Source organism: Lutra lutra, chromosome 4, assembly GCF_902655055.1.
Source record: "Lutra lutra chromosome 4, mLutLut1.2, whole genome shotgun sequence".
NCBI classification, from domain to species: domain Eukaryota; kingdom Metazoa; phylum Chordata; class Mammalia; order Carnivora; family Mustelidae; genus Lutra; species Lutra lutra.
In genome coordinates this window covers 29,087,244-29,159,332 of record NC_062281.1, presented here as the reverse complement: position 1 = coordinate 29,159,332, position 72,089 = coordinate 29,087,244, and the positions used below count along the sequence as shown (strand labels likewise).

The following is a 72,089-nucleotide window of genomic DNA, read 5'->3' as shown; positions in this document are numbered from 1 at the left end:
TAGGAATTCTCGAAGGGGAGAATTGAGAGAATTAAAGCAATAAATACTCAAAAATGTAGTAGCTAACCATTTTTCAGAATTGATAACTCATGTGAACCACCAGCTTGAAAATGCCCAATAACCCCCAGTTCTATGTCTAGTGTCTTCATAGACATGTCTTTTTCATGTTGCAGAATGTCAAAGGGAAACAAAAAAAAAACTTGAAATCTTTCAAAGATAAAGATAATTAACCTACAAAAAAACAATCATTAGACTAACCACAAACTTTACACAATAGAAATCAGATAATAATGTCTTCAAAAATTTGAGAGAAAACAAGCATAAAATTAGGGTTCTATACCAGCTAAACAAAAATTCAAGGGTGAGGGTAAAATAATGTTTCTATAAGACTAGAGAAATAGCTACTTCGTGAATAAAGAAACTAAACCTTGAAAAAAAAAGTTATGGAAAAGGAATTTGGTAAACATTTAAGTAATTTGAAATAAGAATTATTTGTATAAATTAATAATAGTTTTAATGACTAATTTGGAAGTTTAATAACAGAATGGGACTAAGTTCTGTGACTGAAAGATAGAAAGGTAGTCAGCTGAGTTAAAGGATTATTTCTAAAATCCTTTTATTTGGGACCAGGAAAAATATATTGATTAACTTTAGACTTTGTTAAGTGTGGGTCCCAAAAATCAAAGATCATTTATTAGAAGAATAGAAATAACAATATAACTTCCACATAAGCAGAAGGGGAAAGAGGAGAGTATGGCATCCCAACAGAAAAAAACAAGTAAAGAAAACCATTGTTAAACAGCAGGAATACATGGAAATAGTAGTAATCCATCCCAATGTATTAACAATTAAAACAAATATAAAATGCTTTAATTTACCAGTAACTATGCAAAGATTTTCAGATTGGATTGAAACAGAAACAAACAAAACAAAATCAAGTCATATGTGACTTGTAAGAGACATCCCTAAAATATAAGAACAAATAAAATTTTGAAATAAAGTAAGAAATAAATGCCAGATAAATATTAAATCTAATAAAGTTGATATGTATATTAATAAGATGAAACAGACTTTAAGGCAAAAATTACTAGAGGGACATCTGGGTGACTCAATCTTTGAGCACCTATCTCTTGGTTTCAGTTCAAGTCATGATCTCAGGGTAGTGAGAGTCATGCTCAGTGGGGAGTCTGATGAGATTTTCTCCCTCTCCCTTTGCCCCTCCCCCTCCCTCCACTCATATTTTCTCTCTCGCTAAAATAAATTAATGAAGGGATGCCTGGGTGGCTCAGTCGGTTAAGCTGCTGCGTTTGGCTCAGGTCATGATCCCAGGGTCCTGGGATCAAGTCCCACATTGGGCTCCTTGCTCAGCGGGGAGCCTGCTTCTCTTTCTGCCTCTGCCTGCCACTCTGCCTGCATTTGCTCTCTCTCTCTGACAAATAAAGAAATAAGTAAAATCTTTAAGTGAATGAATGAATGAATGAATGAATAACATCTTTAAAAAATTATTGTTGAAGATAGAGGCAAAATCATAGAAGGAACAACTTACCAAGAAGATGTGAGTCCTGAATCTCTATGTATGTATGTATGTATGTATGTATGTATTTATTTATTTATTTTAAGATTTTATTTATTTATTTGACAGAGAGAGATCACAAGTAGGCAGAGAGGCAGGCAGAGAGAGAGAGGGAAGCAGACTCCCTGCTGAGCAGAGAGCCCGATGCGGGGCTCGATCCCAGGACCCTGAGATCATGACCTGAGCCGAAGGCAGCGGCTTAACCCACTGAGCCACCCAGGCGCCCCAATCTGTATGTATTTAAATGAATAACAAAATAAATATAGGGGCGTCTGGGTGGCTCAGTCAATTAAGTGTCTACCTTCCTCTCAGGTCATGATCCCAGGCTCCTGATATGAATCCCACTTTGGACTCCCTGCTGAGCAGGGAGTGTGCTTCTCCCTTTTCCTCTGTCCCTCTCCCACCTCCAACTAGTGTTCTTTGCTCTCTCTCAAATAAATAAATATCTTTAAATATATATATAAATTAAAAAAAATTAAAAATAAAATCTGACAGAATTACAAGGTAAAATAACAAATTCACAAACACAGTGGAGAAATTAAAATAGATATCTCTTAAAAGTAATAGATAATAAAGGCAAAAAATTAGCAATGAAATTCAAGAGTCAAACACCACCATTAACTAACCTGTTTGATGGGTGTACCTTTGAAATTTTATCCCCAATAAATAGCTATCTCAAAAGAGATCGAAAATCTGAGTTTAAGCTGATCACATTTTCTGATCACAAAAAAATAACTTTAGAAATCAACATTAAAATAATAGCCACATCCCCGATGTTCTATGGGAAAATCAGAAAATTCCTTTGAATCAAAGAAAAAATTATAACAAAATTTAAATCATATTTAAATCTAAACAAAAGTGGGGGGGAAAAAATCAACCTCTGAGTAGAGATGAATGGAATGTGACTAAAGTTACAAGTAAACTTCTGTAAGTGCAAAGATTAGAAAGGAAGACTGAGAAATTAGTGATGTGTGCATCCAGCTCAAGAAGTTATAAAAAGAACAATGTACAAACACGAATGATTAAGAAAAAAAGTTACGTTAAGAGAATAAATTAATTATACAATTGCAACCGCACACAGGATCCCCATTACTAAGAAACCAAGCTGAAATGGCTAAGGTGAAGAAACCATGACCACTGATTCCTATGGGAACATGTTTTTGCATTCCCAGACCCCATAAAGAACCTCTCTGAGGCTTTTCTGATACATTAGAACACATCTTGCGAATGGACACACACAACCCAGACAAAGCACGCATGCTCACAGACACAAATCCAAGCTTTAGCAGCTCTATGCTGAGAGGCTGAGCACAGTCCCTGGGAGGCATGGGTGGTGCTGCCTTGGCTGAGTGGGGTGCGCGCTGCCTCCACAAGGGCTTATTGTAAAGCAAAAGCTTACATTACCTTTGCTTTATATATATATATAAATATATATATATATATATATATATATATATATATATATATATATATTTGTGTGTGTGTGAAAGTGAAAATCCTGTTCAGATTTCTTTAGGTTATCGAAAACAGACACTCATATGGGTCTTTCATCAAAGTGAAGAGGTGTTAATGAACTTTTGGAACGTGGGGGTTATCTGTAAACAAAACCAAGTTCTTTGAAAAGATGAATAAAATAGGCCAGTCTGTGGCAAGTCTTCATAATTCCGACATTTTCCATTTGTTCCTCCAACCAGGTAATGATGCTTCATAATTTAACTAGTCAACTTTTTTTTAAAAGATTTTATTTATTTATTTGACAGAGATCACAAGTAGGCAGAGAGGCAGGCAGAGAGAGAAGAGAAAGCAGACTCCCCGCGGAGCAGAGAGCCTGATGCAGGACTCCATCCCAGGACCCTGGGATCATGACCTGAGGCAAAGGCAGAGGCTTTAACCCTCTGAGCCACACAGGCGCCCCTTAAGTAGTCAACTTTTTTTTTTTTTTAAAGATTTTATTTATTTACTTGACAGGGAGAGATCACAAGTAGACAGAGAGGCAGGCAGAGAGAGAGAGAGAGAGGGAAGCAGGCTCCCCGCTGAGCAGAGAGCCTGATGCGGGACTTGATCTCAGGACCCTGAGATCATGACCTGAGCTGAAGGGAGCGGCTTAACCCACTGAGCCACCCAGGCGCCCCAAGTAGTCAACTTTTAAAAACACATGAAGTTCTCTATTTAAGTAACTGGGGTCATTTTAGTCTCCTCTTAGGATATTCACTTACAAATTTAGCAAAAACAACTAAACATGAATCTTATATGTACAGAATGATTACAGTTTACATAGTAGTTACAGTTACATAATAGTCATGTAAAAAAATAAAATAATGGTGTTTGGGCAACTGGAGTGCAATTGTGAATGTTTAATAATTAAGAAAATTATATGATATATATAAAATTTACAATGAGATATTTATTTTTTTCTAATGAAGAATCTCAGAAAGAACTAATGTGATCATCTAAAGAGAATAATATTTTTCCAAGCCTTGTATGATTGTCAACCTTTAGAAGATTGTCTCGAGATTTTCAGATAATTTATTTGATGGGTTTACTGGTGTGTGTATTACTCAAGAAATTCACAAATTGTATAAATCTATGAGATCAAGAAGAACGGGCAAAGAGGGGAAAGGAAATATGGTAAGACTACTACCAATGGGAGAAAATGTTGATGTAGAATGATAATCACTATCCCAGGTAACTATTAAAATAAAGCAAACTTTAAGGAGGTGGCAAGACGAACATCAGGAATAATGAGAAGAAACTTGCTCTTTTCTCTACAGTTGGGATTATGAGGCAGAGGTTGAATAGCAAGAGCATGGGTCTAGAATTACGTAGGTTCTATCATCAGTCACAAGATGCATGGCCTTAGGAAAGTTACTTGACTCCATGAGCCTGAAGTGTTTTAACATATAAAATGGACCTTTGAATCACAAGAACAGAATATGTTAAAATGTTGTGAAAACTAAACAAGATCGTGTAAATCACCAAGCACTTAGTAGTAGGTGCTAAATAAATATGAGGGCACCCTACACTTTCTTTGTGTTCCTGTGTGAATGCTGTTAGTATAAATAATAGAAGTTATTCCTTGGCATTTATATTAATATAATTACATGAAATAAATGGCTATCTGATAGCATTTTTTTTAAAAAAGTGTTTCCTTTTGGTCAATTATTGTGTATGGAAAAATTACTGCTATATTTATAGCTGTTCCAGTAGAAACTTGTTTCATTTCAATATGTAATTTTAGATTTTAAAAACATGAGATAATCAGTAACACTTCTGTCACTGTGATTTTCATGTTTTCTCTGGGAACCATGGAAAGATATCAGGGATGTTTGTTTTAATGAGAAACTCAGAACACCCTAAGATAAGCCACTTTCTTTCACAGTGAACTTATTGGCTTCATTATCTATCCAAGTTGTTAGTCTTATACCATTATCATTCTTAATCTTAGTTTTCTGAATAGTTCTTTAGTGGTGCCAAGTTTCCTCATAACTGTGTTAATCATCATTGTTATGAGCATTATTTCATTTCCCTACCCTTTACGAGCAGTACTGAGTTTTGAATTTATTTAACTAAATTACAGGCTAAGACTCTGCAATACTTCTATCAAAAGAATCCTAGGATTAAAAAATAAAAAAGGAATTATACACCCAGCTTGAAAAGAACCAGTGTTTACTAGCTAGTTTATATGTGCAGTGAAATTCTGCATATGGAAATCAAAGTTACTCCAGGAACCACAAAAGGCTAATAGCAGAATGTTTAACATTTTTTATGTCACGTTGAATTTAGGTTTTATAGTTTTAGATTATTGGATGATGATCTTGGTGTTGACTATTCCAACTTAAAAAAAGAAAAATAGACTGATGATTCTACAAGCTGCACTTTTGCCTTGCTGTTGGCTGTTTGCTAAGCACCACCAACCCTGGGCTGCTGGTGGGACACTCCAGGGCTCAGGGAGAAAGGAGGACGAATGGAAACAGTAGAGAGTGTTAGGGTAGGTTGCAAAATGAAGGGTACAAGCTGCAATAAAAGGTCTTAATTATTACTTTTTTTGCGGGGTGGGGGGGCACTGGATGCATGAACCGTCTTTACAGGTTTATCAGATCCAACACATCAAATCTGTGATCCGTGTTAAAAGAGAAAACTGTGTGCTTAGACAACCTAATGCCCTGCTGTGGGATGGCTCTTTAAAAACAGCTCACAATGAAGGGTGCCTGGTTGGCTCAGTTGGCTAAGTGTCCGGATCCACTCTTGATCTCAGCTCAGGTCTTGATCTCAGGGTCATGAGTTTGGGCTTACAGGGCGGGCAGCCCAGCGCGGAGCCTATAAATAGATAAATAAATAAATAAATAAATAAATAAATAAATAAAGGCTGACAAATGAGATGACAGAATATCAGCAACAGCGTGGGTCACAGACCAACTAGGTCAATGGAACAGAGGGAGGGCAAAAAAAAGTTGGAGCTAGAGCTGTAGAGATACCCCCCACAGCTCTAATTACCTAGAAGAATCATGAATTTGGTAAATTCAATTTCTACTGAAAATTTAATGATAATGCGTGGTTTATTTAAAAAGAGTAATGTAGTTAAAATCAATAAATAATAGAATGAATATAAATATAAAGACAGTATGCCAATCATCATCAGGAAATACTTATTGAGATTAGGATTGATGGATCTGTTGTCTGGTGAGAATGCATATTTGAGATACCTGAATGAAATTTCACATGAAAGGACCATATATTATCTTTCTAAATAAAAATTCTAAGTCTTAATTTTATAACCTAAAATTTGATCACCATTTTATTAGCTTTTATTATGTGACAAGTTGTGGAAGCTACTGGGTTATAACCCATCGAAATCATACGGTATGAAGTAGATCATGGAGTTCTCCCTCTATTCAATTATTTTAATGTGTAATGCAAAGGGGGATTGGTGTGGCTAAGGAGGAACCAATGAACCTACCAAACTTTTAAAACTTGTTGTAGGAAGGAGTTGGAGATTTGGGAGGGTAGAATAAGAGATAGAGCATTTAGAAGTGAAAGAGATAGACTGAGAAAAAAATATAAGAAAGGTACGCCAGAAAATAAACACAGTGCAGAAGTACCTTGGTGAAGAAAATTGGCAAATGTGCCTTTAAATGTTTTATTTTCTTATGTGGGATGGGATTGAGTGAAGAAAATAAATATTTTTTGACATTTTATTGTCTCTGAAGTGACATTTAAATTTTGGAACATTTGTGATATTCCAAATAAATTCCGTTTTAAATATTTAACCTTTTAGGATAAATGTAGGGGGATATTATTTTGTGAAATAATTTTATGATGCATTCTAGCTTTAATACACAGATTGGATTAATTTTTTTTCTTTTTAGCAACACAATCATCTCAGCATATCAACCATTGGGAATATTATTTCCCTCTCCAGTTTTCATTTGCAAATTTCATTATAGCATGATATGGTTACCATCTGGTGTTTCTTATATAACATTATACTCAGGATTTTCAGCTTTGAAATAATAATATTTCAAAGTAAATGGAAATCCTTTCTGAGAATATGATTTCATGTAAGTAACACATTTATAAAACATAAAATGTAGTTTAAGTTTATGCATATTATACATAATGGAAATGTGCAGATAGAATAATCATATGAGTTTAAAAATCTTACTGGATTTTAATAGTTTATTATGCAACTTATCAAGTTCTTCAGATTAGCTTTTTTGCTTAATGTTACATTATCATTTTAGTTGTCTTAAAGCCTTGAAAGTGCTATAATCTTTTTTGGATAAATAGATTAAAATTTGTCAGCTTTCATAAGGGTTTCTTAAGCATCTCTGCTGAATCATTACTTTGTAATTATGTAGAGTAAGTTTTCTGAATGAGTAAGCATGTGAGTTTGCCTTCCCTTCCTTCCTTCCCTCCTTCCTCCCTCCCTTCCTTCCTTCCTTCTTCTCTCTTTCTATATATATGTGTGTGTGTATTTGTGTGTACTCTATAAATATATATATTTCTTAATTCTCTGTGTGAATAAAGATTCTACTTTAATCCTTTCAACCTTTGGATTCTACTATTATCTTACTAATAAACTTTCACTTTTAAAATTAAAGTTGCATATTTTAATTCTAAATATCATTTTATTGATCCAGCAGAATGCATATACATATAAGAAGTTAATTTACTTTAAATTCATCTTAAGGCATCTTAGGTCCAGGAACCAGCACACTGCTGGGCTTATGGTTGGTGCCTCTAAACACTTGTTAAACTGTACTCAAGCTGCATCATTTGTTTTACAAGCTCACTTAATATTGTTTCTTTATAGGTAATAAGTTTTCATCTTCAATTAAAGTAGTCGGAACATCTAGAAATGGTTTTAAATAAACTTATTTGCATTTTTGGTGCATGACTGACATATTGACCTCTTCAATTTCTGTACTTTAATAGCTAAGTTTATTTATTTATTTATTTTTTAATAGCTAAGTTTAGAAGGTAAACACGTAAACAATTGAGTATATGTAGCAGACTCCAGAGAGTTTCTCATATTGTATAGTCTCCCAATGAACTATTCTTTTTTTTTTTTAGGATTTTATTTATTTACTTTGAGAGAGAGAGAGACAGAGAAAGAGAAAGAGAGAGAGAGTGAGAGCAGGGGGAGGGGCAGAGGCAGAGGGAGAGAGAGAAGCTCAAGCCAACTCCATGCTGAGCACAGAGCCTGATGCAGGGTTCAATCTCATGACCCAGAGATCATGACCTGAACTGAAATCAAGAGTTGGGTGCTTAAATGACTGAGCCACCCAGGCGCCCCGCAATGAACTATTCTCCCAGTATTTATGGCCTTGTGTATAGTTTCTTCCCTCTGAATTAGAACTGGCCTTTGACTTACTTGTAACCCATAGAATATGGCAGGACTGATGCACATAACCTTTATCGCTAGGTTAGAAGAAGCCTTACGCCTCTGCCTCAGCCTTTCAAACTTTTATTTACTATGAAGGAAGTCATGTAGGAAATCCAGCCACTCTGAGACTCCCATTAAGAGAAAAGCCAGTAAGACTCCAGCTATTCTAGCCATCTTGTCCAAATATATGACTGAAAAAGCCAAAAGATGACTCCAGTTTCCATCACCATCTGACTCAAGCAGATGGTGAGAGCTGCCCAGCTTTGCCACTAAGCTTTGGGCGGTTTGTTATGTAGCAATAGATAATGTAACAGTATAGTACAGGGGAATAAGTATAGAATGGGAGTTCCCAGCTGAGGGGAGGGATGGTGGGGGTGGTGGAGAGAGAGCAGGACAGAAGACATGGAGAATATGGACAGTTAGAAAAACTAAGTGGTACAGCAGTAAATGATGCTTCCTCCATGTAAGAAATTCTTTTGAACTGCAAATTTGTTTTCTTTTCACCACTGCCCTCAAAATCTGTGCTCATAAACCTTTTTAGGGAGCCTAAAGGTAGATCACTATCACTCATCTGTTTATGCATTTATTTAAGAAAGTTTTGTTAAACTGCCACAAGATTCAGTGCTCTGGGCCAGATGTGACCAACAGGTGAGGTAACTGGGCTGTGGTGTTCACTTTTCAACAACAGTGGTGGTGGTGCAAGGAAGGAGAAAACATCAAAGGCAGCTGAGGTGAAGGCAACGTGGAAGAAATGGAACAGATTTGAAAGGAAAGAGGGGATTATATGAAAGGAGTTAGACAAGGAATATGTTTGAAAAATAAAGATGAGAGACATAGACCAAGCAGCAGCATCTCTTTCTCTGAGGTGGGCAAAAAGCAAAATGCAAGAATAGGGTAAAGGTACCTAAGTTTTTAATGGAGGAAAGATGTATACCGAATGACATTCCTTGTCCCAACTGAGCAGAGGGCGAACTAATTTGCTGGAAGCAGGGTGGGCAGAGGAGGGAGAGGACCAATACGAGAGGAAAGCGGTTGCTGCTAGGGTTTATGTGCTGAGAATGGGGTAAGGAGCCAACCAGTGATGAGTGAAATAATCATTGTGCGACAGTGAAGGTCGAGCTGAGTTTGGAAATCATAAATTTGTACTACAGCCAACCATCATGGTAATGTAAAATCTCCCCCAAATGGAGTTCCCAAAGCAGAAGAAATAGAAATGAATGTGAAGTCTAGGCCCGAAGAAGAAATTGGGATATATTTTCAACAATTACTTGAATAAGTGATGTTGAATCTGAAAAACTAAATATAAAAAGATCAACCATTATGGGTTTTTAAACTAATACACACTAATCTTAGGTTTGAGCTCTGACTCTAAATTCCTGGAAGACCTTGGGAAAATCATCTAGTCACTTAACAATTTCTCCTCACACATAAAATGGGAATATATTTTAAAAAAATTTTTATTAACATATAATGTATTATTAGCCCCAGAGGTACAGGTCTGTGAATCGTCAGGCTTACACACTTCACAGCACTCACCATAGCACATACCGTCCCCAATGTCCATAACCCAACCACCCTCTCCATATCCCTCCCTCACCTCACCCTCCCTACCCCCCAGCCCTGGCAACCCTCAGTTTGTTTTGTGAGATTAAGAGTCTTATGGTTTGTCTCCCTCTGGATCAAAATGGGAATATTTATCTTCTGGATTTCTTAGGAGGCTACAATGAGAAAATTTAAGTAAAGTGGTTTATGTACTTATAGGATAATTTTACGATAAAATATTCTTTTTTCTTTGACGGGAGGTAAAAATTCATTTTGTAGATGGCTTCAGTTTCAACTTGTTTGTTGCCCTTTGTTAATGTACCTTTTTATCTGTATCTATAGAAAACATTTTTCTACCAGTTACTTTATTTCTCATAGCTAAATTTGTCTCCTTTTTAAAAAATTTTTAATTTTTTTATTAAGCTGTTTTGTGTCTCTGTCTTCACAGGTGACCAAGAATATTTCTTGCATTTTTGTGGCTTGAATTCCACTTTGCTATGATCTTTGTTTGTTTTCTTTTGTGTGGAAGCCCCAATTCTACTCTGTTGATATCCTTTCTCTAAACTGCCTAGTGAAATTAGCATAATATGGATGCTTTAGTTCTTAATCTGATGGAAAGTTAAAAGATTCTATTGATTGTCTAATTTCTTGGATCATGTTCTCAGAACTAGCATTTCACCACATCTCTTTATTCACAGAATTGCCTATTATTTGAATAATTTTCTTAACTTTCATCAATTTACATATATCTGTTGGTGCCATTAGTTTTTAAGCAGTCTTTAAGCAAGATGTGACTGTTCAACTTTTTTTTGCAAGGTGTCAGTAAAATCCTGACATGGATGAGTTTGCTTCCTTATTTAAATATCCCTTTAGTATTTGCTATTTTTCATTTTTTTCATGATTCTATGAATAACAAGTCAGCATTTGTAATTTTCAAGTGAAAATAGCAGACAGACCGAGTAGCTGAGCTGTAAATTGAAAGAGAATATGGTTTCATTTGATTGGAGTGACAATTTTCAGTTCATTCAAGGGGGATGTGCTGCATAAAGAAAGAGGCTTTGCAGACAGTTTCTCACCAAAAATAGCCTGGCACAGTTCTGATTATTGGAATAACGGAATTCTAAGGAAGGTGACATAATATCTACTAAGATGGTTGAGATGTTGCATAGAGATAGCAGTGAAATGGCTCTGAAGGAACTAAATAAGAAAGATGATTACATTCTTCTTTAACTATTAATCTGAATTACACATAACAGGTATGATTAGCTACTTATGGGAATCAACAATAACACTACATTTTTCGCTAAAGAGTCTAGTTACACTAAGAAATCAAATTCCAAAAACCTGGGAATAATCTCATAGAAGTAGAATAGCAATGTAATTGTGGTTTAGCAGCAATAATCATTTGACTATGCCAAGACTTTAAGACATGGACAGAAAAAGGAAGCTCCCAATCCAAAGATGTTTTGTTTATCCAGCACTGATTTAGCTGACAAATATAGTCCTGGAGAGCTGTACTCTATTTTCAGTAGGGCAGATTAGTCAGGTTTTTCCATGATTTATAGAACATAATCTTGAGATTATTTATCAACGTATGTTCTGATTCTAGGGTCATCAAGACACAGTCTGGTGAAAAATATACTTTTCCAGGTCAAGGAAAAGTTGTCCTGAATATAATAATTGAGTAGACTCTTAACTCAAAAAGAATGTCTTCCACTGGAATTAATTAATTGACTTCCTGGTTTACAACATTATGAATTTGGTTCTTAAGAATCAGTCAACCTGGGTCTAACTCCAAGTCAAAGTTCCAGTCCTGGGGTAATGGGAACCAGTAATCTAAGTTCTCAATATACAGTCACCTGACTGCTTTCAGTGAGTCCACAATGTCAAAACTACTATCATATCCATGTTCTTTTTGTATCCTGAAATATGACTGATTTAAAAAAATAAAAACCTAAAAAAATCAGAGCTATTGTGTCTTGTTCTTCTTCGGTGAAGATGGTCTACTTGTCAATCTACTCCTTTATAGTTCCCTCAACAGGTATCAGCATTTGTGCAAATGTACAAAAAAAAGGAAATTCCAGCATCTTTGTCAATGTTCTCGGCCATGAAAGTAGGACCTCAACTCCACCAATTCTTTGTAACATGTTCCACCCTTTCTCAGTCTTTTGGCTTTGGGCCATATTTATCAGTCTCTCATTTCTCATTCCTCCTTACCATGTGCTAGACCAGTGGCACCCAAACCTGGTTGCATTCAGGATTACAGATAATTATATTATTCTAGACTAGGTCAGATTAAATGGCATTCAGGTGCCAAAATTTGTATGTTTAACGAGTATCTCTGGTGATTCCTTTGCAGCCACTCCAGTACTGATCTTCAGTCTGGCTATTGGGAACCTTGGTGTAGGTTCTCCCATGAACACCGTGGCTTCGATTGCCCTTGGTACATACCCTTCCCAAATTTACAGAGAAGGCTAAGAACAGCTGGGGAGTCAGACAGTTTTGAGTTTAAATCTTGATTCCAGGCTCACCAACTTCGGGTAAGTTACTTAACTTCTCTAAGCTTTCGATTCCTCTTCTGTAATTGTTATTATGGGACCATTGACAGCTTAAAAACCTTTTAAGGTATGTATATCCCCTGCATGGTGTCTAGAACATAAAATGCCCAATAAATGTTACATTTTGGTGCTCATGTTGATCCTGAGATTCCAAGTTTTATACTGGAAGCCTAATGAAATACCTCTCCCTGGGCGCTCTTTAATCCCTGAGATGAAATCTGATATATGAAGATGATTTAATCATCATAGAGGAGCCCCAGAATTCACAAACTTGCCCAGGCAGCTACACTTATGCAGTAGTGGTCAGAATTTAAGTGTGCTTTTAGAACTTGAGCCAAGTTGAAGCCTAAAAGTCCTATTAACATTATTCTTTTATACCTAGGTCCTGCTGCAATCATTGCCATGATTTCTACTTCTCACTGGAACTCTTTGACTAGATTTTTTCCAGTAATATACTCATCAAATTCTATATTAAGTTTTCCTTACTTTCTTCTTGAAACTGTTTCTGTTGCAGTACCACTTGACATTCCTTGGTCTCTTATCATGATTGCATACATTAGATGTATAAGCAGCACTTTCCCTCTGTCCTCCTCAAATGTGCTTGTAAGAATGGAATTAATGTCAAGGAATTTGCTGTTGAGTATTCTTACTGTGGTAATGCATTTGGGATTTGTCAATAAAGGTCATAAACTGAGGGAATAATTGGGAGCCAAAGACCTGATTCATAATCAATTCATTGATACTATTTGATTCTCTTTTCCTATGACGAGTGTAGAGTTATCCATTTTTTATTGGTAAAAGTATAATTATTTTTTGCCTGTTTCAATAATTCTGATACCTTAGCTTTTCAAAGTCACCATTATTGTTGTGCAATTGCATGTGTTCTTTAATTGATTTGACTCAAAATAGACCTCCTAAGACCATATGCTTCTTATTTATTCTTAATCATTCTAGTTAAACCACTTAGAGTGGTAGCCAATAGTGATACCCTTAGTTCTGATAGCTGCTGATGGTAGACTAATACATGAGCTTTTCATATTTCCTGCATTAATAGCTAAATTATATTTATGGATGGGAAAACCTGTAGTGATAGAATTGCTATTAACTCAATTAAATTTTTCCCTCTTAATCTTGATTTCAAATATATATCTTTACTTTCTCAAGAAGAAATATGCAAAAATTAGATCTAGAGGCTGATGTTATAATTTTATAATAAGTTAAAAGGAATTTTCAAGACTCCAGTGAGAAATAAAATAAGTAAGGAGATAGGTTTATCTTCAGGTATCAGAAGTCACTAGATCAAAGACTTTAGTTTGGGAGAGGATGGAAATGCCAGAGTTTAAAAAAAAAAAAAATTATAGAATATGGAAGAGGAAGAAGTCACCTCTTTAATTACCAGGACAGAGTAGGAAATAAGACTGAAATTTTAGAACATTATTTCCATGTAAATTGCTTTTCTTCATCGAAACATGAGTCTTAATTTGTCATGTTATAAACAGATAAGGTTACAACTTTCTCTAAAGCAAGTAGAGCAAAGTGGCTAACCTAATTATAGTATTAATTTTCAGACTTCCATTAAAAAAAAAGCATTTTAGCTATTTTCCAATTTTCATTTCTGTTCTCTCATGGAATTTTTTTCTCTTCATAGTTTCCCTCCGGAGCTCTCTCGTATAAGGGAAGTAATGAGAGAACACTTCGTTAAAACTCACACACACACACACACACACACACACACTATGGAAATATGTTAGTTAAAGGTACATTCAGTACGAAAGAAGTAGAATAGTTTTTACATTCTTTTTTTCATTTATCAATGTCTTTTCATTAAAAAAAATTTTTTTTTATTTATTTGACAGACAGAGATCACAAGTAGGCAGAGAGGCAGGCAGAGAGAGAAGGAGAAGCAGGCTCCCCGCTGAGCAGAGTCTATGTGGGGCTTGATCCTAGGACCCTGAGACCATGACCTGTGCCAAAGGCAGAGGCTTAGCCCACTGAGCCACTCAGGTGGCTCCTGCCTTTTCATTTCTAAGATGTATGTTCAAATACTTCTTGGTCATTGCTATATATTAAGAGCTGAGTTACAGCAAGGATCTAAGTCAACCAAAGTAAGTTAGTAGTAACAGGAATTTGTGCTGAATCAAAGCAGAATACTAGCATTCCTATGGGAATCCAGCTGTTTTGTTCTAATTTTTACAATGATAAAATTCTCATCAGTAATTTTCATAGACCACTGCATTGGTCAGTCAGATATAATGTTAACTACTGGATTAAAATATCTATTTTCTTGTCTTTGTAGAAAGCATTATTCAGAACATCAAATCAAGAGGGATAATCATGTAAAATAAAAGTAGTGAGGATAAAAGAAACAAATATGAAGAGAATAATTGGAATTTAGCATACCTTACAGGAAAAAATGTCCTTTTTAAAGAAGGGTTTTTCATTAAATCAGAGTATTAAAGCAATCAAATCTCTTGGTTCTTAGATTGTTTATACTTAAGAACTAGTTTGAACTCCATAGGTGTGTTAGCTGGAACTTGCCACAATTACAATCCTTTGAAGACTTAATGTGGACTATGGCTTACGATGAATGAGAAGCAGAAAATCTTGACCCCAAAGCTACTAATCCAAAGCATTCCTGATTAGTTGGGCTTAAAACTTTAAAACTTTCCTTTTTTTTTAATTCTAGAAAAAAGTAATCTTCCTTTAAAATTTGGCATTTGAGGGGCACCTGGGTGGCTCAGTGGGTTAAAGCCTCTGCCTTCGGCTCAGGTCATGATCCCAGGGTCCTGGGATCGAGCCCCACATGGGGCTTTCTGCTCAGCGGGGAGCCTGCTTCCTCCTCTCTTTGTCTCTGTCTGCCTCTCTGCCTACTTGTCTGTCAAATAAATAAATAAAAACTTTTTAAAAAATTTGGCATTTGATACTAAATATTATAGAAAGAAATAGAACATATCTAAAACACGATACCACATTTATCTAATTGTTCCAAAACAACTTCATGATAGTAAATGTTTTTTTAAAAAAGTAAGGAAAGCAACTATGTGACAAGATGAAAGTTATTTTATTGTCCAAAGGACTGTAAATTTATTATTGATTAGCATTTAGAACATTGATTTTTATAAAGGTATAGGTGAAATCTTTGCTTTCCTTTCAAAAGAGTAATTTTTTCTTTTTCAGTCAACATTTTGCTCAAGTTAAACAATGTGTTGAAGATGTCAGAAAAATGTGAAGACAAGATTCTTAGCTACTTCCATTCTGTTTGTGTGGGGTGTGTGTGTGTGTGTGTGTGTGTACAGCAGCCTGGATAACATCAACTTACAGGGCAGTAAAATGTACTGTTTGGGGTGATCTTTTCCATTCCATGTGAATGGAAATCCAGAATTCCTAAATTCCATGTGAAAAATATCTCTACCATAAAAATAATGCACTTGCATTGTGATGGATATGAATCATTTGCACTGCTACCAAGTCTTTTACAGTTTAACTTCTGTCTCTAGGTAGTCCTAAAATTGCCCTGTCAATGGAAAGGCAATCAAAAAATATTTTCTACAACTAGATAATTCCTTGAGGGAATTCCTAGACAACACTTCACTGAAACATTTCACTGAAAAGACACCCAGTCATCCTTTGCCCCTTTCCCAGTTTTGAACAGTTTCTTTTTTCTTCTCCTAACCACATCTTTCAGACAATGGCATATTCTGTTTGCAGTCAACTAACTTTTATCCTCTCTTTCAATGTGTTACCTGGGATCTTTCTGCACGTTATGACTCTAATAAAATTGATTCAAATTCCCAAAGTGTTCTGTGAATTTCCATAGAGCTCTTTACCTATTCAAGGTTACTTATGGCTTTCAACTCTTGTTTCCACTGCATTCTTTCAGTGTATCGGTTATCTCACATTCTTGAAGTTACCTCAATTCTGAAGAGTTGTCCTCCATGGAAAACTGTCCCTTCAGTTAAATAAAGCATCTTACTTGGTTTCTGCGACTTTCTCTACTATTTCTGAATCGCAATAATTTCAATTGAGATATCTAGGGCTCTTTCAGGTGATTTGGGCCAGAATTCCTAAGTTTTATCTATCTGCATACCTTAGGTCTTTGATCTGCCTGCTATTACAACTCTGGCTCCCAAGACATAAACCTCAAAGGCTCCCTGAAAGTTAATAATATAGCTCTAAATAGGAGATAATGGGGGTCTTACCAACAGGACTGCCTTGGAAGACTCACTGCTTGGTTTGGTCTAGGCAATTGGCAATTGGTTCTTTTGGAAACCATACTCAATTCTATATTGAACTACAAAGATCTTTAGAAAAATGAATGAATGATTCAGCTGACTCAGATCGGCGATAGCCAATTTAATGCCATCATAAGTAATAATATTCCTGAAATTATAGCATTTATGTGCTGGTCATATTTTTATAATATACAGTAAAATAATCATTAAAATGATAATATTATCATACTCCACATAAAATTTTCTATGAACCATCTGTAGGATATGATTGATCAGTGGGATACACAGGCTGAAAAGATAAAGGCCAAACTTCAGATTCCAAGACATGCCAGATTGTTTATAATCTCATCTTGGCCAGTTTCTATCTTCAGATTTTCCTTATTATATACACATTTTTCCTGATTTTCTTTATATTGTTTCTTTTTTTTCTTTTCTTTTTTTTTTTTCTAAGCCCTTTCCTTCAACTTCTTTATTTAGGAAATTCTCATACCATTTTGTACGTACTTTTTCTGGAACATTATTATATTATATTTTATATACATGATTGTTCATATTTATTACTTCTTTTTTTTTAAAGATTTTATTTATTTATTTGACAGACAGAGATCACAAGTAGGCAAAGAGGCAGGCAGAGACAGAGAGAGGGGGAAACAGGCTCCCCACTGAGCAGGGAGCCCGAAGCGGGGCTCGATCCCAGGACCCTGGGATCATGACCCGAGCCGAAGGCTCATGACCTGAGCCACCCAGGTGCCCCTATTCATTACTTCTTATTGACAGTGCTTCTTGGAGACGATCTGCCCCCTGGCTTTACTGAAGTGAAGCCTTCAGGAATTACTGTTTACTATACATAATACTTGTAAACATCAGTGATTTTTGAATTTTTATATTTACTCAATTCAACAAAGAAAATCCTTTTTATTCTATTGCTTGACAATAGAATTATGACATACTCATCAGAGAAAATTTGGAAAAGTATTGGAAATTCCTTTCTGCAAAGCTGGTTTAGAATCTGGGATTGCTTTAAAGTTGAGTAATTATTTGCTTTTGCAAGCCCAGCTTGTGAGTTCATTTGCCATACAATTTTTTAAAAACTTAGGACATCCACTCTGTTTGGTCTTTTCAGTTATGTGGAAAAGTAACCACAGTCAAGGATCTCGTCTTGTTACAGTTAGTAAGACTGGAGAATCTCTTCTTTATTTCCAGTCTCTGTGCTTGGCCCTTCGCTCTTTCAGCAGTTAAACGGAAACAACTTAGCTTTAGTTAGTTAAGAGCCTTGCTTTCACTGAGAGCCAAGTCTTAATGTGAGACAATGAAGAAAGGTCACCCTGATGCTTTATCTTCATCTGTTTAAGCAACAGAGGCAACTGCCTCATCCAGGCTTCCAAAGCCCCTGCTTACTGGACTCTTGTCAACATCTTCCTGCAGTTAGTAGTCAGAAAGTGGCTGCTTTCTACATTTCTGCTTGTAGACTCTTGTCAGTCTTGCTGAGTTTCATCCCATTCCTCAGGACCTTGCAAAAGGCAACAGCAAGTGGCCAACATACAAAAATCTCCTGAAAATTTCCAGTAATGTTCCCTAGATCTAGAGACGCAGGAAATGCATGAGCAGGTTTTCAAATGACAGTGAATAACTGTTCTAGCAAATGGTCCGCCGTGGCTATGGTCAAGTTTGCCTAGTCTCCCACCTGCACTGCTGTTTCTCACCGTGTATGGTCCAGTTCTGACTCATGCTTCGTATCTTAGGTTTTGTTACCATCCTATTCCACTTCTAGGTACTGATTTCTTTTCTTTCCTTCCTTCTTTCTTTCCTTCCTTCTTTCTTTCTTTCTTTCTTTCTTTCTTTCTTTCTTTCTTTCTTTCTTTTTTTTTAAGATTTTATTTATTTATTTGACACACAGACAGAGATCACAAGTAAGCAGGGAGGCAGGCAGAGAGAGAGGAGGAAGGAGGCTCCCCGCCTAGCAGAGAGCCCGATGTGGGACTCAAATCCAGGACCCCAAAACCACGACCTGAGTGGAAGGTAGAGGCCCAACCCACTGAGTCACTAGGTACTGATTTCTTTATTAGGTAGGCGCCCTAGGTACTGATTTCTTTATTAGGTAGGCTCCCTAGGTACTGATTTCTTTATTAGGTAGGGTGTAACTAGTAGGTACAGAGGCTCAAGTGAGAGAAAAGTCTATTTTGCTATCTTGTAACAATATGGCGATAGGTACCACAAAATCGTTGAAGCACCCAGGTTCCATCTGCCATCTCATTATTTTTAGGTGCCTATGGAATCCAAGGGGTCCAACAGTGGGCAATTCCAAGTGCTAAGGTTCTCATTCTAGACAGTGATAGGATTAACATGAGCTATAACTGTATGTTATGATTATTACCTGTTATATTAATCACGTCATTCCACTGGTTTGAAGATCTAGTTTTTCTCGACTGGTCTTTGCTTTCTTTAGAAAGTGTTAACTTCAAATTAGTCAGGTTATCCAAAGAATACTTTGAAGGGGATCCCAGGTGGTAGGGTCTGTGCAGAATTTGTTATTGCTTATAATGTCAAGGGCTCCCAAGGAGGATGATGGCATCAGTAAAAGGAAAAGCTAAAATCAGGAGGAAAACAGTGGAAAGGGAAAAAACAAAACAAAACCAAAACCCAGCAACAATAAAAACAATAAAATAATAATAACAATAACAAAATAACAATAACAATAACAATAAAAGCACTAAAAAGGAAATGAGTAAAAATCTCATCCAAGTACTTGTTTGTTCTTTTGTTTTCCTCCTAAATTCCTCTGTGTGGTAACCCCATTTGGGTAGATTATATGGATAGAAATATTTATTTAAATAAAAAGTGGGGAAAAATAATAGTAATGATACCATGATAATACATTATGTTTGTACAGCATTTTAGAATTTCCATCTTGCCTAAGAAAAGAAAACCTAATCTTTGACAGAATGGCATGGAAAGAAGAAGAATAAAAGAGACAGTTTCTGAAAAAGAATTGTCTTTCAGAGAAGCAAGTGCTTTCTACAGGAACCACATGTTAACTCACCAGTTTTGCACAGCCAATGAGATGACAAAATTCCAGGAAGGAAAATAGATGAGATCCTTTACTGATGTTGATCAGGGGGATTGCAGTGTTGTTGAATAAGCAACACAATAAAAGTTCCTTCTTAAATATAAAGGCCAAACTTAACTGATCTATGTTTATCCATGTAACTGTTCTGTGAGCTTTTTTGGAGGAGATATGTCTCTCTTAATATAAGCAAAGATAGAGCTAGTACCCTTTATAATTATGCTGATATAAGGATAGACCAAGTAAGCCTGAGAGAAAAAAATCCATCTAGAATCGAAAGATTACATGCAGTGTGGATGTAGAATTTGATTAAAAATTTAAATGAGCATTTTATTTTTAATAATTAAAATGTGATTCGGAAGGAAATTTTAGATAACCCTCATATTTCATTGAAAATGTAACTTTCCCATCTCTGCATTTTAAAGGACTGCATTATTAAATGTTATCCATATCTTGATCACCTTAAGTATCAAGTGAATTATTTAGAGAAGTAACCTGAGACTTTCAGTGATTCATGTACTTCCCCTTTGTATGACTTCATTTCTTTTTTCTATGGAACAGAAATAACATATATTTCGATGCAAGACATTGTTATAGACAGAAACAAATTGATACATGTTTCAAATCACCTCATTTAAAAAAATGTCCTTTTTTAGAGTAGTTTGTGATTTGCAGAAAAATTGAGAATGTAGTATAAAGGGTTCTCACATGCAGCCTCACCAAGTTTCTCTTATAATCAACATCTTGCATTAGTATGGCACGTGGTTATTACTGATGAACCAATATAAATGCTATGTTGTTAACCAGACTTCATATCTTATTCATATGTCCTCAGTTTTTGCCAGTTATCTTTCTCCATTCCAGGATTTCATTCAGGATACCACATTATATTTAGTCATTATGCCTCTTTTGGCTTTGCTTTGCTGTGAGGATTTCCCATACTTTTCCTTGTTTGTGATGTCCTTGAACATTTCTGAGGTTTGGTCAGGAATATTGTAGAGTGTCCTTCTCTTGGAATTTGTCTGATAGTTTCCTCATGATTGGACGAGCGTTATGGGTTTGGGGGAGGAAGATCATAGAAGTAAAATTTCATTTTCCTCCTATCCTATCCAGGGTATGTACCATCAACATGATTTATGATTGTTGGTGTTGACCTTGATGACATGGAAGTGTGTTTGTCAAGTTTGATCATTGTAAATCTTTTGTTTCCCCCTGTCCATGCTGTAATCTTTCCAAGAAAGTTTCTATGCACACCCAACACTTAATGAGTGTGGAGTTACACCCCTTGTTCTTTAGGACAGAATAGCTACATGCATTATTTGGAATTTTTCTTCATCTAAGATTTGTCTCTTCTCCCTTATTTATTGATTTATTTCATCCTTTATTTTATGAACCCATAAATGTTTATTTTATACTATGGGTTATAATATAACATTAAATATATAACATTACTTGATTAACTTTGTTGCTCAGATTAGTCTAACTTTGGTCCCTGGAAGCTATTATAGTTGACTTCTGTGCCCTTTGGACATAGACCCAAAACACATGTTTGGTATTTTTTTTTTCTTCTCCATTTTCTTACCGTCTGGCATTATAAAGTGCTCTGGGTTCATCTTGTGTATTTCCTGCCTCAGGCCTAGAATCAGTGGTTTTTCTAACAACCCCTGGTTGTTTTTATTTGAGAATGGCATTAGAAATGGCAAGTGCTAGAGCTGGAGTTCTTGTTTCTTCTGAAACAAGAAGAAACTGTTCTAGAAGAAACTAGAGAAATAACCTGAGACTTTCAGTGAATCATGTCCCCTTTGTATGACTTAATTTCTTTTTTCTATGGAACAGAAATAACGTATTTTTTTAAATTTTTTAAAAGATTATATTTATTTATTTGAGAGAGAAAGGATGAGAGAGAGAGAGAGCCTGAGAAGTGGGAGGGTCAGAGGGAGAAGCAGACTCCTTGCCGAACAGGGAGCCCGATGCGGGACTCGATCCGAGGACTCCAGGATCATGACCTGAGCCGAAGGCAGTTGCTTAACCAACTGAGCCATCCAGGCGTCCCCAAAATAACATATTTTGATGCAAGACATTGTTAAAGACAGAAACAAATTGATATGTTTCAAATCACTTCATTTAAAAAAATGTCCTTTTTTAGAGTAGTTTGTGATTTGCAGAAAAAGCGAAACAAGGCTGCTGGAGACTTGTTTCTTCTAGCCCCATTATACAATTGTATAAATATTACTATATCTTAACCATTTTACATTCAACTAAACGTGGGTTCATACTGATATATCCATCTCATCAGTACCATATGGGTCATTAAAGCCCTCGCTCCTTACTTACCTGTAAAGTTCCACCCCAACAATGAGCAACTTGGCTTCTACCATCTGCCATCTGTTAACTTAATTGTTGTAGGTCAATATAGGTCAATATAGCAACATTAAAATTGTGAATGCGGAAAATTGAGACTCCCCCATAGGGAAGAGCTTTGTCCACTAGATTACAGCTCTCATGTGCAGTTCCTTTTGCCTTTAGTTGCATAGAATCCATTCATTTCCAAAGTTATGTCAGCACATTTTCTCCCATCTTCTTCAGTGAATGTTTTGGATATTTATATATACTTATTCCCTTGTCACAGTCTGCATTCCTTCCTGAATCCCCTGACCTCCTAAATTATTATTTTTAAAAATTTTGTGGACATTAGAATTTATTTTTTTGTGCTGTAAAGTTTTATAGGTTTTGACAAATGCATACTGTCATGTATCTTTAATTATAATGTCATATACAGAACGATTTCACAGTACTAAAAATCTCCATGTGCTTTACCTGCTCATACCTCCTCCTTGACCATCAGCTCTAGGAAATCACTGATCTTTTTACTGTCTCTATAATTTTGCATTTTCCAGAATATCATATAATTGGAATCATACTGTAGATAGCCTTTTTACTTTGCAATATGCATTTCAGGTTCCTCCTTATCTTTCCATGACTCCATAACTAATATTTTTAAAATTTTTGAATAATATTCCATTCTTTGAATGTACCACAGTTTGTTCACTTTCTGAAGGATATGTTACTTTCTTCCAGTTTCTGGTGATTATGAACAAAGCTGCTCTAAGTATTTGCAGGCAGGCTCTAATGTGAACATCAGTTTTCAAATTAGTTGGGTGAATACCAAAGAATGTGAATAGTTTTTTTAGTTAAGAAACTGCAAGTTAGGGGTGCCTGGCTGGTTCAGTCAGAAGAGCATGTGATTCTTGACCATGGGGTCATGAGTTTGAGCCCCATGTTGGGTGTAGAAATTACTTAAATAAATAAAACTTGAAAAAAAAAACCCTGCAAATTATCTTCCAAAGGGGATGTTTCATTTTTGCATTCCCACCAGCAAATAAGAGGAGTTCTTGCTGCTATGCATCCTTGCCAACATTTGGTATTGTCAGGTTTTATATATGTGATGGTATCACATTGTTTTAATTAAAATTCCCTACTGACAGATAATGTTAAACATTTTTTCATGGATAAGTGTGATGGTTCATTTTATGTGTCAGTTTAGGTAGGCCATAATATGCAGATATTTCCTCAAATACTATTCTAGATGTGTCTGTGAAGTTTTCTTTTTTTTGAATAAGATTAACATTTAAATCAGTACATTTTGAGTAAAACAGATTGTCCTCCATAATGTAAATGGACTTCATCCAAACAGTTGAAGGCCTTAAGAAAAAGACTGACCTCCCCCAAGAAAGAAGGAATTCTATCAGCAGAAGGCTTTCCAACTGAAATTGTGGCTCTACACTGGGCCTCTGGTCAGATGGCTTACCACACCCTACAGATTTTGAACTTGTCAATCTTCACAGTGGTGTGAGTCAATGACTTAAAATCTTTCTCTTTCTGCACACACACATGTACACACACACACACACACACACATGCTCTATTGGTTCTATTTCTTTGGAGTACCCTGACTAATACGATAACTAACTGTCCTAGTGTTGAACATGAAAATAATTGAATTGAAAATTCAATATTTCAAAATTGAAAATAATTGAAAATCAGGTAAATCTGAGTAACAGTGACACTTAGATCCTCATTGTAGTATAATTTTTTTCAGGGCTAATAGCTCTTGTGTTTTCTGTTTTTCAGTCTTAAGTAGCTCCCATTCATGCTCAGTTTAGCTTCACCTCAAATGTAGATTAGGAAAAATGATAGCAACATTATAGTATGTGGGGCTAGGAACATAGGTAGGCTATGCCTAATTATATTTCCAGACTTTTATCATAGTTCCAGAGAAAGAATATCTTTGCTGGTTTACAATTTATGGGAGTTGTAGTTTTCTTTAGTAACTGCAGAAGTAATTACTATGAGATTCAGGAGCATATTTTTTAAGGAGAAATGTTTTCTTTGTGACATTACCTTATGCTTCCCCTTACTATAATACTGAAAAACACCCAATTCTATTTGGCTCTAATGCAGAAGGGTGATTTAAAGTGGGGTAAACCCAGGGGTGCCTCTTGGATCCTTCCCTTATGGTGTAGCCTTGGATAAATTTCTGTGCATCTGGGTACTTGGGTTTCTTCTCTTATTTACATGATGTGACGGTTAATTTTATGTGTCAACTTGATGAGGCCGTGGGTAATGCAGATATTTGGTCAAATGTTATTGAATGTGTCTGTGAGAGTGTTTCTGGATAAGATTAACATTTGAATTAGTAGCCTAAGTAAAGGTTGTTCCCCCTAATGTGGGTGGACCTCATCTCATCAGTCGAAGTCCTGAATAGAAAAAAAAGGTGGAGTAAGAGGGAACTCTCCTGCCTGACTGTCTTTGAACTGGGACATTGATTTTATTCTTCCTTTGGACTCAAACTGAAACACTGGCTCTTCTTGGGTCTTGAGCCTGGCTAGCTTTCAGACTGGAACCACACCATTGGCTCTCCTGGGTCTCTAGATTGACAACTGCAGGTCATATTGGATCAAAGTTCATATTATGCATATATATGTGTGTGTATATATATATGTGTATATATACATACAATATGAATATGATATATATGTGTGTGTGTATACACACACACATATATATCATATTCATATTGAATATATACACACAAACAAATACACATATATACATGTACATAGATACATACGCACATGTCAGAGATATATATATACACACCCACATGCACACACACACACACACACACACACACACACACATCTTATTGACTCTATTTCTCTGGAAAACCTTGACCAATAGTTTCTTTATATAACTGTTTTCTAATACTAAAGACACTGCAGTAAGAAATACATTCCCCTGACATATGTGTACACACACATATAAGATAAAGTTTGCCTTTTCTACAAAACTATTTTCATATAAAGCATCATTTTATTAATGTCTATTAGAGCATAAGAAAGATTATGAAACCAACTTTCTATAAATTAGAAAATATTTAATGTAACATGATAAGTGTATCTGGCTGTGTATAATACACAAAGATAAAGTTATGCACACTGTTTATGCCTGCTTGAGTTTTTTCCTTCCATTCCTCCATCTTCATCAAGGATGAAAATTCTAGGCCAATTAAGTTGTGAATAATAACAATCTCCTCTCTCTGGTTCACAATATAAAGAATGAATTAATCTTGATCCAAACTTATGATAAATAAAATATCTGACAATTACCTTTCAATGTAAATGAAGAACCAAGTTGTAATAATTGTTATGAAGTACAGGAATGAGTGCACTGTAATAATTTACTCCTCTTAGGTATGAAATTTAATTCAATTATTTATGCAGTGTTCTGAAGAGCAAATGGATTTTTCTTCCAAAAGTTGTTCTATTTTCTTCAATCAAGTAATGATTAAAAGTTTCAGACTGAGAAATAAGATGTAAATATGCTTCCAATTTTATTTCATTTATTTCCTTCACTTTAAATGCCCTCTTCAATGTGATACAACATATTTTGGGAACATGTGGAAGATAGGGTGATGACTTTGAGTCCTGCTTGCCATAATAATAATACTTTTGGAAGCCTTCACATATGTTGACAGTATTGTTAATTTCTCCCCCAAAAGTTTAGCCCATAAAGAATGCTTGAAATGCCAGTTAAATATACCACTTTTATTACCAAAATACCACATAGAAAATAACTGCCAACTGCACTTGCTTTACATTTAGAAAAATATGAAATTCACTTTTGAGTTCCCAATCTGTCAAGACTTGTGAGATGTCTGAGATTTTGCCCTTTTCCTGGTAAAATACATGAGACTCCTGGGACAGAGATGAAGAACTTATTACTCATGGCAAATGATGTAGCATGAGATTAATATTTCTCTTGCTTCCTAAGTCCCATGTGGGTGACATGGAAGTGGCTGTGGTAAAGGCTGCACATACAGTCAATGTGTGTCACAGTTGAGAAACTCGATTTAAGAAAACCCTAATCTTTTGAAAGGCTTCAAGTAAATATGTCCAAACTCTCGCTCAAAGAAAGACATTATCTTTATTATCCTGGACATCACACAAATGTCCCTTGTGTCAAAGGAGATACTCTCTTCAACACTCCAACATTTCATGCTATATAGACATCTTTGAGAAGATATTTTGGAGCAAAACTATCAGTGTTTCTGTTTGCAAGATATGTAGAAATGCAAGAGACACATGGCAAATCATCTCCCAACACAATCTCTACTAAACTTTTCCTGGGACAACAAATATATTTAAGGATGATATAATAAGTTTTTAATTAATTTTTGACAAAAATATTAGATATCATGATATCACTAAGATGTATAGTTTTGAATTTGTCAGCTGGTATATCATTTAAAAAATCATACATTTTATTTCCATGCATACTGTAGGAATAATTTTTTTGGAAGTCATGTGAGCTTTTAATTTTCTTTTTTGTCCCAAATTATGAACTAAATAAAGTATAAATGCCTTTCAGATTAGCAGTCATAGGAATGAGGGAATTATATAGATAAATTAATTCTTTTCTTTGAAAATATTGCAGGGACATTTTGACAAGTCAGTTTGTTATGTTATTATTTATTATTTATTATGTTATTATTTTTTCACTTTCAAAGTTTTAAATCTATCGTTTTCTGGGACATCATTAAAATTAATATATCGAAATCTGTTATTTTTCTTGAGATTTGTACATGTAATAAAATTATTTTCTAAATTTGTCATCAATTTTTTTAAAGCATAAAGTTCAAATGAAATATGAGTTTGTTGAGGTACAGAGGTAATTTGTTTCAAACATTGTCACTACTTAGTCTTTAAGTTCCAGAATTAGATCTTAAACATTTCTTATAATTTCTTATAATTTTCACATTATCATTTTTTAACATGATAAAGCAATCTTTTTACAGATAATTTGTTTTGATTTAATTGAGATATTACTGTCACCATCAACTAAGAGACTGTCATACTACCAATAACCTTTCAAAAAATGCACAGAAAGTTCATAACAAAAACCTCTTTGGAATATATGATTTTACCACTAGCAGGGAAAAATTGCTTCTCCTTGTTCACAAACCACTGTAAATTATGGTAATACAAAATTAAATTGTAAAATCTTAATGTGCCAGTTATAATGACAGACAAAATCAGACACCACAAAATCAAGAAATAAAATTAAGTCATCATTTTCTAGCCCATGCGTGGGTGTTTCCAGTGGGTGCATTCTGCCCGTGTCCCTTCCCCACTGTAACAATCTGGTGCGGTGCTTTTTTGAGATGTGTCTAGTTCTTCCTCGGGACTCAGGAGATGTGCTTTAATATATTCTATACTGTGTTGTTTTATATTTCATCCCTTCCCATTCCGCTCTCTTCCATTCTATCTCCATTCCATTCTAGTCCAACCCCTTCATTAAAAAAATAGTGGTCCCAACTCCATTCATTTCATCATCCATTCACTGTTTTTGATCTGCAGTTAAAAAAAAATAACACATTCTGTATGATAAAACAGTAAACTTTGTTCTAAATCTAAGAGCCATGTAATTACTTCTAATAGAGATGTGGTTTTGGTATTAAAATGATAACACAGAGAAATACGACACAAGTAACAAAAATGGCTATAATATTTGTTTTAAGAAAATTACTTTTATTTGACTTCAAGATGTGTGTTTTCTTTCATAACACATTCTTTGATCCACAAATCTACCAGTCTTTGAAATTTGAAAGAGGGAAGACAAAGACTATTATATTGTTCTTGCCAATTCTGATAGGGATTGGACAAATTGTATCACAATACTTTTTTGTTTCTAGATCATAAATTTTCCTGTTCATGTAAATATCAGGTAACTAGTACCTCCCTCTGCATATATGCAATGTCCTTAAAAGGATGTCATAGGGATTAAACGAAAAACTCTTGTTCAGGGATGCCTGAGTGGCTCAGCCCGTTAAGCGTCTGCCTTCGGCTCAGGTCACGATCTCAAGGTCCTGGAATTAGTCCCACTTTGGGCTCCCTGTTCAGTGGGGAGCCTGCTTCTCTCTCTTCCTTTACTGTCCTCCCTCCCTTCATGCTTTCTTACTCTGCGCTCTCTCACTCAAATAAATAAATAAAATCTTAAAAAAAAAAAAAAGAACAACTCTTGTTCTGTGCTCTGAAAAACAGTTCTAGAAAATAATTGTTGGAAATGGATGAGAAAGATCATTTTGCTACTTGACCTATCAAGTATATTTGCTAAAATTTCTCTGAAGATTTATTTATAAGATAATAAGATGATTGCCAAGTGGCGAGATAGGAGCTCTTTGTCCGTGCATTGAGGATGTGGAATCAAACAAATTGGTTTGTTTCAGTTAGCACATTTTATTAGTCTGTGTGAAAAAGGTATAGGCTATATAACTAAAAAGAGATAGTTGAAGAGAACTAATAATCTGTCAAACAACCAGTGATAATACATTTATGAAAATTAATGTAATACAATATATAATATAATAATAGAATATTAAATATTCTTTCTTTAAAGTTAAAAAAGAAATCCCACCATTTTGCCTTGTGGTTTTTGCAGAGAGTAGTTATTTTCTTTCCTCTGAATTCTTAAAGATAATTAGCTCATGTAAGGAAAGAAGCTATAAGTACAGCTAAAGGTAGAAGAATGGTTTTATTTTTATATTTTCATTCATTTATTCTTTCTTCTTTTCCTGATGACTTGTGGTCAAGGTGGTACTACTGTATATGAAGAGCTTTTGTTTGTTTTTTGTTTTCTTTTTTAACTTTGGGAGCAAGGCTTGTTGAAATGAATTTCCTACAAAGTATAGTTTCCATAGCAACTGTAACTGTCTTTTATTTTCACGTGTACCATTTAGAATTAGTTGACAATAATAATTATAGACTTTTTTAAGATAAAACATTGGTTTTACAGCAAAGACGTGTATAAAGACATGGTTTCAGGAAAATTGTCCTGGTTTGCAGAAACTGAAATTACTTTTGAAAGAGGATTGGGTTTTCTTACTTAGATAGATGATTGAAATTCTATCTACATACCCATTGTGAAGTATCGAGGTGATTATTGTTACATGTCCAAATACACCCATAATTTCAAAATCTCACTTATTACCCTAAATTTTTATTTCTCTCTCTCCCTCTGTCTTTCTGTGTGTGTGTGTGTGTGTGTGTGCGTGCACATGCACCAAACTTGTCAAAACTTCTTTTGTTCAATTATTATTTCTTTGGAAATAACTTGAGTACTGAACAATAGAATAATGTAGAAAATCCATATATCACCATTATTTTCTTTTAATTATAAAACCCCTTAAACTATAGACCTTCTAGAGAAGGCATAATAAATGGCATATAATTGGAAGAAATGTCATTCAACTTAGAACATGAAAAGGAAATCCAAAAGTTAACCTATTCTCCCTGTTACTTCACATTTAGTTGCTTCATGTTGTTGAAAGTGAAATGTGTTTATCTACATCAATGGTTTTGCATAAGTTAATACATAAACACGAAAATATTTTTCTGAGTCATTGGAATATTATTCAAGCCCTATTAAAATAGTATCATACTGAGTGTGATGGTCAGAAACGAATAAAACAGGATTTAAATAATTTTGAAAATTTTCCCTAAAATATCACTTTATTAGTGCTATTTCTTTGTTCAAGAATAGAAGTAAGTAGCAGAGCAATAAAAATTCTGTGCAGCATAACTAGCTGTAGTGCACGTCAGTACACAAAATGATAAAAGTGTTTTGTCAGATATAAAATATTCCTCTGAGGTAGAGAAGAGCACAAGCAGATGAGATTTCTCTTTATAACTCTTAGGATGCGAGGGTCCAGTGGGGTAAATAATGTGCTGTGATGGGGTGCTATGGATAGTGGAGGAGGTAGAGGATGACGACTAGCTGCTATTCTGAGACCAGCTGCAGCAGTGAAGGCTCTGGTCACCCACCAACTCCTTTTTCTAAAATTTCCCTCAGAAGAAGAGTTGCATGGGATTCATGGAGGGGCTGCTTCTGAACATGCGTGGAGAAGCCGACCTGGACAGTTGCAGGGCTTGACGTTGGTTGCCATAAAAACCCATGGCTCAGGTCTCCTCCTGAATGGAACATGGTTGACTGACAGCCTGAGCTGTTGCCTTCTGACTGTGGGGCCCTTTCTAAAAGAGATGGGCTACTTTTGCTCACAACTTTCCATCGTTGGTTGACATTTTCTCAGAACTGGGCTATTATCAGAGACTTTTTTTTTTTTTAACACAAGCCGCCTCACTACCTCCTCTTCACAGGTGTCAGATTTGCATCATGGTCTGAAAGTTCTTTCCAGCTTCTCTAGACTCCTGCTTATCCTTCACAGGCCTTCCCCCACCCCTGAGTAAATGTCTTAGATGTCATCAGTATTACAATAATCACCCATTTTGGCATCTGCTTCTCAGAGGACTTGAATTAACATAGAGTTTGGAGAAAATATAAATAATTTGGTGGTGGATGTGGTAATCAGGAGATATGTATTGGACATTCAGGTACAGATACTGAACAGGCAGTAACGTACACAAATCTGAAGATGCAGGAATTGAGACGAGAGGGTTAGTCTGGAGGTAGAAATTTGGGAGTTGACTATCAGTGATATTTAAGCCATGAAACAGGATAAGCAATGTGAATAGAGAGGAGAAGAGGTCTGGGGATTAAGGGCTGATGGAACACCTCAACCAGAAAAGATGAGCGAGCCACAGGTTGGGGGAAATCAAGAGAATGCAACGGGGAGGAAGTCAAGTGAAGAAGGTTCTTCAAGGAAGTAGATAATCTTGTAAAATGCTGCTGATGGATCAAGCAACATGAATTCTGAGAATGAATGATTGAATTTAGCAATGATGGGGAATTGCTGACCGTGAGAACAGTTTTAGGATATGTAGGGGAGGGAGGCTGATTTGAGTGGATCTTCAAGAAAGAATGAGGAAAAATTAGTGAATATAGAATTGGAGTGTCAAAGTGCTGTCAAGGAGTTTTACCATAAAAGAGACTTGGGAGAGGGGTGTTTCCTAGAGGGTGACATAGATTCTAGGAGTTATAAAAAATTCATTTGTTTGTTTGTTTTTTGTTTTTGTTTTTAAGATGGGAAAAATTAATCATGCTTATATGTTGATAGAAATGACCCAATAGCAAGGGGGAAAATTGATGGTGTAGTAGGAAGAAGGGCTAGGCTCTCTGAAGCCATGTCCTAAAGCTGGAGAGGAGGGAGAGGATGGACAGTTCAATCCACATAATAGGAGGAAAGGCAGAGTGAACAGGCACAGGTGGAGGTAGGTGGATAAATGTGGGTGTCGGCCCTTGTGGAAAATTCAATTCTATTTTCTGAGTGAAAGTGCAATGAAAAGGAGGTGTTGGAGGTCTATATTTATCTAGAGAGTGAATACATTCAAAAATTGCAGTATGATTGCTTAGCAGCATTAAGAACCCATTTGGAGTTGTAGGCAAGAATGTAAAAATGAAAGCAGTCTGCATACGTTGGTTTTTTTTCTGTCCTCGTGATCAGCTCTGTGGGGGCAGGCCCATGGAGGCAAAAGATCGGATCTAATTAGGATTTGAGTCTTACTGATTCCACACTAGGAAGAGCGCGGCAAGGGGAGTTGAGGGGATAAGCAAGGGAGTGATTCTAACAGAAAGCAAGTGAGGACGTTTCCCATTAACCCTAAAGACATGCCACATAAGCAATTGCCAGTGTGGTTTATGAGTAAAACCCTCCTATGGGACATTTTATTTCATGTATCAGCATGGCTTGGAAAGAGGTTTGGGAGTGGTGGTGCTTTGTGAAGGAAAATCACCAAGGGAAGCCCTAAAACACGTCATTTGTAACTGGTATCTTGTACCTAAACTGAAGGACTGATAAGACAGAGATATTAATGGTTAATATTTCAAAAGAGCAGGTTTTTCATGTTAACAAAATGTTTCAGCGGAAATGTTCGTCAAAGCCTTAATCTTACCCAATGATAATCTGTTGCTCTGATAACTTGGGCCAGCATGTATATTTTCTGCAAAAGCTTAGTCAAAGATTTTAATCAGAATAAGAATTCCACATTGAAACACAGCACTGAGATTTCTACCTCAGTTTACTTCTTTATGCACCTAATACATTATATTTAACACTAATTTGCATTAAAATGATAAATGCAACAATTCCTTGTGTATAAAAGAAAAGAACCCAATAACACATGATCATCATGCCACACTTTTACTAGAGACACTATAATGACTTCTTAAAAGTGCTCTTTTAGATGTTCAAGCATTACCTCTGTGCACGCAAATGTTTTAATTAGTGTTCTCTAAAAAGCTTAAAGAAAGCCAATAATTCCATTATTTATATTTCCAAATTAAATACATTGTTTTGTAGCAATAATTCTTACATTTGTGAAAAATTATTAGTTTTTCAAATGATGGGATATAAAATTAAGTTATTTCATGTTATTTAAATTAAATTTGGCTTGCTTATATGTACATTGCTGATAAGTACGCTGATACCTTCTCTAACAGCAAAGTTGACTAAGCAATGGTATTTAAAATTTTCTTTTGAAATGTCCACATCTTGACAAAATATATACTGCTAACATATCACATTTATGAAGTACATGTTAAGAATCTTTGATGGTAGAAAAATGTATCTCTATGGAATACATACAGTTTTTTCATTTTTCTAGCTATTAATTATTCTACAGATATTTTTCTTGTCTAATAATGGCTATAAAGCATGGCAATAGCTGTTCCTTATAAGCACCATTCCACCTCTGAGAATAAGCTGAAATTTTTCTTAAGGCAACTTCTCTGTCCACAAGAAATTGGCTTGCCTGGCTATGAAATGAATCCCTATCCACAGGCTGTGTGGGAATAATGAAATCTATAATATGACTTTTAGGAGTATCTTTTTTGGGGTCCAGCAGATTGGGGTTCATTCCGGACTCTATCACCAGTATGTGGAGTGTGTGAATTAGGCAGGTTATTTTACCTTCTTATACCTCAGTTTTACCATCTGTGTTCGCCTCAAACCCTCAAATAGAATATTAAATATAAGAGAATAGGACTTAGTCTGGTTTAAGAATCTCCAGTGCCCACCCCACAGATGGGTCCTAAATAAATATTTGTTGAATGAATAAATGTAATAAACTAATACTTACAACAGTATAATAATAATTATTTAATAGGGATATTTTGGGATTAATGACATCATGCACAATGAGTATAGAACACAGACCTGGATCAGAGCAACTATTCTTAATGGGTAGAGTTCTAGAGAAGCCACAGAAAGTTTGGCTTCTATACCTAACTTCTGTTTCATCTTCAGACTATGGATGGGATTTATACTAGAATTAGTGGCCCTATGCTATATTCCAGCACCTGTGAATTGTGTAAGAGGGAAAATATTTATTTTATTACCATTCATATCTCCTAAATCTTTCATAATATTTGGGAGAAGTGGAAATAAGCCAAGTGGATTAAAATGTTTCAGCATACAATCTGAAACTCATGACATCACTGAAAATGTTTTCAGAGCTTAAGCATGCATACCAGAAAACCGGAGGTAGTGTATATGATATTTTATTGATTTAAGATGCATATTTAAAATTTTTACATATCCAAAATCTGGATGCATTTTATAATCGATGGTCTCTTATAATTGAATGGCTTCTCTCGTCTTTCCTCCCTCCCTCCCTTCCCCTTCCTTCCTTCTCCCTCCTGTTCTTCCTTCTTTCCTTCCCCCTTTCCTCCCTTCCCCACTTTTTTGTGGTTCATAATACAATAGGGTGTTTTAAATAGACTTGGTGAACTATGGTAGAGCCATATATTAAAGCAGTATTTCTCAATGTGTATTTCTTAGCACCATCTAACCCTGGCAAAGAGCCTCCTAGGCAATATTTCCTCTAATTTTCCACCCCACGAAATTTTAACACCATAGATATACTCTGTATCTGTTCGTGTACTGCATGTATGTATCTGTTTTTTTATGAGTAAAAGGACTGATATTTTTGCCCCCAAGAACCAATTTCACCCCTTCGGAGGCACTATTAAACACACTGAAAATGCAAATTAAAATCTCCTCAACTAGACTATCGGAAATCATTAACTAATTCTCAGGTTTAGAACTGCTGGTTTTAATCATATAATAGAATGTCCATGAATTTCATCATTATCACGGATGCAGTCTGAACATTTGCTATATGCCCCAGCAGTCAGAGAGCTATAATATTTTTTGTTAAAAAAAAAAAAAAAAAAGATCTTCCAGTTCAACCGGTGGTATCATTCGACATATCATTCTCATTTTATGAAATAAGACTATGTAATAATTTCGGTATCTATATTTAGGATGTTCATTACTTCACATTTATATATTTGTGATTTTAAAGACATAATTTGAACACCACATCAATAAAGAGATTTTTGAAGACCCTCTGATTTCCCAGGGATGCAGAAGACGCCTGCTCTAGGCTACAGGAATGCAATCAGTGGAGAGGATGAGAAGGCACAGTTCTCAAAGTCTCTATACAGCCTCTTTTGCTGTTGGCTAAGCAGTTTGGGGGTTCCCACCTCTGATAGTAAAAATGGGAATCAGAACTTAGTCCCTCTGTGACCAGGGGTTTGCACCAGAGAGAAGACAGGGTCACCATCTATGGCTGTCAAATCAGGATTTTTGCTTGCAAAGAGAATTGTTGTATTTAACAGTTTTAACTGATGGAGAAAGGAGTGATTTATTTACTTGGAGAATGTCTTTAAATAGCCAAGTCGTTCAGGATGTTATAAATATAACATATAACATAAATATAACATAACATAAATATAACATAATATAAATATTCACTTATCTTTGCTCTGGGCTACGCAGTTTAACTCCCATTCTCTTAAATTAGTGATGCAAAGAACTTCTAAAATCAGTGATACCTAAAGCTTTAAATTTTATGGTTTGTATTGCACTCTTATTTTATAGTTGATGATTCAAACATTTGGCCTCCTTGTATTGGGTTGTGTTAAATGACTAGTGGTGAGACTCAGTGTGCACTTGGTTTGGGGAACGTGAACTATTCTAGCAGACCAAGCAATGTATCAGTAAAAACTAACACGGGTGATACTCAAAAGAGACTCTTCAACAGTACACAGACATCCATATCAAGACTTTATCAGTTGGGTTTAGTTGTACACAAGCTTTTGTACATAAATTGAAAGTGAATTCAAAACCAGAAATCATCGCCCCCACTGCTCCTAGTACTTGCCCTTTCTCTGCCTTTTAACCGAAGCATCTCCATGATGCTCCGGGCATAGACATCCCTCAAGTTAACGCTGATATAGGAATCAGTGGCTATATTCTTGGTGAGTTTCTTCAGAGCTTCCCGCTGTCTGACGGCTGCTTCCTTCAGCTTTAAGGTGAAGTAGCAAGCGGAGAAGCGGTCGTTAATAATGGCGATAGGCAAGGCCAAGACAAGGATTCCTGATAATATACACATGAAGGCCACGATTTTGCCCGTGGTGGTGTCTGGTCTAATGTCCCCGTAGCCCACAGTGGTCATGGATGTTGTGGCCCACCACCATGCACAAGGGACACTTGTGAAGGTTGTGTCAGGAATGCTTTGCTCAGCAAAATATTCCACAGTTGAAAATATAGAAATTCCCACAGACAGAAATAGGAGCAGTAGGCCGACTTCTTCGTAACACTGGGTGATTGTCATCCCGAGGGAGCGTAATCCTGGAATAGAACAACTGTCGTCAGTCACTGGCGCCCCTTCCTCCCCTCGCCACCTTCCATTTCCCTTTCTTCCCCTCTCCTGCCCGGCTCTCTGCTCACAAACATGCATTTCATATCTAACATGTCTCCAGCATTGGGCAATGTTCTGGGGATACCGAGATGATAAATCATAATCTTTTCCTTCAGGGAGCTCATAGTCTCGTTGGTGGGGCCAGATTGCAAAGGATAGAAAGAAATCTAGTTAGGTTCATTCATCTACTTATACATTTACTAAACACCTACTATAGAAACACACACAAAAGGTGACATATGAGGTTACAAGGCAGGCAGGGGATGATGACAGGAATGACACTTTAGTCCACTGCTGCGTGCACGTGGAGGGCTCACTTGGCCAGGCCTGCATTTCCATGCATCACTTTGGCACACAGTTTAATGCTGTCTCCTTACATTTTATGGGTCTGCTTTATTCACCCTCCTAACGAAGCTGAACATAATCAGGGCGTTGCTATCTGAAAGCCAGAAGCCGTAAAGAGTGTCCACCAGAAGAACAAGGTGAACCGGCAGGAGCAAGTTAGGTTTCAGTGACCGCACTGACATGAGATCACGCTATGTCTGTTCACCGTCCACAGGGCATCTTAAAGGCTTATCAGGAGGGATTCCTGAACTCCCGTGACATGCACTGAAATTCACACCCATAGTACCAGAGCTATAGGGAAACATTTCCCTGGAGTACATAGAATTTCTGCTTTCCTGTACAGAGATAGACCTGAATACAGATTATTCTTTCACTGCGAAAAGGTATGGGGGACTGAAGCTACTAGGAAATTCACTCTCTATGAGGCATTGCCGCATTCCCTACTCCTATGTGATACCCAAGAGAGTCCAATCCCATCTCCAGAGAAACTCAGCCCTAAGGAGAGTCAGATGAGCCTATAATGGGACTAGAGTTTGAAAATGGCATCTCCCCCGACACCAGATTTCACAAACACTGCTAAAAATTTTGAAGTCATATCAGCCTGAAGGTCAGGCTGTCTCTGAAGGTCAGAGTAATACCTTTTAGAATCATTTAATTTTTATTCACTAGCGAGTATTTGAAATTGCAATAAAATGCCATTTGTGCTCTCATTATTTTTAAATTTTGTTCTTAAAACTTTAAGATATTCTTAAATTATTTACCAGCTATTTTTAAAAATTAAGGAATATTAATTTTGACATTTAACTTCAAAAGAAGATTTTTTTTTTTTTTTAGAATATCTTTTAGGAAACTGACCTTGATGTGTCTGCATTGAATTGTATTTCTGAAATATATTGACAGCATGAGAAAAAGCAGTGTTTAGAAGACTGTTTTCATTTCAAGATGAAATGTTCTAAATAATTTTGTAAAGAAACACAAAGTGGTCGGAATTTCTGTATGCTACATCTATTAACTCAGATAATACTCAAAAAACAATATGAGATTGATGCAATTATTATGCCATTTTCCTGATGAGGAGACTGAGACACAGAGAAGTGGCATGTCTACTACAAAGCTACACAGCCAGGATTTACACTGTAGATCTCTGGCCCACCATTGTCCTCCTGTTATTCTAGAATACCTCTCAACTTGTATTTATAGTTAATACATAGGGAAATATGTCATCAATGTCTATATATTGCTAAATGTGATGCACAACATAAAATTGTCAAATATTTATGTAAGCGTTCATATCCTTTCAATAAATTAAGGTTTTATTAATACTTTGTACTGCTTTGGAACTAAAAAAAAAAAAACCAAACTTTGAAGAGGTGACACGGTGTAAATTACTATTATTTTCTTTTTCTTTTCTTTTTGGGAAAAAAAGGTAGTCTTCACTGGGTGTTTTTAAATCGAATCTTGTAAGGAGTTTATAAATACTAGGAGAAAGCATCCTATTATGTGTGTCAGAAAACAAAGAGTGGTACTTCTAAAAGTTGTTGGAAACCCCATTATCAAATCCCTGCTCTGTGAGACTAGCTAAGAAAATACACTACCAAAATTATGTTAGGAGAAGTCCTAATTACCTCAGACATGTGGGGAAAAAACATTTGAAGTTAAGTTCTCCCTATATGGATAGGGAGAGACAATGACCCTCAACTTCGTTTAGGTGACCAGTCAGGCATATATTTAAGGAAATAAGGTGGTAATGGGACTTCCTAGCTAAATTACTTGTATTTTGTGTATTGTGTTAATATGTACTGTCTTAACACAGTATCCTCCTAATCCAGTGTTTTCTAAAGTGGAGTCCACCAAAATCCCTTGTGAGCCTGTTAAAATGTATGCTCCTCAACCCACCCCCAAATATTAAAATCTGTCTCTTCACAGATTGGGGCTCAGAATTTGCTTGTTAACAAGCTTTTCAGAGGGTTCTTATTTTCATTAAAATCTAACATAAGGGAACGCCAGAACATCCAACAGCCATAGGACCGGCCACTGAGAATTCTTGCCCTCAGGAACTCAAGAATCATCCTTAATGGATTTGTGTGACTACCCCAGACCTTGACTCTAACTTTCATGCACAACTAACTGAGTGTTGTGTGGGGATTTCTCTAGGGAGAGCGTTCATTAGATTTTCATTAGATTTTAAGGAATTCCTGTTACCATCTCTCTCATGCATCCAGGTTTACGGACAAGAAAATTCTTAGATACTAACTAAAGCATTAAAGCATTTAATCAGTGTCTTCAGCTTTCTTCCAAAGCAAATATATCCATTGTCTCTTCAAAAAGTACGGGATGGCCACCAGTGCCTGGTCATCGCACTTTCTGCATGGCTAAAGAAAGCCCTACAAGGCTGACTTTATTTTTTGTCCAGGAACGTGTGGGGTAACCCCTTCCTTGGACACAGAAGAGAAAGTGGCTTATGTCCCTATATATCATGAATAATTTATGCATCTCTTTATGTGCTGTTTATGCATATTTTATCTAGAACCTTCTACGGGCAGAGTGTCTTTAATTTTTGTACAACTTTCGAGCACTGGGTTAAAAAAATCGAGGTTAACAAGCGGTCGAACTGTTTTTCACCTGTCATATGGAGAGGAGTGGGAGAGACATCTTCTCTATACCTGATAACAACTTCAGGATTTTGCTTCCCAACACCTTTTTGGAGATCCTGGTTGGGTAAAGGATGGGAGTTGGTAATTCAGAGTATCAATTCACAGTCACTTCTCTTGGACTGTAGTCAAGCACTAATGGTTACAAACAATGGCAAATTAAAAACCATTACTGAAATTTGAATACCTGTGGAATGTCTGCCCAGCTTTAGCATGCGTAGAGCCCTGAGCAGCCTCAACACCTGCACAATGCGCCCCACATTTTCCAGCTCCTGTGTCGTCTGGCTCCCACTCAGGCTCTCTACCAGAAGAGTGATGTAGAAGGGCAAGATGGCTAGGAGGTCTATGATGTTCGGCACCTTTCTCAGGAAGCGGCACCTGTCCCGCACGCACAGGAAGCGCAGGACAAACTCCCCGGTGAACCAGCTAATACACACGTATTCCAGGATTTCCAGCAGCTGCAGGTCCAGCCAGCTTAATTCAGCTGACATCAGGGCCATGTTGACGATGGACACCACCACAAAGATGATGGAGATGACCCCAAAGATTCGAGCAGCTGTGGAAGATCCAGGTTTCTCCAGGATGTTCCAGAGCTTCTGTCGGACAGTGGGACAAGGTCCTTGGGAGAAGTCCTGTTCACTCTCATGTTGACTTTCCTGGTCTTCTGTGTCCTTCTTAAAGTCTAACGTTTCACTCAGCTCCTTTCTTCTGAAGTATCTTTTAGAGAAAACAACTTGGTGATTAATCTAACTTTTCAAAAATATAGATGTCAAAAGAAAATTAAACTTAGCAGTGAGGTCATGCTTTCTATGTTAGTAAAATGCAGGAAATGTCCATTCATATTTTACCCAGGCTGTCTCCTTCCCACAGTACTCAAAATTTATTCAGGATTATTATTTTTAAAATGACCCTTTCTTGGTGCAAGTTTATACAAAAGGATTTATATACAACAAATCTACTTTAATGCATTTTATTACTCATTTTTCTTGTAACAAGAACATAAGTTTGCCATATGGAGCTTTTGTGTGCGTGTAATGGAAAGGTCTTCATGAAGAACTAGCACTAATAGCCAGATAACAGCAAAGTCATCGTTAAAGTCCCACAAACATTCACAGTCAAGGAACCAATTTTTTATCTCCTGTATTTAAAGTAGTTCTCCCTCCAAGTTTAGTGTTCTTCAAAAACAAATGATGTATTATATGTTGGCTAACTGAACATAAAAAAATGTCAAAAAAGAATAAAGAAATAAAAAGAAAATAAAGTTAGTGTTCTAGGTCTGATAAATGATAAAGTTCCCCACTGAGACCTCCATCTCTATACATTCATCTTTTGGATTACAGCTTTTCTGACTCATTTATTCCATCATCAAATATTTATTTCAGGTCTGACCTCCTTTACCTTAAAAACGAATCGGCACACGTTCATTCAAAAAAGGAAGAGGTTCCGAAAGTTCCAGTCCAAAGGTGGCTCTGACGCTTTCCAGACCTCATCGCCACCCCACCTTAAACAGCTCAGAAATGGCCTCAGGTACTCTGAGGCCTGGATCCAGCGAGGCTTGTGTGAATCTCCTATCTTACCTCTGCTGCCCTCTCCCCACCTGCGCCCGCCTCCCCGCCCAGCCACCGCGCGCCTCTCGGGTACCTGTCCCTGCAGCAGGAGTCGATGCTGAGCTCGTCGATGCCCCAGTACTGGATCTCCTGAAGGAAGGAGAGCGCGCACAGCTGCTCCATGACGTGCAGGCGGCCGGTGCGGTAGTAGTGCAAGACGTAGCGGAATGCTTGCGAGCTGCGGTCGAAGAAGTACTCGTTGTCCACGGGGTTGGCATCATCGCAGAACTCCAGGGGGCTGGGCACGGCGGTCAGGGCCCCGGGGCGGCGGCACGAGGCCACCACCACCGCCAGCTTGCCAAGGCGGGTGTGCGGGAAGCAGGACAGCGCCTGCTGCGAGAGCACGAAGCGGCTGCCGCCCACGTTGACCGTGAAGCAGTCCCCGAGCGCCAGGGGCTCCCCTTCACCCTCGCTGCAGAAAACGCTGGAGTCCAGCGAGGTCAGGGAGCAGCTGTCCAGCGGCGAGTCCGGCGGCGCCCGCCCTCGGGGAGGCAGCTCCATCCCCGCCGCCGCTGTGTGAGGGCGCCACAAAGTTGGGGGGCGCGCCGGAAGCCTCGGTCCGGCGAGGGTGGTGGCACGGCCCCTGGTGGCAGCCGGGATTTCCCTGACTCCCGAGGGGGGTGCCTCCCGCCCGCGCACCCTTCCACTCTCCACCCCCTGTGCTGGTTCCGCCTGTGGCCGCTAGGGCGCGGCGAGTGCGGGATCTCAGCGCTCGTGGGCCGGGGCGCCGGGGCTGAAGGATCGCGCCGGGGGTGGGGGGAAGCTCAGACGCGGTCTAGGCGGGGACAGTCCCGGGGCACCCTACCGGGCGCCGAAACCCTTCCCGGACTCACGCCCCCCCCCCCCCGCCCCGACCCCTACTAAGTTTATGCTGGAGATTCCCTGCCTGGGAGGTGTACGGATTCAATGCTTCGCTACCGAGGGGGTGGAGCGGGCGGGGAGGGAGAGGTAGGAGGTCTAGAGTGGGGGAGGAGGACAGGATGACTGTGAGGGGAACGAACCGCGGCCAGGGGCGGGGGTGGTGGTAAGACTCACTCCAGCCCAGGAGACCAAGAGGAAAAGTTCAGAAAGCAGGGGAAGTGGTAGCCGGGTCTGAGTTCTCTCCAACTTGAGGCTCTGTATTTCCTCCGTCGTCTTTTCCTGCGGCGGCTTCAGAGGCCTCCCCGGGAATGGTCGCTGGGGACGTGAGCACGTGGCGGGGGGTGCCCAGGGCGAGGGGGCCACATCATCTGCTCCCGTTCATTCTCATTCAGGTCTGATTGTCACTCACCCTCTATTTTCTCCTCCCTCCCTCTGGTTTCGACCTCCTGGTTGAGGAATAAGGATAATTGGTTTTGACTTTTAACTGAAGTCCCAGTGAGTGACTAAGGACTAGGGATCACCGTTTGCCGCCGCGTATCGAGGCACTTTGCGCCCGTGGGTTTAGCCATTTCTGCCGGCCCAAGTTTCCCAGAAAGCAGGCGTTCTGGGCTTGTTCTCCGGCACAGAGCGGAGCTCTCCTTTTAGGAGAAGGGAAGGCAAAAAGATAAGGAATAGAACAGGCGTGGGCTGGGGCAGGAGTTTAAATAGTAACGCCGACTCGGTAAAGGGAGCAGCCGAGCGCGGTGCCCAGGTGAGCCTAGAGGTGTGCCCACCGGGCCCCTTGGAGTTGCGCCCCGTCCAACCTGTTGGACACGGGGTTGGGGGTGGGGAGGAGGAGGGGTGACTCACCTTCCGCTCCCGGCACATCTGCGCAGCGCTCGGAGGCCGCGGCTGGTTAGGTTGCCTTGCTTAGATCTCCTGGTGTGCACGTGAGGTCTGACTTGACAGGTCCGGGAAGACTGTGTTCCAGGCTGAGCTCGGCGCCGGCGCTGCGCTGGTTGCTCAGACTCGCCTCATCTCCACCGCCTCCGGCTTCGGCCCCTCGGCCGCCCCCGCCCGCACTAGCGAGCAGTTCGCGGTTTCCAGCACCAGCTGTGGGGAATGCTGCGAGCCGAGGGAGGTGAGACCGGAGGAGGAAGAGAAGCACTCGGTGACTCTGAATATTATATTCATCCTGAAGACACCTCAAGGATTTCTGTTTGGATTCCCGTTTGCCTGAGCTGTGTGCTCACAAACGCTCAAGAACATAAATTTTCCATAAGTCTGCGAAACTCAGGATTAGGGTAGTTATAGTAACTGCTTTGTGTGGCATGGTTCAGGGTTTTCTCAATATTTCCAGCAAGCATCTGGGAATCTTGCATTTTTCGAAAAGTCTTTGCGAGAAAGTGTGAAGCACACATCTTTTTCTTTTTGCAAGTAGTTTTAGAGACCATATATAAAGAGATGAGCAGGGAGCTTAGTACAGTGGGAAAAACTTTCATAAACTGACTCGAAACCGGGCTGTTTGGTTCTGGCTTTGCCGGATGGCTGTGGGACCTCCAGCTGTCATTTACTTCATGGGCCTCAGTGCCTTCCTCAGCAAAATTTCATGTTTCAAAAAAACACCCAAGGCTCACTTGGGGCTTACTTTTATGTCAGGAAATTTTGTAGGCCTTTTACTCATTCAGTGCCTTATTTAATCATAATAACAATACTATGAGGTAGCAGCATACCCATTCTACAGAAGAAAGATATTGAGGCAAAACAGAGAAATTAAGTGATTTACTTAGGGTCACACAGCCCAAATTCAAACGCAGGACTACTTATCAAAGGCTGTAGTTATAAACACAATGCTTGGGACATCTCCTTTTGTGTGACTTTCAAATAAATCAAAGCATGTTTGCTTTTATTTACTTTTTAATCTATTTTTGCAAATTTCTAAAGGAGGGCAGGAGTTTAAGGATGTATTTTTCCTGATTTTTCAACAAATGTTTACTGAGCATCCCCCATGTACCAGACACTATTCCAGGTGCTTCCGATGGATCCACGAAGAAGAACAGACAAGATCCTTGTCCTTATGGAAATGAAGTTTTTTTCCTGTGAGAATGAAGAGCAAATTCAGCAAAAATTAAAAAAAAAAAAAGAACAAACAAAAAACAACAACAATTGTATAGTATTTATAGGTTATGGTTCTTTCGGCAGGTTAACTTTTGCTTCTTTAATAGAAAATAGGGAGGAGTTAAAATTACCCTGGTAAATATTTCATCATTACATTTAGGTTCTTTATTAAAATCCCCAGCATCTCTGTTGTCAATTATTTGGCCCTTGAAAAGGGCAGAAGTCCACAGTTCCGTTAAGCCTTTTTCATACCTTCATGTAAATAACTTGCGTCAAATGATTAACATTAAAGGTCTACTCTAGCTTTACAGATGGTGGTGAAGAAGGAGGAACGCTTTCGGAGGAGAATGACAGCTTTCAATGAGAAGGGGGATCTTGGACAGGTAAGGAGGTTCGTTAACAAATGGTTAGTTAACAACTTGTATTAACAACTCCAGTAACTTGGAGGTTAGTTAACAAATGGTGACTGCGTCTTGCAGGTCTCCTCCACTGCCACCAGGACCCTAGACTTAAGTTGTGGTTTGTGGTATCCTGTAGAAGGAATTGTAACAATAACCACCTTCTAAGTGTAAAGCCCAAGCTAAGCATCTGAATTCTTACAATGATCCCATGAAGTAATGTCTTGCTTGTTACAGATCTCAGCTTAGAGGCTCACAGGCACTAAGGAACTTTTCCAGTTTCATAGTGAATATGTGAAGGACTATATGAAGGGATCAAAACTGGGGTCTTTCTGACTCCAGATTTCATCTCACCTGCTAAGAGCCTAAAATTTTCAATTGGGCTTCAATGGTGATTGAAACAATTTCCACTAAATAAAATAATCATAACTAGAGACATGATGACTCGTTAACTGGGAATATATAAATACAAATGACCCATTTTAAAATATAGAGTCTCTTGGATAATGAAATGTCTGCCTGGGCGCCTGGGTGGCTCAGTGGGTTAAGCCTCTGCCTTCGGCTCAGGTCATGATCTCAGGGTCCTGGGATCAAGCCTTGCTTGGGATCAGGCTCTCTGCTCAGCGGGGAGTCTGCTTCCTCCTCTCTCTCTCTGTCTGCCTCTCTGCCTACTTGTGATCTCTGTCTGTCAAATAAATAAATAAAATCTTTAAAAAAAAAAAAAAGAAGAAGAAAATGTCTGCCATCTTTTCTGTCCTGCTCCCTTTAATCTATTGTCTCTTCTCCATTGATTACCCAGGTTTGAATCAGAGATCAATAAAAAGGAAATGATAAAAGCAGAAATAAATTCATTCAAAGGATATTCTTCCTGGTCCCTGATCTTGACCTGAGGTATACTCTAAAATATGTCAAGAAGTGAAAGGAGAATTGCTGATAAGTACTTGGGGGTGGTGAGGTCTTGCTTTTGATTTCATTCTTACAAAGCATGGGAGGAATGTGATTGTCACGTAGGAGGCAGTACAGTACTGAGATGTGAAAACTCAACTTTCGAATGGCTTTGGGTATATTCTCTCTAGTTATCAGTTGTTATATTAGGTGATTTTCCATTAGCAGTCTTGTTAGAAAATGCTTTCCTAGTGTTTGGCTTTATTTATCAAGTCTTCCAAACATTGATTTGAATATTAAATCTCCAGGTACAACTAGTGTTTTTAATTCTTCCAATTTTTGTGAAGTTTTCTAAATTTTTTAAAGAACAACATGCATTCCTAACAGTTATTTTAAAAAACTGAATTAAAAGAAAAAAACACAGCATACTTTAAATGTCTGATTATTGATAACAATAGGGGCCCCTGGCTGGCTCAGTTGGAAGAGCATGTGGCTCTTGATCTCAGGGTGGTGAGTTTAAGCCCCATGTTGGGGGTAGAGATTACAAAAAAAAAAAAAAAAAAAAAAAAAAAGAATTGATTATTGTTAACAGTTAAGAAAATAAAAGTTAAAGTCATTTGAAGCATATTAGGAATTCTTATTAAATCCCTGGAACATTCATCTAGGTTTTTGAAAAAATAATGAGAATATATTTATATTAAAATTGCATTTGTTTTTCTGTTATGTACTTAAATAATATATTATGGTGCTCTTTGAAATCATTAAGTCTCATCTTTGATAAGAATGTTTTAAAATGATTATACGTATATGATCATGAGTCATTGAAAAAATGTTTAGAAAAATGAGCATTCATTATTAATTTATATCCAAAATACTACAACTTTACATTTATTTTTGATAATTAAATAGGTAGGGGAGATAAAACAAGTAAATACTTTTGATAAAAAGCTTTATAGAATTAAACTTGAGTAAACTCTACCTTTTCATTTTCAATTGCTTTGGTGTAGACTCATAACCTTACACTAAAGTCCCATTAACTTTTATCACTCATTAACAACGCAGACCATATTTTATATGAGGTGTGCGTGCTTATCTTTGACTTGGTACTTAATTTCCCAGGGAATGACCACCAGATGAGCTCATTGTAATGTTTAAAAATGCCTTTGTATATGGACAAAATGACATTGTCCTCTTCATTGCATTGGGTTATGTTTAAAGGTAAAGGAAAATCTGACAAATTCTATCTATTCATCTTCCATGAGTCTTCTAGGTGCTTGGAATAAATCCTCCCAACTGTATAACAGCCCACTCCAATGCAGAATTTAGCTTAATGTGGGCTTGTTCTGGATTCCTTCCAAAAGGAGGCAATTATCTTTGGAAGTACCCAAGAACTCATTTTTATAGCCTAGTCTGCTGCAGAGATCACCAAATGGGTTGATGATGGTGATGATGAGGATAATAATATGATAATAATAGCTGCTACATTTACTTAGTTAATTTCTGCTCTTTTATTAGCTGTGTGACAGTAACAAGTTTCTTAAGCCCTCTGTATCTCCTTCTCCTCATCTGTAAAATAGGGGTAAAAAGAGAACTTACCTTACACTATTGTTTTAAAATTAAATGAGATAATCCATGGACATGTTTAGTGCAGTGCCATTATTTTTGTTTCCACTATTATTATTACTATTATATTTTAGAAATATTTTTCTGATCCCCCTTACTGAGCATGTACTATGTGATCCTATCACATAAGATGTCCGTATCACTATGTGACACTACTCATTTCATTTATAAATTTATATAACCCTATGAGGAGAGTAATATTATCATTATTATTTTGCAGAAAGGAACCCAGGATCACAGTACTTAAATAATTTCTCAAGTGTCATACTGATAGTAGAAAACAGAGTTAAATACTTTTGTTTGACTCAAAGACTTTGAAGGGTGTTGGCGTGAAAATAATGCGATGATGAGAAATCACTGTTAGAAATACTCTTCTCTTTAAAAATAATTTTACATGGAAAATTTCTATTCTTGATTGAAATAATTGAGATGATTATGTATTTTATAGTGCATGACCAACATATTGCATGTTATTTTCATTTTAATAAATTTCTTCTAATCATTGTAAAGAAGATAGTTGATTGGTTTGACCATAAAATGATTCTCACCCAGCCACTGTGATATGCAAAAGACATATTTGAATTTTTCCTGAGTTACTAAGAAACTGTGTAGATGCAGGCACTTATTGTTCACTGGATTAACTCCTATAATTACACTGAAATAAAATTTTATAAACAAGATTTAGAAGCAGTAGAAAAAGCACAGGGCAAGTACTCTGCTCATCAGGTCCTATAAGCTGTTAAGTGAACCTAATATTGAATTTGAAAATTCCAATTAAATCCTTTTTACCCAGCTTTATGACATTCCCTTATGCTGACAGAGATTGAGTCATACAGAACCATTAAAAAGGCTTTTCATCCAGTATATAGGATTTATTACTATTACAAGTTAAATTGCATTTAAATTTGTCCTTATTCTATTTAAATTTTTTTTAAGATTTTATTTATTCATTTGACAGACAGAGATCACAAGTAGGCAGAGAGGCAGGCAGAGAGAGAGGGAGAAGCAGGCTCCCCGCTGAGCAGAGAGCCCGATGCAGGGCTTGATCCCAGGACCTTGAGATCATGATCCAAGCCGAAGGCAGTGGCTCAACCCACTGAGCCACCCAGACGTCCCTGTCCTTATTCTATTTAGTGCTTTCTTCTATTATTAAGGAACTCAGTAAACTTGAATTCCATTCTGTAATTAGAAGAGAGGTAATCTTTACATTTCATATGTATTATAAGGTTTTTTATGTTGCATTTCCTTGCTTTTTCTGGAATCAACTCAAAATGGAAAAGTTTTCAATCAGTAAATATTTATAGAAATGTACTTCTGCTAGTGCTGGTAGTGATTATTGTATATACAGATGGGATATGTATTATATATCATATACATAATTTATACCATATGCATGAATAGACACAGAACAAATACATACATAAAAAACTAACAATATAGTAAGGTTTACATTGATTACTGTATCAGTGGGTCACATTGTTATTACCATGCAAGAAAAGTAGTGAAAAATCAGAAGCAATGCAAGGAAAATAGTAGAGATAAGGAAGGAGAAAAGCAATTTTGCTTTACAAAATGGCTCTTAGTTACATAGTGTAGTTCCTTTAAATAGCATCCTCCTGCGTTTTAAACATGGTTTAATTAAAGAAAAATATGAAGTAATTTTTTAGGACACATATGCTGAACTCTGTGCCAAAGTAGTTTTGTTAACTGGCTTGTAAACCTGTATAAAATACCTATTATTCTAATGTCAGTTTGAATACATAGAATGTTACTTTAAATAAATATTCTATATAATAAATTATTCCACATGAATACGAAAAAACCTAATTCTGTTTGAATTCACAATTACTGCTTTTTACACTTAACTGTATGTTTAGCTTCTACTTGTAGCACTGGTTCAAAAGAGTAGAAATATGGGTTTTCAGTCAGTACACATTAATTTGGTTAATTTGAAAAAAGAGCCTTGGATCAGTGCATGTGTTGCAGAGTATATTTTCTCTATAGAGTGTAATTAAATTGGTGGGAACTGAATATAAAAATTTGTCATTTTTTCAACATGAAAAATAGCAGTGGGCCATATGGCTTCTCCTTTTTGCCATTGCATCTGATCGACAGCTCAGTTATAGACCCGGCTGCCCCGTTCTCCCACAAACAGATTTCCCAGAAAACGAAACCAAATGGGAATCCAGAGGGAAGTTAAAGCATAGCTGGCCTGTTTTTATTTATTTATTTATTTATTTATTTATTTATTTATTTATTTATTTATTAAAAATTTCTATAAGGTCAAATTTATCCATTTTAGCAACTGGGAATGTTTTATTTTCATAGCAGCAGCAAGAACTATTCTGTATTGCTTATGGTATTTGAAAAGAAAAGAAGTCCCAATTAAAAATTTGAGAAAGAAAATAAATAAAACAAATGGGGATTTTAAAACGAATTTACGAAATATCAACTTAATAATGGATTCAAAATTTACACTGACTTAGCCACATATGTTTTACTTTTGAGAGCAGAAGTTGATGAAAAATCAAGAACAGATAATTAGTGACTCTGTGGAAGTTTCGAGAATAGCAAGTGGTTTTATGGATGAGTACATGCTTGTACGTGTGTATAGAACAGGTATTTCAATTTGATTAAAAAAAAAAGTAAGCCAAAAATATAAAACTTTTCTCATTTAATATTGCTCAATACATAGGAAAGTATTTTTCAGCAACCGTTTCAAAAAGATCCAATATACAGTTAATTTTTGCCTTACTTCACATTTCCTCTATTGATAGTATTGCCAACTGGCAATAAAGTTTTTGTAAAATATTTATTGAATGGCTAATTGCAAAATAAAAAGTGAGTTTAGATGTATTTGAAAAGGTAGGAATAAGAGGATGAGAGAGGCCCATGTGGCCTCTTTCATATTATGCTCATGGGCAAACCTTGCCAGCAGTTGGGAGTCCTGTTCACTAGAGAAATGGTGATTGACTTTCAGCTCCTATTTGAATGAGAATCTGTCCCTCAAGCAATAAGAGTAACAAAGTGAGTGGGCCTCTCTTCAGTGAATTAGTGGGGATCAGTTTCTTTCCTTCTTTCTTTCCTTCCTTCCTTCCTTCTTTCTTTCTTTCTTTCTTTCTTTCTTTCTTTCTTTCTTTCTTTCTTTCTTTCTTTTAAAAATATTTATTTATTTATTTGACAGACAGATCGCAAGTAAGCAGAGAGGCAGGCAGAGAGAGGAGGAAGCATGTTCCCATTGAGCAGAGAGCCTGATGCAGGGCTCCGATCCCAGGACCCTGGGATCATGACCTGAGCCGAAGACAGAGGCTTTAACCCACTGAGCCACTCAGGTGCCCCTGGAGATCAGTTTCTTATATAAGTAATGGATAAGGGATGTGATTAAAATATTTGTTATTAAGAGTGCAGGTTTTCAAATATGGCTGTAATAGAAGATGGCTGACCCATGCCTCAAGGCAGTAGTCTCAAGACCCCTTTGCACTCTTAAAAATTATTGAAGACCCCAAACTTTTGCTGAGGTGGGTTGTATCTATCAATACTTGTCATATTAAAAGTTAAAGCAAAAAAAAAAACCTAGTATTTATTTATTAAATCATTTAAAAATAACAGAAAAGCACTTGTGTTAAATGGTTTAAAATAATATTAATAAGCATATTTGTTAACAAAATAAATAATTTTTTAAATAATAATATTTTCCAAAACAACATCATTAGTGAGAATAATGACATTGTTTTATAATTTTTTCTATCTCCTTGATAGCTGGCTTAATAAAAGATAGCCTTATTTTCATATCTGCTTCTGCATTCACACTGTTGCAATTTGTTTTTCTTTTGAAGTTTATAAAGAAGATACAGGGTCAAACAGGTAGGTAGTTGAAAAAAAAAGGGGAATTTTAACAGCTTTTGCATATAATGTTGTATATGCCTCTGTATTATACTAGAACTTGACAGGTTAGTTCCAAAGTAGAATCTGAAACTGTATCTGTGAGCTTTCATACTCAATTATATTAAAATCCATTTGCCTATCTTGCCCTTGGAATTTTTTCAAAATCCATGCATGATTTTGTTATGTTATGCATTATTCTTTTGGAAAATGTTGGTTTGGCCAAAAAGTGACACATTTAATTAAATAACATAAAAAACCCCTTTTGTTAATATTGCCACCAATTTCATCAGAAAAGTGTTTTTTGTTTTTTTTTTTTTTTTTAAGAGGGCAGGGAAGGGGGAGGGGCAGAAGGAAAGGGAGAGAGAGAATCTAAAGCTGGCTCCAGGCTCAGGGCAGAGCCTGAGGGCATCGGGGGTGGAGGGGTGGGGGAGGTGAAGGGGTGTCAATCTCACAACCCTGAGATCCTCACCTGAGCCAAAATCATGCTTAACCAACTGGGAAAATTTTGAAGTATTGGGAAGCTATCAAACTCATGGTGGTAGAAATAAGTTTTCCAAAATTCTAATTTTCACTTGAAAGCTCAAATTTTGTTATCAGCAACAAATATGGTCCACTTTCCTTGACAGTAACAGGATCCATTCATTCATTTTTAAGAAATTATTCATAAACATCTGAATAGTTTGTCCTGCAGTCATGTTTTCGAGTAAAAATGGTGATTCATGGGGAAAAGTGGCTAGTTCAGCTTATAATTCAGAATAATTAATTACACAAGTGCTTTTCCTTGATCCAACCATGGTACTGAAGGATGCTATAGAGAGCTTCAGTACACTTTTCATTTGGTTAAATAAAACATTAAGAAGACATGTACCAGTGATAAGGTTTAAAAAAATTAATATTTTAGCAAAATCAGTAACTTTCATCATTATTCATCAAGGGTCTTGTTAAACTGGCTTTTTTATCCCTTCAAAATGTAAAGAATACGATGACAGCTCGTACAGACTGGTCTCAATGCTTTGAAGTGTGCTAAAGACAAAAGCACTTTTGTTTTTATACTGCTTTAATACTCTTCGTGCAAATGTGGATTCAGTGGAAAATACATATAGCTCCGGTATTGTGAAAGTAATGTTTTAGAGCAAGAACTCCTAAAAGGTCTCAGAAAATCTCAGGGGTATTTCGCATTTTGAAAACTATTATTATAAGGAATATATGTATTTTGACAACTTAAACACAGAATTTATGTTTACATGTTTGAGAGTTATGCAAAGAGGTATAGGATTTTTACATGTTGTACTGCAAGGTTTCATCAAAAAATTTCCTGTACCTAATAAATACTCTATAGCATAAGCACACACATACCTTAAGCATAAAATTTATACACACACACACATGCACACATGGAAATGTGATCATATGAATGTTTATGTATTTTCAGATATGCAGAGAAAATGCAATTAAATTTTACTCCAACTATGATATCCCGTAAAAATTAATTGCATTTACTTTTTAGTTTAATCAAGTAAATTTAATACAATGTAATGGTGCATAGTGTTTTAAGGTAATAGCTTTTGGGGTAAAAGTGCCCAGGCTTAGAATTTTGCCTTCCTTTATGCCTCCCTGGAGGGGCAAGGTATGGACCAGGATGATGAGAGCCTCCTATGTAGTTTAAGTGAAAACTATTGGATCATCATTGTTAGGAGGAGGGCTTCCTGGACTAGTGACTGCTGGGTTATATAGGAGTGTGAACCTCAAAGGGCCATTTTTGGGCCATTTGCTTCTGGTCTCTAAGTTCCTCCTCCTTTGTCTCTTTCCTTTAGCTAAGGTTATAAATGGTTAATTAGTCCACCCCCCCACCACCCTGCTGGCCCCCCAGCCTTTTATCTCTATCTCTCTTCAACAGTGCATGGAGCCACTTCTGGTGTCTCCATCTATAATCTTCTACTATTTTTTTCCACATAATCACATCTGCCCCAGGTAAGAAGTGGTTGGGTTTGGGGCACCTCCTAGAGCTTGCAGCTTCTCACTTTTACAATGAATGGTGAAATGTTAATGCACATGTTCCTAGGCTTTCTCACACCTCTTAGAAGCTTCTAAATGCTTCTCCTGGACCTGCAGGTGTTTGTTATCAATATGGATTTGTGTTTATGGGGGATACAGGAACCCAAAACCTGATCCACTTGATGCTATCTTTTCCTCTCTGCTTTTTTTCTTTTTAAAGATTTTATTTATTTTTTAAAGAGAGAGAGAGCACGAGCGAGCACAAGCAGGGGGAGCAGTAGGCAGAAGGAAAGGGAGAAGCCTGATGCAGGGAACCTGAGGCAGGGCTGGATTCCAGGGTCCTGGGATCACAACATGAGCTGAAGGCAGACACTTAACTGACTGCATCCCCTGGTCTTTATAATTTTTCATTTTTCTTTACAGTTTTCTTTATAATTATATTCTGACAGTTATTCATGTCTCCCCCCTCATGTTTAAGTCATTGGTTCTCAGTGTTAGTACTTCTTCCTTAAAGAAACATTTGGAAATGTGGTCATGGTGGTAGAGGAGGGGGAGTTGTTTGGAGAATATTATTGTTACGATGGTTAGAGAATATGATTGACAATTGCTACCTAGGAGCCAGACATGGTAAGTATCTTTTAATGTATGGGTAAGAAAGAATTGCTACTCCAGAAATGCTAGTAATGCTTTCAGGAGAAACACTGCCATAGATACAAGTTTCTCAGAACCTGGGAAAGGAGGCTTCATAGCCTAGCGTGGTTCTCTAATAATAGACACAGCACTAAGTCTTCCCATGATCCTCCAGTTGGATGCCTTGAGCTGCACAAAATGTCATGGGCAAGAAATACAAACAATACTATTATCATTATATGAAATATAGACATATGTTTGAATTTGTGACCATTTTCTATACTACCATTGCATAGGGATGGCACGTTAAACGGAAGAACTAAATATATAAATCTATATGCATTTATTTAAAATGTGCAATAAAATAATGCTTTCTTGACATAACTGTAAAGATGGGACAGGTCCCTATGGATTCATGTTGGCACGCATCACAAAAACAGCCTGTCATGCACGCTCCACAACAGAACTGGCAAAGTTTCCAGAAGAATCCATAAAAAAGCTGAAATTACTTTCTTTAATACCTTTGGTTAGCCTTCTCAAGGACAGAATAACCAACATGATTTCCTCGCTAACTTCCAGATAATCCTTTTTCCTCCAAAGTTGCAAATAAGAGTTGCTGTTTCCAGAATGTCTTTCCAGTGCTTTCTATTCACTTTTTTTTAATACTTCATCAGTCTGTTTTTCCCTTTAATAACCCAGTATATTAACTGACTCCCTCACATGTGAGAAAACAGTTTGCACATAGAAATAACACAATGAACTGCAAATAATTAATTAAATATCCTTTAGATACTTTTGATATTTGGAAAAATATCCTTTAGATATTTTTGATGTTCGGAATATTCCGAATATTCCAAACCTTGGTCTTTGTTTAATAAAATACATATTATATGTATAATAATCCTATAAAATTCCCAGAGGTCTATTGGCCAAACATTGAATGTGGGCATCAGAATTCTCTAAACTTATATAATTATGATTCTTTAAGTCAATGATGCATAAAATTAACATATTCAGATTAAATGTCTTTCATTGGAATGTGATATATTTGCAAATGTAGGCCTACTCTATACTATCTCACAGTTACCATTTATTTAATTTTGCTATATTTTTTTCTTCCAAATACTTTCATTAATGGGCATGTGTTATGCCTGATGAGAGCAACACATTTGAATTGATTTTTTTTTTTCATAGAGAACATTAAAGGACTTGCATGACAGATATTTCTTGAGTTGTGAATTAATTTGGAGTGATTCACAGTCAGTGGAAGTTTTGGAGATGTTTTAATTTAGGAAGATGAGAATGATGTGAGTTAGCACACACGTTACAAAATCCATAACAAAATCCAATATGTTGTATATCTTCTCTCTTTTATAAAATGTCAAATTGATAAAAAAATAATCTTTGTCAGAGATTGACTTATTTTTGAAGATTTGAAGACATAGCAACATTGTTTTGAGTTATATATATATTTTTATACATATCACACACATAAATATAAATACATATTTAGTTTTAATTATTCACAATTTTGGTGACTATTGGTGTTCATTTGCCTTCACTTTAATATGACTTAGGAAAAACTGGAGATGTATTTTGTGGCTCAAAGATACTAATAACCATTTAGAGTGGCTGGTTTTAGTGTAGTCTGGGATTATAACATAAAGTTAAAAATTTTCACTGGTGAGGCAGAACTGGAAACTCAATGCATTTTGTTCTCTGGCACTTGTCCAGAAATCTGCACTGAGGCACAGCTTGGATAGCTGACTCAGAAAAGTCTTTAAAAATTGACCAAAGAGGGAGCAATGATGACCTGGCAAAGGTTTTGTGGGTTCTCTAGAGGACCACAACCAAATTAAATGGGCAGCTGACATGGTTAGAAGGTGGAATCTTAGATGGGATGACACAATTAGTGACTAAGAAACAGAATCTGGAGAGACTTCATCTAAGTAAGTATCTGTGAAACAGATGGGATGGGAGCATTTTCCCTGAGACAGATAAAGACAAAAAGACAGAACAATGAGTCTGTCTCTTGGGACGTTCAACCTTTCTTTGGTGGCAAAGGCTTGATGTGTTTATGGGCACTGGGAAATTTGAGGATTGAGTGAGGTCCTATGTAAAATACCTTTGGTTAGCCTTCTCAAGGACAGAATACCCAAGTGATTTTTGGGTATTCTGCCCTCAATTTTATTATTATTATTATTTTATCTTTCCTGGGCTTAAAACACTAAGGTATTACTCATATTTAGTGATGGTTATTTGTATGTTGGACCAAAAAAAAAAAAAAAGTAGTAGTAAATTATCAGTGGTTATTTTTTCCTGGAGCCCATTCTACTCACAAAAGGCAGTCATTTTCCTCATGATTTCAGTCGCTATTACAGAATCTGTTTTCTTCTCAAATTAATTCTTAGACACAAAAAGAGCCAGTTGGCCTCTGATTGCACACACCTGGCATGCTCAACAGCTTGTTCCATCGAAGCATCCAGTGGATCTCATTTATTGCTTAAAACTGTTTCTCAGTGTATCCTGAACAATATTTGTTCTTTTTTTTTTTTCTTGCTTCGCCTTCTAATGGCTGTGCTCACCATAGATCTTAGATGTCTGGGTATCCTTACCTCACCCAACCTTCCCATACTTTTAACTTAATGGGGTTTGAAGTTAAATTGGGGCCACCTAACTTCTAATTTTAGGAATAGGCCATTTATTATTGATGAGTCTGTGGAGTGTGTTTGCAAGGACAGTCCTTCCTACTTATTTTTGATGGTCAAGGATGTGAATGAATGTAGTTTCGGATGAGCCGTTCCTATTAACAGTACTTCTGGAACCCTTTTAAGGTTGTTAAGAGATATTCTGCAAAAAAAAATGCTCTTTATCAATTGTGTCTGCATTAAAAAATTAAAGAGCTTTGTTTTCTCTCCAAAATGTTTCTCAAATCCATACACTCCTCCACCTCCTCACTATTATTCTAGTCTGATCTATCAACTCTTTGGTATCCATTCAATGATTTCTTCCTTCCGCTCTTGATTTCTACCGAATCCTCTAGGTTGCATCATGGCAATAAAAATTCAAATCACAAAGTGCTAGTTCCATAATTAAAAATCTTCCCTGGGATGCCTGGTTGGCTCAGTTGGTTAACTATCTGCCTTTAGCTCAGGTCATGAATCCCAGGGTCCTGGGATCAAATCCCACATCAGGCTCCTTACTCAGCGGGGAGCCTGCTTTTTCCTCTGCCTGCTGCTCCCCCTGCTTGTGCTCTCTTTCTCACTCTCTGACAAATAAATAAATAAATAAATAAATAAATAAATTAAATAAAATAAAATCTTTTTTTTTTAAAGATTTTTTATTTATTTATTTGTCAGAGAGAGAGGGAGAGAGAGCGAGCACAGGCAGACAGAATGGCAGGCAGAGGCAGAGGGAGAAGCAGGCTCCCTGACGAGCAAGGAGCCCAATGCGGGACTCGATCCCAGGATGCTGGGATCATGACCTGAGCCGAAGGCAGCTGCTTAACCAACTGAGCCACCCAGGCGTCCCGAAATAAAATAAAATCTTAAAAAAAAAAGATAAAGATAAAAGCCTTCCCTATTCTTCACACATAGAATGAAGTTTAAATCCCTTTTCATGGCCTTCAAAGTTTCTGACCTCTCCAACCATTCATTTATAACCATATACACTGAACATTTTAATCTTTTGCTGCTGGTCTCTTATTTATTTGACATTAGTTACAAGATGGGGGAAGCATAGAGTATTTTTAATACCTAAGACCTTCTTTTCTTTCTCCAACACAGCCATAGAAACTTTACGAGGGTAGTGGTCTTGTCTGTACTGTTCACCACTGTATTCTCAGGCCCTAATACAGGTCCTGTCACATAATTGGACAAATAAATATAGATCATGCTGACAATGATTTATCAGAAATTTTAATATGCTACTGTGCAATGTAGCTGTTCTGAAAACTCAGATTTGAACATATTCGTTTACACACACAAATTTGCAATTCCTGGAGTCAGAGCTGAGGACATTGCCTTTTTATTTTTATTTTTTATTTTTATTTTTTTTTTAAGATTTTATTTATTTATTTGACAGAGAGAGATCACAAGCAGGCAGAGAGGCAGGCAGAGAGAGAGGAGGAAGCAGGCTCCCTGCTGAGCAGAGAGCCCGATGCGGGGCTCAATCCCAGAACCCTGAGATCATGACCTGAGCCGAAGGCAGCGGCTTAACCCACTGAGCCACCCAGGTGCCCCGGACATTGCCTTTTTAGACAGACTGGTTTGGGGACTTGTTTAAGGTTCTCTTCTAGAACATTGCAAAGATAAACCCCTTCTTTGCAATGCTTGTTTTCTCCTGGTTTAGGTAATCTCCAGAGCCTTTAAACATAAGATTGTTCAACAGTTATAACAGTTTATGCTCAAATTCAATGTTCTTGAAAACCTTTAAAAGCTGAGAAAAATACTTATAGACATTTGCCTGAAAAATATCTAGTTTATTATTCTAGAGCCTACATTTTATTCATTGATTTGGTCAGACCATTATCAAGATATTCATTGGGATCATGCCAAATTGGTTTAGTGTAGAATCTTTTCTTAAACTGAATTATATTTTGGTGTATGTCTGCAGGTCTATGTTGGTGGATCTTATAAGAAAGAATCTTAAAACAGCTCATGTTGGAGTTTGCAGTAAATATGTTGTTGAGGATGGTATCTATTCCATTACATGGTATTCTCTTTAGGAGGTACTTGACTATAAAATTCTCTTCTTTCTCAGAGAGAAGAATAATTATTTTCAATTGATTTGTGTTGCTAATGAACATTGAAATATAGAAGATTATTCACAGATACATATATATTTTTTGAAAATGTCACAATTAATATTATCACATGCTTCCTATAGTGCTTAGTATTAGCTAGTGATCATATAAATAGTAGTTTATGTGGGCTGTCCCATTTCGTTCTCACAATAACCCTATACCATATGTATAGTTATTAATTACCCTTATTTTACAGATGAAGAAACTGAAGTACAGAGAGGATAAATAATTGTCCAAAGGCATATAACTAGGAAATGTTGGAACCAAATTATGAAAACAGTCTAACCTAAGTAGACTGTCTCTCACATAGATCTAGTTTATTTTTCTGAAGTTTATTTTTCTTTTGTGATTTTTTTTATCCGCTTAAACAATCTTTAGTCATTGTGGGAAAATGGAGAGCATAATAAAATGCAAAAGATACCAAGCTGCTTTTCCTTATGAACATTATAGTGTATCACAAATCTCAAATAAATGTGTAGGTAGAAAAATCTAGTAGGAAGTATCAGAAACTGTATCTTTATTACACTAAGCTATTTATTAGCTATTATTTTTTTCTAAGTGCATATTTTAACCTTGACTGTCTTGTAAGTTAATTTCCCCCTTTCTGGGGTTATTTTTTCAAAGTACATTAACTTGTTATGTTACTGAAGATTAAATGTGCCGCTAGTATTATGTTCCGTCAATTATGATGAATTTCCTGCCTAAAGTTTCACTCTGACGGTTTCCAGTGCATTCTCCACCTAGCAGCTGGAGTGGTCTTTCTAAATGGTACAGTTGCTTATGTCATTCTCCTGCTTAAAACTCTTTAAGGGCTCTTGGTTCCTCTCAGGATGCTTTCTCAGTTCCTTATCACAGCTCACAGACTGTTTTAGGATCCAGAGTTCTCTTTCATTTCATTCCTCACACTTTGTCTGCAGCCATCCTAAATTAGCCCTACTTCTGAGAGGGAGCCCTGTGCTCTCTAGATCTAGGCCTTCACACTGTATAGAAGTGTGTTTCCTGCTTCTGTTTCCATCTGCCCAACTCTTATACGTCTTAGTTTTCAGCCTAGGTCTTACCTCTCTGAATCTAGGCTAGGTGCTCTTCTTCTACTGTTCCATCGCCCTCTGGGTTTATCCCACTGGAGCTGTTGCCTGTTCATCCATTTGACCTTGTCAATAGGAGATCAAATTCCATTTTAAAGAGGAGTGTTTCCAGGTCACTGTCTTGTTCTCTGCCCCTACCTACTCTAGAGATCAGCTTTTAGTAAGCCCATGGTATTTACTTTTTGAATAAATGAATGGCTTTTATAGATATCATATACCTTTATTTATATTCTCCTTAAATACTTTCTTTAAATTTGTCACATTATTGATATAGCCTACAATTGTTCTGTCTCAGCTTGAGTTCAAACCCTAATTTCTGTATTTACCAGTTGGGTGTCTTTGGGCACATTAAACAAAGTCTTTGGTCTTCATTTTAAAATGCAGTGATGCTTACCTAATAGGGTTGCAATGAGTAGTACCTGGGATAAGATATAAAACATTTTTTTTAAGATTTTTTAATTTATTTATTTGACAGAGAGAGAGATCACAAGTAGGCAGAGAGGCAGGCAGAGAGAGAGGAGGAAGCAGGCTCCCCGCGGAGCAGAGAGCCCGATGCAGGTCTTCATCCCAGGACCCCGGGATCGTGACCTGAGCCGAAGGCAGAGGCTTTAACCCACTGAGCCACCCAGGCGCCCCAGACATAAAACATTTAATATAGTGCTTGCAACATCGTAACTGTTTCTTCTTATGTCAGGTTTTTTGTTTTATTTTGTTTGTAGTATGAAGGTTAGTAACTCCAGGTTTGGGGATAAACATATGTTCTGTGGATTCAAATCCTGGGTTGGTTTCTTACTGGTTATGTACCCTTGCTCTCTGGGAGTCAGTTTTCTCATAAATAAAATGGAATAATAGTAATGTCTACCTGCACAGGTTACTGTGAGGTTTAGGAAAGATAATGTCAATAAAATCCTTAGCTTATTATCTGGTACACAGTGAGGCTTAATAAATGTTAGATATCATTATTAACAAATTTCTCTCTCTCACTAGTTCATCAGTTCACTAAACTCTTAGATTCCTGTTTCATTCATCTTTAAATTCCTCGCATCAGTGTTCTGCATTAGTACTTCGCAAATAAAAATGTGTTTGCGTGTAAATAATAATAACCCCGAGAACAATAAAGCACTGAACAATTGTGTGACTTAGTGCATCAGCCAACTGTAACTGGGATATCTAGAAACAGAAGTTAGTGGTGGGGGCATCACTTTGGAATGTGGAGACATTTTCCAGTGAAGATAAGCCTATGTGATAACACTGTCTTTAGAGAGTGGTATGTCAGGAGTTGAGAAGGAAATGCACAAGGTTAATTAGGAGAGTGTCAAGAAAAAAAATTAACCTAATTCTCAGTTTTAGCTCTGATTACCTTTAGAGGATAGTTTCAGTGTTAATCCAAGGATACAGAAAAGAGGAATTCTGTAAGTGGCCCGGCTTTACATGATATTGTTTTATGATTGGAATTCCATATGATAAGATAATTTTGTAAATAGGCCCCATATGTTTTTTAGAGCTGAGGTTTATTTGAACAGACTAGACAATATGCCCAGGAGGATGTGCATTAATTAGTAAGCTATTAGTGTTAAATTGCTGCTAATTTGGATTTTGTAATTGAAAGGACCTAGAAGACTACAGAACAGTGTTGACAGCACTTTGAGACAGAAGGAAATTTGAAACAGATCTTCTATACTTCCTCTTTCACTGATAAAAGACAAGGTTTGTTTCACTTGACTAAAGTAACTGTTATTTGAACTTTTGGTCTTCCTTTAAAAATTATAATTAAGTATAGTATAGGAATAAGTGTGAGTTCTCTTCAAAGTTCAGTTTTGAATATACCACACATTGACATGTAAGAGTACTAAATATTTTCAAAAATTATGGTCTGTCAAGAATGGGAAACTCGGTCAGGTTAACATAACTCAAATAAAAAAATGCTTCTTAAATTGTGAGTTTACAGAGAAAAAGGCAATCATTTAATATGAATATACAATTCAAAAATCACCTATATAGCTATAATTCTTGATATGTAATAAAATTGAAGAAGGCGAGTTCCATGTCCAGAATGATAATATGAGAAGCTCTGTGAATTGCTTCCAAGGAAACAACCATAATTGTTGAGATTATTTAAAAAAAAAAAAACAAACAATTTAAGGTCTCTGGAAATTGTCCTGAGTGCATAAAGATAAAGGAGAAATATGTGTTTGAGAAAATCCACAAAGTCTCTGCAAGCTTTAGTGAGAATCCAGGGCCCTTCAGCCTCCCTGTCACACCCCAGCCCGATGCGATAGAGACTCCCCTCTGGGCAGTTGCTGCCAATGGCTGTGGTATGTCTCCAGGAAAGGCAGGCCACTAGTGTTTCTCGTCACCCTTAGCTCTGTGTTGTAAGAGCCGGATTCCAAGCAAGTGTGACCCTGTGTTCAGAAGTTCCCCTCCTCCACCCGGTTCCCACTCATCCAGGTGAAGCTGGGTGGCGACCCCCTTGCCACAGCTCATCACGAGTGGAGGGTCCATGGTGGGAGATACAAACCTGGAAGAACAGACTACTACCCTGCCTAGGGCCCTGTTCCTAAAGCAGGGCTGTCCCTGTGACAGAAACAGGCCACTGTCCCCTCCCCAGGTCTAGACAGTGGCTCAGAGAAGCAGTCCCTAAAAGAGCTTGAAAATGCACCAAAAAGGAACAGACTTTATTTGCATAGAGTATGGGTAAATTCAAGCCTAAGGGTATGCTGAATTAAAAAATGGAGATGTTGGTGTTAAATAATCAAGAGGATGCTGTAGCTCCACTAGAGCAACAAGCTAAATCTTATGCTAACTCCTCTACCAGAGGGGACCAGGGAAAGAGAAATTGGAACTCTTATACTACCGGTGAGAATATAAAATGATGAAGCTGCTTTGGAAACAGGCTGGCAGCTCCTCAAAAGATTAAACATAGAAATTACCCTAAGACTCAGCGATTCTACTCTGAGTTACATATGAAGAGAAAGGAAAACATGTCCACAGGAAAGTTTCATGTGAATGTTCATAGCGTTACTCATAACAGACAAAAAGTGGCAACAACACAAGGGTTCACCAACTGATGAATGGATAATGAAATGTTGTATATCCAAACAATGGGCTCAATAAGACTGAGAAATGGCATATTGACACATGCTATCACATGTGTGTTTTCAAGAATTTTATAGAGATGGAATCATACAGTAAGTATTTTTTATTTGCTTGGCTTCTTTCTATAAGCATAATGATTTGAAAATGGTCCATTTTGTAGTATGTATCCATAGTTCATCTCATCTTATTGTTGAACTAAATTGCATTTTTCCAGATATATCATTTTTTATCCACTCACTTTTTAAAAAAATTTAAAAATTAAAAAAAAATTTTATAAACATATAATATATTATTAGCCCCAGGGGTACAGGTCTGTGAATTGCCAGGTTTACATACTTCACAGCACTCACCATAGCACATACCCTCCCCAATGTCCATAACCCCACCCTCTCCCGACCACCCTCCCCCCAGCAACCCTCAGTTTGTTTTGTGAGATTAAGAGTCTCTTATGGTTTGTCTCCCTCCTGATCTCATCTTGTTTCATTTATTCTTTTCCTACCCCCCAGACTCCCCGCATTGTATCTCCACTTCCTCATATCAGGGAGATCATATGATAGTTGTCTTTCTCCTATTGACTTATTTCAATAAGCATAATACTGTCTACTTCCATCCACGTCGTCGCAAATGGCAAGATTTCATTTCTTTTGATGGCTGCATAGTATTCCATTGTATATATATACCACATCTTCTTTATCCATTCATCTGTTGATGGACATCTAGGTTCTTTCCATAGTTGGGCTATTCCCACCCACTTTCTGATGGACATTTATATTTGTACACTTTTGAGCTATTCTAAATAAAGTATCTAGGTCATTAGTGTACAAATCTTTGTGCAAATATATAATTTATTTCTCCTGGATAAATACTTGGGATGGAAATGATTAGATCATATGGTAACTGTATGATAAAATTTAAAGAAATTACATTTTTTTCTAAAGTGATTGTACTATTTTATAAGTCTACTAGCAGTGTTATCAGAGTGACAGTTGCCCCATATCATCACCAACATGTGATGTGGTCAGTCTTGTAATTTTTAACAGTCTAATAGGCGAATGGTCATAACACATTGTAGTTCTAACTTATATTTCCCTAATCATGTTGAGCACCTTTCCATATGCTTGCTATCTCTATATCCTTGGGGAAGTGTCCAAATCATTTTCTGTGTGTGTGTGTGTGTGTGCGTGTGCACATGCGTTTTTTTTCTTAATATTGAGTTTTGAAATACAAGGCCTTTATTAGATATATGGTTTGAAAATATTTTCTCCCATTTTGTGATTGATCTTTTCTCTTGATAGTCCTTCTAAAAAAACAGAGTTTAGATATTGATGAAATCCAAGTAGCTAATTTATCTTTTATGAATTTCTTATTGAAAAACTGCATAACTCAAGGACACAAAGATTTCTCCTATGCTTTCTTCTAGAAGTTTTATAGTTTAGGCTTTACACTTAGTCACTAACCACCATATCCTATTCTTACACTATCTTCAAGCATTTTTTAAGTATTTATTATTGGAGTGCCTGCGTGGCTCAGTCAGTTAAGCATCCAACTCATGGTTCTGACTCAGGTCATGATCTCAGGGTTGTGAGATCAAGCCCTATTTCCGGCTCTACACTCAGTGTGGAGTCTGCTTGAGAATCTTTCTCTTTCCCTCTCCCTCTCCCTCCCACTCTCTCTCAGTCTCTCTCTTACTAAAATACAATCTTAAAAATCATTATTATTATGGTTTTATTTAAATTCACCCAAATTAGCCAACCACAGAAATACAAAATTGCTTTGATATTTCTCAGTTGCAGAATGTATCTTTTTCCCGTGAAAAAATTAATTTTCAAATGATGGGCCTCTCTCATTTCCATGACAACAGATCTTTTTTTCATTGAAGGGTAGAAATAAACAAACCAAGTTCTTGATCTCAAGTTACTCATCCTCATTCTTTCTTCATTATATTTTGTACAAATTAACTTACAGAAGTACAATAATCATGTTTGTAAAATTGTCATTTATGCTGACCCTGATTTTAATCATGTTGCTCTTTAATCCAATAGGATGATAAAAATTGTAAGTCTTATGACAATGAGAATTTTATGAACTGTTACTAATTATTTGAGTCAGAAGTGTATGATGTGGGGTGCCTGGGTGGCTCAGTGGGTTAAGCCTCTGCCTTCCGCTCAGGTCATGATCTCAGGGTCCTGGGATCGAGCCCTGCATCTGGCTCTCTGCTCAGCAGGAAGTGTGCTTCCTCCTCTATCTCTGCCTGCCTCTCTGCTTACTTGTGATCTCTATCCATCAAATAAATAAAATCTTTTAAAAAAGTGTATGATGCACTAAAATTTCAGTGAAATATAACTTAGACCCTATTACTTAGCATTTGTATAGTGTAGTGTGATTGTGTCCTTTACTGCATTCAGAAGCTGCACATCACCTGGGCATTACTGTCTCAGTGGCATCTGTTGAGGCTTTGTAGAATAATGTAGTGGACACTTCAGGCCAGAAGAACTGGGGAGGGAATGTCCTGGCCCATTTCCTAGCTCTTGGAAGGAGGCAAATATTTTAGTGTCTCTTAGCTTAGTGTTATGACTGTTGACTAGGGATATTATCTTTTCTATTTTTTCTTTTTCTTTTTTTTAAAAGATTTTATTTATTTATTTGACAGACAGAGATCACAAGTAGGCAGAGAGGCAGGCAGAGAGAGAGGAAGGGAAGCAGGCTCCCTGCTGAGCAGAGAGCCTGATGCAGGACTCGATCCCAGGACCCTGAGATCATGACCTGAGCTGAAGGCAGCGGCTTAACCCACTGAGCCACCCAGGCGCCCCATCTTTTCTATTTTTTCACTAGGGTCAAGATTAGGAGATGACATTACAGACATGAAAACTATATAGAGTCATTATTTAAGGTATTAGGACCAGTCCTCTTTATTGTTTTTATAACTGATCATGAAACTGATAGATTTATAATTTAACCAATAAGGATGATGGGAGGATTTTTATATATCATTGAACTGCAAATTATTAAGAAAATAATACCAATTTTCACTCTTCCAAGGTCTACTGTCTGGAGTGTTTTGTATATGCTCTCATATATAAGAAAAACCTTTTGAAAAAATATTAACTCTTTTTGGAAGTTTGGGACAGGTGCTGTAATGTATTCAGTATGTGCACATGGCACGGGATCATACCTTCTGAGTTCAAATCCTGGATCTGCCATGTCTAACTGCCCTGACTTTTTCCAAGTAACTGACCTTCCTGTGCCTCAGATTCTTCATCTATGAGCTTGTGATAGTTATAACTTGTAAAATTTTAATGAAAATCAAGTAAATTAACACGTGAAAAATGTTAGGACAGGGCTTGGCATGAAGTAATCACCCATGTTATCCATTTACTATTCATTAATAAATTGATAATACCTACTTATAATTAACTAATACACTATGTTATAGAGAGGTGAAGAGACTTGTTACCTTGGTAGTACTTGTTTAAACCCAAACTCACAGATGCCAAACATGCATTATTTCTATTATCTCATAAGATAATTCATCATTGTTATCTAAATCTAGATAAGATTTAGGCCATGTAATTCAAAGATGGAATCCAACTATAACTTATTTTATGTAGTCTATATGCAAAGCACACGTTTGCTGCATACTTTGACTAAATTAAAGTATATGAGAAATCCAGAAAATTTGGCTACTGGGATTCCTGAACCCATGGTGGTGATGATTTTTCCAGATTTGGCATCTTAGTACTTTTTTCCTTTATGAAAGGCCATGTAGCCAAGGAAATTATTTTCCTTTGTCCATCACAGGTTTGACTGGAGTAGAGGATTTCACAGTCCAAGAACTATCTTTGAAGGTAGTGTGAATAGAAAATTATGATTGCTACCTGAATGTTAAAAGAATGTAGGAGTGGAAAGAAAACAATTAATAGCAAAGATATTATCTATAATAATATACATCATAGTCTTAGAAGGATAAGGATTTGGTGGGGAAAATGAGTCAGAAATCTCAAAGTAAATTCAGTTATAAAGGATAAAGGTAGGACTTCCAGAAGAAGTAAACTGAATATTTTCAGGTTTGTTTCCAGGCAACATGGATAATGTGTAATGTAAGCACAGCTTTATCAGATCTGATGAAAATATTCAATTCCTTGTTTTTTCTTTCCTTTTTCTATGAACAAGATCTATACATAGATAAATGTCTCTTTACTTCTGTTTTTTTTTGATGCTTTTTTTTATTAGTTTTTTTATTTTTTCAGCATAACAATATTCATTATTTTTGCACCACACCCAGTGCTCCATGCAATCCGTGCCCTCTACAATACCCACCACCTGGTGCCCCCAACCTCCCACCCTTTACTTCTGTTTTTATCTCTATATTCAATTATTTGCCACTCTTTCCATGAACAAGACCTTGGACCTGTGTCTTCTCCAATATGGCGTCTCAAATGATATTCTCTGCAGGAGGATAGGTCAGTATTTAGTTACTCAAAGTGAGCCCGAGTGATGGAGGGTATATCAGTCCTTCGAAGGGTGGGTTACAGATGTCAAAAGAGACTGGATTTTGCATATTTTAAGTGGCTTCAATGCAGCAATTGTTCCTCATGGACACACTGAAGTTCTAGTAAATATGGTTTGGATGTGGCATTTAGATTGCTTGCATATTTAGGAGCTCTCAAACCAAATCAGCATCAGGTGCCCATTTGACTTCAGAAATTTCATCTTCAATGATGTTCTTTATGAAAGGTTGACACTTCATATATAACTGGACAATTGCACCATCAGATTTAATGCTCATTCAAATATTTGACTTGTTAAACATGATGGTGTCTTTGAAGTAACACTGAATAATCTTATGCTGAAACTTGGCTTGTGATGGTCCAATTTCTCTAGTTATTGGTAATAATCCACTCTCTGAACCACAAGACACTGGGCCATGAGTAGGAGATACTAAAACTGATGGAACCCTAAGCCCTCTGTTGAAATGGTAACTAAGGGGCGTGAACGTCATGGATGTAATGAGCCATAGTCACTTCATAGTGCAGGTGCATGTGTTTAATAAAATTTAGAACTTTGGCAAGGTCTGATTATTCAGCTTTGCCATCACATTAGATGTTTTCCTAAACATTTTCAGATTATTTTCCCTAGATATTTCTGTTTGGCTCAGAATTTTTGCCATTTTCCAATTTCTTAGAGTTTGCTATCATTAGCAGATTGCTATAATTCTTTCTAAACTTTGCTCTGTAGGGACATAAGCACATGTGCTTGTGAACACATGCACATGTGTAATTTTTCTTTTCATATAAGTGGGCTCATGCTTTACACATTGTTCTGCTATTTTCTTTTCTTACTAACATATTTGACCTCTTTCCATTTCAAAGTGTGTGCATATATAAGATTCTCTGATAGATGCATAGTATCATACTATAGGGATAGTGCATAATACTGCACTAGATCATTGTACATGCTCTTAAAATTAAAAATCCTTTTACTGCAATTTATTTATTTATTTATTTATTTATTTTTTTAAAGATTTTATTTATTTACTTGACAGAGAGAAATCACAAGTAAGCAGAGAGGCAGGCAGAGAGAGAGGAGGAAGCAGGCTCCCTGCTGAGCAGAAAGCCCGATGCGGGGCTCGAACCCAGGACTTGGGATCATGACCTGAGCCGAAGGCAGCGGCTTAACCCACTGAGCCACCCAGGCGCCCCTATTTTTTTTATTTTTTAAAGATTTTATTTATTTGACAGACAGAGATCCCAAGTAGGCAGAGAGGCAGTAGAGAGGAAGAAGCAGGCTCCCTGCTGAGCAGAGAGCCTGATGCGGGGCTCAATCCCAGGACCCTGGGATCATGACCTGAGCTGAAGGCAGAGGCTTTAACCCACTGAGCCACCCAGGTGCCCCCTTTTACTGCAATTTAGAAAAACACATTTTGATCTGGCTTATGCTAAAATAGCAATATGTTAAAAGAAAACATTGGTGTCCCATGTAATCAAGAACGGGAGAAGAGAGCTGTGGTCTCAAGAGTAACCTGGATTCAAGGACTTGAGTAATATCACACTCATGGCTTGTATTCATGCACCTTTAGAATTTTTCCTCCTGCAGAATGGCTCACCTTGACTATATAGTACATAGGGCATAAAGTATGTAAAATAATAGATCTCAAACATACGTTATAATTCAGCTGCACAGAAATTGGCTTTTTAGTGTATGGTTCCAATTCTAAATTCACAAAAAAAGCTCTGGTTTTGAGCCATATAGGTCCATCTCTGCTCCAGCCAAATTTGGTGAAGAAAGGTAGCATCATTGTGCAAAATGGCTGCTAGAATTCTCTTGCTATTTATAGATATATAAGAGCAAAGAATAGTTCCTAGGAAATAAAAGATGGACAAACAACTCTGTGAGAGATTAATGTAAACTTTTTTCAATTAACAACTGTTTGGCATTTAGGCCCAAATATTTTCTTATTACAGTGATTCTCCCTTATCTACAAGGTGTTCTAAGATCCCCAGTAGATGCCTGAAATCATGGATAGTACTAAACCCTACATATAATATACTATATTTTTTCTTATACATACATACCTATGATAAAGTTTAATGTATAAGCATGATAAGAGATTAATAATAATAACCAATATAGTGAGAACAATTACAGTAGACCAATTATAACAATGTACCGTGGTAGAACTTACATGAATGTGGTCTCTTTCTCTCAGAATAACTCATTGCAGTGTATTCAACTTTCTTCTTGTGATGATATGAGAAGAAAAATTGCCTACTGGATGAGCTGATGTGATGTGAATGACATCGTATTAGGCTACTACTGGCCTTCTGACTCTACCTCAGAGGAGAATCATCTGCTTCTGGACCATGGTTGACCATAGGTAATTGAAACCATGGGTAAGGAGGTCTTACTATATAAATAATGCTACTATAAATATTTTTAAAAAAATAACTCTGTACATTTATATAAATCAGTATTTAGAACAATTTTCAAAAATTGAAATAATAAGACAATGGAATGTATATTTTACAGAGACAAAATTTAAACCAATTTATATTCCATCCTATAGTGAGTATGAATGTAGCTGTTCCTCTGTAAATTCATCAATATTGAGTATTATCAGTTTTTTAAGTCTTTGCCTATATAAATGGTAGACATATCTTAGAAGAGGTAAACTAAACATTGTTTTAATAAAAATTTATTAGCTTTTACACATTATCAAGTTTGTGTATTGCAGGGCTGAACTCGGGTTTTTCCATATCAAAGTATTTAAAGGCAACCCCTCCAGCTACCCAGATGTCCTGGTATCAGATTCTAGTAGAATCTGCCTACCCTTCCTAAGACCGAATTTCCAAGATTGTAAATCCTAGTTTAAAAGCTTACACAATAACATACAATCAGTCCTTCTTTTTCTAGTTCTCCTGCCCCCAAATTTTATTTACTGTCTTATATTTGTTGGATATCTATTTTTCTCATTAAATTGTTTGTTCCTTTTAAAACACTGTATTTCATCATTATAATTTTCATAAACCCAGTGTCTAGCCCATTATCAGTATATATTTGTTTGTCAACTGATTGTTTATAGTCCTCAGGCTAATGGACTCCCAAGAGATCTGGGTCTATAGCCTAGCCACCCTGCCTAGCTCTATGGCAGGACCATAGATTTCCTATGTACATAATCAGAGAGTTCAAATAGGTAATTACTAAAGCTTTTTATTTCTTATTTTTTAAGCTGAGATCTATGATAATACTTTGCTTTTCAAATTACAGATGAAAAATTTCTGTATATATTACAAAATAGCAGGATGTAATAATATGTTGTCTAATTGTAAATTTCCATCTAAACAGATCTACAGAATTTAATTTGGATGTGGCATTACTTACAAAATGGAATATTTTACTTAGTTGTCACCTCTCTGCAGTGTGTTAGCCCCATCTAGTGAATGATTAATGAATTCTCAAAAGCTAGTAGCATAGGAACATTTTTAAAGTTACTGCTGAATCATATGTCATCTTGTTTTCAGTCTTTGAGCCTATGCTATTTCAGATCTAGCCAAGATTGAAATGGAATTTATTGTGAGATTAGTTTGGGAAATGTTTAAATGCCTTTGTAGAACAGATTCATTTTAAGAGTGGAGCAAGATGAAGAGGTATAGTCTATTTCCTAAATCCCACCTTCTCAGTTTTTATTTTTACCAAATATATAAATGCATATAGTTTAAATAGCCATACTTTCCCCCTATTTTCTTCCCCTAACAGCAAGTACACTTACATATTTTACCTGATTATTTTAATATTTACCTTTGTGTATTCTTTTTTTTTCTAAGTATGTCATTTATTTATTGGTAAGAGCAAGGGAAAGAGCACACATGATAGAGTGCAAGGGGTGGGGCAAGGAGAAGCAGGCTCTTTCCTCTGAGGACAGGAGCCTGCCATGGGGTTGATCCCAGAACCCTGAGATCATGTCCTGAGCCACCAACGTGCCCCTATCTCTTTCTTTTTTGAGGAGGTAGCATATATGTTGAGGCAGATAATATAATTGAGACATATAAACTTGGATAACTTTCCGTTGCTGCTCACTTTTCCCAGGAGTTGTCTCACTTTATTATTTGCTTGGTTTTCTATATATTTGTCACTCATTTAGCCTCAAATTCCTTGCCCATTGAAAATCAAGGCTATGGACACATCAGGTACTCTGTTTATTCCATCTTCCTGTAAAAGTCTTTCCCAGAGCCTTCTGACCCACTCCAACCTGATCTGGTTTTTCCTCTTTGCCTGGGATAGGGCTGTTATCCTGGATCCACTTTCATCATTATCCTGAAAAGTCCTCTCTTCTTTTCCCCCACGTTGGATCTCGTTACCTCATGTTTCTTCTCTGCGGCTTACTAATATTTTGATGAGATATGTCCACGGAAACCTCCAGAGAAAGAGCGCATGGGAAACAGAGGTCTGAGATTCTGTGTGGTGCGTATAAAGAATTGTCGTCTTTCAGCATAAATTCCAAACTTCTTTTAGGGTGCCTGCAGACCGCGCCGCTAAAAACTACATTTCCCAGCCTTCCTCACAGCGGGGTTTCCTAGAAGGGCGGTGGTTTGTGCCAAGGAGATACATTCTCGCAAGTTTCGAAGGTGTAGGTGAGGAACACGCCAAGCATTGCTGGAAAGCCCTGCCGTGCACCAGAACGGCAATCCCCTTTTATCCGTGATTTCGCTTTCCTGGGTTTCAGTTACCTGCCATCAACCTGGGTCCGCAAGTAGATGAGCCCCCTTCTAACGAATCATCAGAAGGTCAGTTGTAGCCTAATTTTACGTCACAATGCCTGCGTCATTACCCTCACTTCTACATCACGATGCCTGCGTCATTACCCTCACTTCATCGCCTCGCGTAGGCCGTTTTACGATCTCACGTCATCACCGGAAACGTGAGTACAATACAATAACGTTCCGAGAGAGAGACAGAGAGAGAGAGAGACCATATTTACATAACTTTTATGACAGTGTATTGTTAGAATTGTTCTATTTTATTCTTAGTTACTGTTAGTCTAGGACTGTGCCCAATTTATAAATGAAATTTTATCTTAAGTATGTACGTGTAGGAAAAAATGCACTATACACAGGGGTGGGTAGTATCTGTGGTCTTGGAACATATCGCCCACAGATGAGGGGGGACGACTGTATCTTTTGCTCATAGAAGCTGAGTGTGATGGCTTTGGGGTACTAGAAGAGGAGGCAGTATCCCTTTGGTAGTGTGGTTTGGCAGCAAAGCTCTCCGTCAATTCTGAAAGCTAAACCTAAAGTCGGTTTTCTGTCAGCTAGTACCCTGCAATATTGCTTAAAACTGGATACTTTTTCCTGCACTAGACCTTGCATGATAAATATTTTATGTGCTAGCTTGGTTAGATAACAGAATTCTCACTTTGAAATAATCTTTACTTCAATTTCTAGTGTCTGTCATGAAATTTAAAGCCATCTTTAGTCCCTGGTCCAATGTATGTGACTTTTTCTCCTCCTTTGAAAACTAAGGGGAAACATTCTTTTGTTTCCTGTGTTCTGAAAATT

General features: G+C 37.0%; 1 protein-coding gene and 1 long non-coding RNA gene across 2 annotated transcripts; both read right to left on the bottom strand.

Annotated features, from left to right (window-relative positions):
- Positions 1 to 35,121: 35,121 nt before the first annotated feature.
- On the bottom strand, positions 35,122 to 42,755 carry KCNV1 (potassium voltage-gated channel modifier subfamily V member 1). Its single transcript, XM_047728771.1, has 4 exons — positions 42,389 to 42,755; positions 40,713 to 41,985; positions 39,259 to 39,788; positions 35,122 to 36,005 (listed from the first exon to the last, which is right to left on the bottom strand). Exons 2-4 carry the CDS (start codon positions 41,177 to 41,179, stop codon positions 35,494 to 35,496), a joined length of 1,509 nt encoding a protein of 502 aa, XP_047584727.1. The 5' UTR covers positions 41,180 to 41,985; positions 42,389 to 42,755; the 3' UTR covers positions 35,122 to 35,493.
- Positions 42,756 to 68,173: 25,418 nt separating this feature from the next.
- On the bottom strand, positions 68,174 to 71,301 carry LOC125098882 (uncharacterized). Its single transcript, XR_007126971.1, has 2 exons — positions 71,262 to 71,301; positions 68,174 to 68,395 (listed from the first exon to the last, which is right to left on the bottom strand). It is a non-coding gene; the product is annotated as an uncharacterized LOC125098882 (long non-coding RNA).
- Between the last annotated feature and the right edge of the window lie 788 nt (positions 71,302 to 72,089).

Bases quoted from the DNA above. Each gene is read 5' to 3' on its own strand.
- KCNV1 (XM_047728771.1), bottom strand. From the start codon at position 41,179: ATGGAGCTGCCTCCCCGAGGGCGGGCGCCGCCGGACTCGCCGCTGGAC. The intron at 39,789-40,712 runs GTACCCGAGAGG...TTTCTCTAAAAG, and splicing joins GACTCCTGCTGCAGGGACAG to ATACTTCAGAAGAAAGGAGC. The intron at 36,006-39,258 runs GTATTCAAATTT...GTTCTATTCCAG, and splicing joins GCTGGGCAGACATTCCACAG to GATTACGCTCCCTCGGGATG.